Source organism: Mobula birostris, chromosome 23 (genome assembly GCF_030028105.1).
Source record: "Mobula birostris isolate sMobBir1 chromosome 23, sMobBir1.hap1, whole genome shotgun sequence".
Taxonomy (NCBI): Eukaryota; Metazoa; Chordata; class Chondrichthyes; order Myliobatiformes; family Myliobatidae; genus Mobula; species Mobula birostris.
The window spans coordinates 31,667,888-31,739,976 of record NC_092392.1 but is presented as its reverse complement, the minus strand read 5'-3'; the positions used below and the strand labels follow the sequence as shown (position 1 = coordinate 31,739,976).

The window sequence follows — 72,089 nt, the reverse complement described above, 5'->3', positions numbered from 1 at the left end:
TGTGTTGAAATTTTCTGCCTTCACTAATCTTTCTGGCTGTGATACCAGTGATAACTGCCTCTTCAGTTATCAAAGTTCAAAGTACATTCATTATCAAAGTATGTACACATTTTGGGTTCCTTAATGTTGTTATAGCCAGAAGTGGTAATGGGGACAAGCTCCCACTAACTAATTAAATGCTCCTCAAGTAGCCTCTGACAACCAAGTCCAGGTCCTGGCCTTCACGTGTGGCTTAGTGACTAAGCCCAGTGGAACCGTTTCTAGTCACCTTGGACAGATAGGGTTCATCAGCCGTGTTTGGCAACTCATCTAGGAGAAGGAAAATTTTGAACTCAGACCTCTGTTGCCTTGCGGCTACGCACCCTCATGGAAAAAGCTACGGGAATAAACCACGGGCGAAAAATCTGGAGCTGGAGTCCCTAAGGCAGTCCTATGTTGAGTTCAACACTGACTGGCAGCTCTTACAATGCTGCTGGTAGCAAACTGTATCGGTCTCTGCCGTTCCTTTAGAGTTCATCAGATGCGTGGAGAGGGGAAGCATGCTACATGGGCAACAGCTTGCTCTCCATATTGTTCTCCCCAGCCTTGCGTATCTAGACAGCTGGGACGCAACATGCGTGGTCACCCCTGACCGATGAAGGCCTCACTCGCTCACTCTTACATTACACAACCTTGAGATTCTTCTTCTTACAGGCAGCCACAAAATGAGAAACCCTAAAGAATCCATTAAAACAAAAGACTGTCAAACACCCAATGTGCAGAGAGAGTGGGGGGAAAAAAACAAATCATGCAAGCAATAAAAGTAAGCAAATATCATACAGAACTAGTGAGTCAATCGACACGAAGTCCAGAGCAGCTGGAACAGGCCCAGAGCCTCAGCATAGAGCAGAGTAAACATCATGGAGAAGTGAGCAGAACCGGCCCGATCCTTGCCTCTGGGTCTTGACACACTGCCTCTACAATGCATCTCACCCGGCGTTTAAATCGGCCAAACACTAGGTCATTCCTCGTTCTAATCCTCAACTCGCTTGATACACCAGTGTGAGATGTACCAATTGTGTGGTGTTGTGGCAACAACCTTGCACCGAAGAATTGATTGTGGACTTCAGAAAGGGTAAGACAAGGATACTCAAACCAATCCTCATAGAGGGATCAGAAGTGGAGAGAGTGAGCAATTTCAGGTTCCTGGGTGTCAAGATCTCTGAGGACCTAACCTGGATGCAACATAGTGATGCAGCTACAGAGAAAGCAAGATAGCAGCTGTATTTCATTCAGAGTTTGAGGAGAAATGGTTTGTCAACTAAAACACTCAAAAACTTAGACGTACGATAGAGAGCATTCTGATGGGCTGAATAACCATCTGATATGGGGTGGGGGGGGGGTACTACTGCACAAGATTGAAGACAGTTGTGGAAACTTGTAAAATTAGTCAGCTACATCATAGCTTCCAAGACATCTTCAAGGTGCAGTGCCTTTGGGAGGTGGTGTTCATCATTAAGGGCCCCCACCACCCAGGACGTGCCCCCTTCTCAATGTTACTGTCAGGAAGGAGGTACAGAAGCCGGAAGGCACACACTCAGCACTTCAGGAACAGCTTCCTCCCCTCTGCCATCCGATTCCTTAATGGACATTGAACTCATGGTCACTACCTCACTGCTTCTTTATCTGTTTTTTTTCGTACTACTTAGTTTAACTTAACTATTTAATACATATATGCAATCTTATGCTTCCAATAGACCTTTCCTGTTCACTCTGCCTTAATCTAATTTTGTGCACCCTATTTAAATCATACCCCAGTCCCCTGTGCAGCAAAGAAAATAATCCCATTTTAAACAACCTCCCCTCTCAACAAAAATTTCTAATTCCTGGTAAAATCATTGTAAACCTTTTGTATATTCTTTCTGGTTCTTCCTCTGTGGCAGTGGCTAGGAGTCTATTGGTAGCATAGAGGTTAGCATGACACTATTACAGCTCAGGGCTTCGGAGTTCGGAGTTCAATTCCAGCGTCCTCTGTAAGCGGGTTTGTACAATCCTTCTCACCTGTGTGTGGGTTTCCTCCAGAAGCTCTAGCTTCCTGCTACGGTCCAAAGACGTGCCAGTTATTAGGTTAATTGGTCATTGTAAATTGTCCTGTGATCAGGCTAGGGTTAAATTGGGGGGTTGCAGGGCAGTGCGGCTTGGTGGGCCGGAAGGGCCTGTCTGTGCTATACCTCTGAAAAAGTAAAATGCACAGGGTACTCTAACCAATCTAAATAGCACTTTGCACAGGGTTGGCATGACCTCTCTGCTCTTCTGTTCTATGCCATAGCCAACAAAAGGAAGTATCCTGTTTTATCTTCAGCAGCAGTACTGAGCAAAAGTCTTAGACACATATCTATAGCTAAGCTGCCTGAGTCTTTTGCACAGCACTGTACTTGTCAACGTGGAGTGGAGAGCAGGTCTGTAAATCTGGTGGGAGCAAAGGATTTTGGGAAAGGCGAGGGTGGATCGCCACAGTAGGGATGTGGGACAGGTGTCATTGAAGGAGTGCCGGAGCCGGGGTGGTGGGGGGTGGGGTGTAGACGCACCCAGCTGTGTGACACCAGGCAAGGTCAATTGATTCCAAGCAATTGGTTTATTGATCATTACAGAATGTCTCGTTTGTGCTTCCCTCTCCCTTCCCTTTTTCCCAATCATGATTCCCCTCTCCCTGCCCCCTTCCTACTTTCAGTCCACAATAGAGACCCATATCAGACTCAGGTTTATCATCACTCACACATGTCATGAAATCTGTTTTATTTTGCTATAGAAGTACAGTGCAATCTATAACATTTCTACAGTACTGAGCAAAAGTCTTAGACACCCTAGCTATATAGATTAGATTAGATTTGATTATGAGGACACGCAGTCCTCTTTTATTGTCATTTAGTAATGCATGCATTAAGAAATGATACAATTTGTTCCTCCAGAATGATATCACAGAAAGATAAGACAAACCAAGACTAAAAAAAAACTGACAAAAACCACATAATTATAACATATAGTTACAACAGTGCAAAGCAATACCGTAATTCGATGAAGAACAGACCATGGGCATGGTAAAAAAAAAGTCTCAAAGTCTCTCGAAAGTCCCATCATCTCACGCAGACTGTTGAAGGGAGAAACTCTCCCTGCCATGAGCTTCCAGCGCCGCAAACTTGCCAATGCAGTATCCTGGACCACAGTCCGACTCTGAGTCCGTCCGAAAACTTCGAGCCTCTGACCCGCCCTCCGACACCAAGCACCAAGCACCATCTCTGCCGAGCGCTTCAACCCCGGCCCCGACAACAGGCAATAGGCAAAGCCGAGGATTTGGGGCCTTCCCCTCCGGAGATTCTCGATTGCACAGTAGCAGCGGCAGCGAAGCTGGCATTTCAGAAGTTTCTCCAGATGTTCCTCTGTGCTTCTCACGTCCATCTCCATCAAATCAGGATTGTGCACGGACCCTATTTAACAAATACAATATCAATTCGGAGCGGCCGCGCGTGCTGCGTCGAGCCGCCATCTTCTCCTCCCACATGTAGAGTATATGTGTCTATTTTTTTGCACAGTACTGTATAAATGTTATACCACAACAAGCTGTGGTCATTGAAAAACAATAAATGAAGGACCTATGTTCTCTGAAATGGTAGGAATCCAGAACCTAGGTAATAAGAGCAGGAATTAATCAACCTGTTTTTAACCACTTCTTAGGATGTGGAAATCAAATCAAATATGAATAGACAAGGGAAAAAAGAATCAGAGGGAACTAAAATGAGGAAACAATAATGCCACAGAGGATGTTTGAAGCCACTGAAACAGAGCAAAAGCTGAACAATTAGAAATAGAAAATAAAGAAGCATCATACCTAACAATGGACTGAGGCCCTTCATATTCAAGTCATTACAAACAAGGGATGATTCAGTAAATTTGTCGTTTTGGTTGGACAATAGGGGATACAAGTACATTGAAACTCATGTAATCTCCACAGTTGGAAGGAATAGATCTGTCATTCAACTGACTTTTAATATCAGAATCCGAATCAGGTTTATTATCAACGGCATGTGTCGTGAAATTTGTTAACTTAGCAGCAGCAGTTCAATGCACATATGAACATGCAAGCAAAATAACCAAACTACACCATTTGCCGTTCTCCAATTCAAAAGTAAAGAGTTAGCGAGTTTTATTTGAAGCCACGTCAAGAATCTTTGAGTTGTTTGTACTAATTGTGATGAATAAAGAAATATATTATTAGGCAAAGTCATTGTCTTGTGTGGTTTGTCATGTGCTGAATCTAATCCATGCACACATGCAAGGAACATAGACACTTGCTCATAGAGGACGCCAGAAATGAACTCCCAGCTCCATCGTCCCAAGATGTAATATACGCTATGCTATATATACAGTATACATAGGTCGGCATAAAATCATGGACCGAAGGGCCCAAACTGTGCTGTACTATTCTATATTCTATGTTCCAGTTTTTAACAAGCCAATAGCTAGCATTTATGATCCAGGACCTGTCCAGGAAGCTAACTTACAAATTAGTCTCTTGTGAAGTAGCAATCAGTTGAAACAGAGCTATCAGGCCTATCAAACTAAATCACCACAAAAGTTATAAAATGTTAAATCTCTAAAGGAGCAACAAGGAACCAGGAAGTTGCTACAGAAGTCAAGATATTTGTCCTGGTGTTCTCTTGGTGTAATATTTGCTCTTTGATAAATAGCATAACTTATCAAATTCATTCATCCTTTAGGTGCTGGCTAAACATTCATGTGGAGGCTTTCTGCTTACAAATTAGATCCAAAGACTCCTGGTGTTTATTTCCTTGATGGGGTTTTATTGATTTTATTTATTGACATACAGCCCAGAATAGGCCCTTCCAGCCCTTCAAGCCCCACCACCCAGCAATCCTCCAACTTAACCCTAGCCTAATCATGGCATTGGGCTAGTGACCTGAAGGTCGTGAGTTTGAGCCCCAGCCGGGGGAACGTGTTGTGTCCTTGAGCAAGGCACTTAATCACACATTGCTCTGCGACGACATTGGTGCCAAGCCGTATGGGTCCTAATGCCCTTTCCTTGGACAACATTGGTGCCGTGGAGAGGGGAAACTTGCAGCATGGGCAACTGCTGGTCTTCCATACAACCTTGCCCCGGCCTGCACCCTGGAGAGTGAAGACTTTCCAGGCACAGATCCATGGTCTCGCGAGACTAACGGATGCCTTAGAATCATGGTAAAACTTACAATGACCAATTAACCTACCAACCAGTATGTCTTTGGACTGTGGGAGGAAACTAGAGCACCTGGACAAAACTCATGTGGTCACGGGAAGAACGTACACACTTCTTAAAAGCAGCAGGCAGGAAATGAACCCAGGTCACTGGTACTGTAAAGCATTTTTTTACCCATTATGCTACTGCAAGTTTTCACTTTTGTTCTTCATTCAGGTTTCCAACTTCTGCAGTTGTTCCTCTTTATTTTCACCTGCTAACGCTTTATCTCTTTTTCTAGAGCCAGCAGTCTGTGGGATACCTTTCTGAAAAACAAATACTGGATACTCAGACATCCCACCCAGCAAAAACTCATTTCAGGGAGGTAGCACCATCAATTTGCGGGAGACTCCCAGAAATCCGGGAGAGGTGGGATGGCTGCAATAGAGTAGCTCCTTAACAGCTAGCCAGATAGTTTAAATAACGTTAGCTATGCTAATGAATGAATGACACTTGTTAAACTCACCTCAACATGTCTTTTACAGTCTTAACCCACCATGGGCAATAGAAAAGTCACTGTTGCAAACAGTGCAGTGAGCAACACTGTCATTATTTTTGACCTGTATTAGGCAGGGGTACACTTTAGTGTAGTCTGGGGTGGCGTACGTTTTATATTTTCTTTTTTTGGAACACTCTGCCATGGTGTGCGCGCTCTCTCTCTTTCTCTCTCGCTTTCACGCTCTCTCTCGCACTCTCTCTTGCTCTCTGTCTCTCTCTCTCTCTTGCTCTCACGCTCTCTCACTCACTCGCTCACTCTCAAAAAAATCGATTTCCGGGATATTGTATATAATTTTCGGGCATCAGGGAGCCACTATCAATGTGCGGGAGATTCCCGGAACTTCCGGGAGAGGTGGGATGTCTGGATACCGGAATCTGAAACAAAAGTAAAAATGCTATAAGAAATCAGCTATCAAGTGGTACATGCATGTGGGAAAATGAATTCAATTTCCTCCCTTTCTAGCCACTTCTCAATGTACCCTGCCAACTTCACAGACTGATGAACATACCCAGAACTATCATATTGTACAGTTTGTACTTCATAATATTGCAAACTGCTCTGGACAGTGACTGTGCCCAACAGCATCGAATCTACCCACTGATCCTGAATGTTCAATAGCATTACCGCCATTGTTCCTCACCATTGACATCTCGAGGGTCAATAGGGCGGAGCTAAGTAGTTATGACACCCAACTGCGACTCCTTTGCTTTCATCTTCAAAAACAGTTCTAGTTCCATCTTTAATATCTCTATTTTTCCCCTTCAGGGTCTTCTTTTGAAGACCCTGACCTGGAGTTACACACTCGCCACAGTTCCTTGTGGGAATGGGACCCGCTCTCGGAGTTCCACAACCGGCCATTATTCGGCACGCCAAAGGCTTGGCCTAAGATTTCAGATCGGATTCAGAAGCCTGGGATCTCGAGGAACTGGAGACGGTTGGATCAAGGGTCAGTGTCACCACAGGAGGCCCCTGTGTCATTGGGGGAGTCAGAACATCTGCCGTGTGCCTGGGGACCTGGGATCTTTGCAATCTTCAGCACAGAGCTTGGAAAAAGTGACGTAACAGACTTTTAACATCATAAACCAGAGAGTAGTTTGTCACGCCTCCCTGCATGCTGGAAAATGGAGTCACCTCTTTCTTCCTTATTAGGAGAGAGGGAGAGCCTGCAGCATGTCGTATTATCGGGTGAACAATGTAGTCTTCGGGGTAACTGCAAGTCTGTGTCTTTGCTGTTGCTTTACTCACGTTTGGGTGCTGGTAGCGAGTGCGCTTTATTTTCGCCGGTCGGGGGAGGGGGATTGTTGCTCGCTGCCGCTGTCACGCGGGAGGGAGGGGAGCTGGGGGGGACTTTGGGGTTCTAACATTTAACTGTCTTTCATTCTTGGGGCACTCCTCTGATTTCGTGGATGGTTGTGAAGAAAAAGCATTTCAGGATGTATATTGTATACAGGTTTCCCCCGCCATCCGAAGGTAGAGCGTTCCTATGAAACGGTTCGTAAGCCGAAATGTCGTAAAGTGAAGAAGCAATTACCATTTATTTATATGGGAAAATTTTGTGATCGTTTGCAGACCCAAAAATAACCTACCAAATCATGCCAAATAACACATAAAACTTAAAATAACAGTAACATATAGTAAAAGCAGGAATGATATGATAAATACACAGCCTATATAAAGTAGAAATACTTTTCCACAATCATTACTGAACTGTTCTCCGTTGGCAGAAAATCTCATGCAAGCGCTGTTGGCAAAAACACTCTCTCCAGTAACCTTTAAGCTATGAAGCTGCCAAATCATACCAAATAACGTGTAAAAATACACAGCCTATATAAAGTAGAAATAATGTACAGTGTAGTATCACTTACCGGAATCAGGAAAATAGCTTGCCAAGCACACTGATGATGGTGTGTTAGACTGAGTCGTCGGAGTTTGGGTGGTGCAGTGGCCCCCACCCTCCAGGCCGCCGACCGATACATTGCCGTGAAGCATGCAGGGGTCCAGCGGTAGCCGGGAGGCACACAGCACATCTTTAAGAAAAAAGCCGAAATAAACATGCTAATTAACTCGGTGCCGCCCGGCACGTAATTGTCGGCCCAGATCAGTGCCGATTGCCGATTGCGTCGCCTCTGATCTGGGCCGACAATTACGTGTCGGCGGCACCTAATTAATTAGCATGTTTATTTCGGCTTTTTTCTTAAAGACGTGCTGTGTGTCTCCCAGCTACCGTTGCATTCTCCGCGAATTGGTATCTGTCTGTGGCCTGGGGGTTGGGGTGGTGGGACACTGGGGTGTCATCTTATCGTCTGTTTCCATTAGAGCAGGCAGCTCATCTTCTCCTATGACTGCCCGCCTTTATGTTGAAGGTCGAGGTTTGTCGTCTGCTGTGGCTGATGTGGAAGGCTTGCTTGACTGCTGAGCCTCGCGCATGTTTCTATCACACAGTTCTTTAATAAGGACTCAAACCATCCTGCAAATATCTCCTAAACCGACGTACCCTTTCAAAATTAAAGTCGTACTTTATCATTACTCGTTCGGTTTCGGTTGTTATCCTTTTTTCTTCCAATTGCATCAGCTCTTTATCTATCAGTTCTTGGTGATGGGATGCTAAAACCTCTTCAACACCATCTTCATCAGCTTCCACAAGCCAAACTCACGTTGTCCTTACTTCGTTCACCACGATCGAAACGCTTAATTATGTCTAGTTTTACGCTAAGTGTAACACCCTTACGAGTTCTTTCAGGCTTTTCCGATACCTTGGAACTCATCTTGCAAACAGCTGCTCACAGGCACGTGCTAAAGCAACGCAGTTCCGAATCCGGGGGAGAGCGGCTGCTCAGGGCGCGCTCTGCCTTTCATCGTGCACTGATTTTTTCACGCGCTGATTTTTTATCGCGCGCTGAATTTTTTTTGTAAGAGTGAAAACACCTTCTGAAAGCGAAAACAGAGTACTAATGTAGGTCTTTCGTAACGGTAAGGTTTCGTAAAGCAAACGTTCGAAAAGCGGGGGACACCTGTACATTTCTCTGACAGTGAATTGTACCTTTGAACCTTTGAACCATACCCCAGAGCATATCGAATCAACAGGGCCCAGGTCCTAGTGTGGGGAATGACCCCATGTTTGGACAATTTAAAGGCCAGGCTGAATAGACTGAAAAGACTGGGTGTCGAGACCAGAGGTAGGGGTCAAGCCGGTTCTGTTTGCTGTTCCACGCTCCGCAGCACTGAGGCTGGGACTGTGGCCTGCACCGGCTGTTCTGGGCTTTGTGTTTTGCTTCACTGTGTGAGGAACTGAGGCTGGGCCTACGGGCCTGGTTCAGGCTTTGTGTTTTGCTCCTCTGTGTGAGGAACTGAGGCTGGGCCTGTGGGCTTGCTCCAGCTACTCCGGGCTTCACGTCCATGGATTTGCTTTCGTTCTGAATGCTGTCGCTTGCTTTTATTGTTTGCACGATTTGTGTTTTTTTTAAATCTCTGTGTGCATTGGGTGTTTGTTTGTCTTTTTTTCAATGGGTTCTTTCGTGTTTCTTGTTTTGTGACTTAGAGTCATAATGTGCTAAACAGATCCATTGGCCCACTGAGTCCATGCCGATTGTCTTGCACAGTACTGTAGTAATTTTATGTATTGCACTGTACTGCTCCAAAAAAATCCTAATGTCATGACATATGTGAATGATGATAAACTTGATTCTGATATGGGTTTCCAATGCGGGAAGCAGGAGGAAGAGATAGCAGCGCGCCGCACGTGCGCAGCCCTCCTGTGAAAATGATATTGTATTCGTTAAATAGGGGCTGTGAACAATTCTGATTTGATGGAGACAGACGTGAAAGCACAGGAGAACATCTGGAGAATCTTCCGGAGGGAAGGCCTCAAAATTCCTGGCTTTGCCTGCTGTTGGCGACCGAGATTGAGGTCAAATCGTTCAGATAGAGATGGTGCTCGGTACTCGGTGTCGGAGAGCTGATCGGAGCTCGAAGTTTTCGGACGACTCAGAGTTGGACTGTGGTCGGGCATGACAGGAAGAGTTTTTCTTCCTTCTCCCGTCTGCGAGAGATGTGGGACATTTGAGAGACTTTGAACTTTTACTGTGCTCATGGACTGTTCTTCATCAAGTTATGGTATTTTTGCACTGTTGTAACTATATGTTATAATTATGTGGTTTTGTTAGTTTTTTCAGTCTTGGTCAGTCCTGTGTTTTGTGATATCACACCGGAGAAAATATTGTATCATTTCTTAATGCATGCATTACTAAATGACAATAAAAGAGGACTGTGTGTCCTCATAATCTAATGTGAACTGAGAGTGGGAAGGTGGCAAGGAGAGGGGAATCATTGTTGGGAAAAGGGGAAGGGAGAGGAAAGGTTGTGGGAAACACCAGAGAGACATTCTGTAATGATTAATAAAACAATTGCTTGGAAGCAGATGACCTTGCCTGGTGTCTCAAGGCTGGATGTGTCTGCACCCCGGCCAACCCCAACCCTGACACTCCTTCTCTGTCACCTATCCCACACCCCTTTCGCGGCGCTCCACCCTCACCATTCCCAACAGCCCTTGCTCCCCTCGGATTTACAAACTCGCTGTGTACTCCATTTTGACAAATACAGTACTTTACAGAAGTCTTAGGCAGATAATATGTATACTGTATGTGCCTACGATGTTTACACAGTACTGTGCTTCCAGAAATCAAGCATTAATCTCATTTTATTCTTCCCACTTTCCCAGCAACTACACCCTTGGTGCAATTATCTCTCTAATACACTTGTCTTTGGGATGTGGGAAGAAACTGACAAACCCAAATTAAACCCATGAAGCAATAGGAAGAATGTGTCAACTCATCTGGAGGTCAGCGCTGAATCTGAGTCCTTGGAGCTGGGAGGTGACCAGCTCTACTGCCTGCACAGCAACAGCCAGGCGGGAGGAGAAGATGGTGGCGCACCTGCGCATGCGCAGCCCTCCGGTGAAAAATGATATCGTATCTGTTAATTAGGGGCCATGGACAATTCTGATTTTTTGGGGAATGGATGTGAAAGCACAGAGGAACATCTGGAGAAATTTCTGAAACGCTCGTTCGCTGCTGTCGTTACCGTGTGGTTGGGAATCTTTCAGCGGGTAGGCCTCAAAATCCCTGGCCTTGCCTGCTTTTGGTGACCGAGAAGGAGGTCGAATCGTTCGGACAGAGATGGTGCTCAGTACTCGGTGTTGGACAGCTGATCAGAGCTCGAAGTTTTCAGATGACTCAGAGTCGGATTGTGGTCGGCATGGCAAGGAGAGATTTTCTTCCTTCTCCCGTCTGCGTGAGATGTGGGACATTTGAGAGACCTTGAACTTTACTGTGCTCGTGGACTTCTTCATCAAGTTATGGTATTGTTACACTGTTGTAACTATATGTATAATTTTGTGGTTTTGTCAGTTTTTTCAGTCTTGGTCTGTCCTGTGTTTTGTGATATCACACCGGAGGAAATATTGTATCATTTCTTAATGCATGCATTACTAAATGACAATAAAAGAGGACTACTTGTCTTCATAATCTAAAAAAAATCTAATTTGATGGCTTATCTATCTATCTATTTGTTTATTTATTTGTTTATTTTCTTAGCAAATCAGTGCCAAATAGGCCCTTCCGGCCCTTCAAACCGCACCGCCAACAATCCCGATTTAACCCTAACCTAATCATGGGACAATTCACAATGATTAACTAACTTACTTGGTAGGGTTTTGGACTGTGGGAGGAAACCCACACGTTCCATGGGAAGGAAGTACAGAGACTCCTTAGGGAGGACGCCAGGATTGAACCCTGAACTCCATCACCCCGAGCTGTAATATTGCCGCACTAACCTCTTCGCTACTGTGTCGTCATTGATCTTCCTGGAGAAGATCTATGCAGGTAACTGAAGGCTCTCGTCCCTGGTACTGGAGGTGGGTGGGTGGGTGGGGAAGGGAAGATGAAGTAAGAAGCTGGGAGGTCTTCTTACTTCATCCTCCCTTCCTCAGCCACTCAGTTTCATGGCCACTATTTCTCACCACAACAGTATCACGACCAGATTGCATAATTAAGTAAATTTAGATTCTTGGGCTGCTGTCGAAGGATCTAGCAATCAGCACGTCGTTTAGGATGTGGGAGCAAACTCGAGTGTGATAGATCTTTACGCCAGATTTCAGGGCCACCACCTGAGTAGCTTCACTTCAGGAGTCCCATTCTGGGTAAAGACACTAATGGAGTCACAGTCATAGATTGCCTTCTGGAATGGTCCAACAAGGTATTTAGTTGGCAATTGGTTATCATGGAACAGGTGGAGATTGTAGAGTATAAGACTGTAAGACATAGGAACTGCGTTTGACCACACACCCATAGAATCTGCTTTGCCGTTCCATTATGGCTGATTTATTTTCCCTTTCAGCCACATTCTCCTGTCTTTTTTCCATAATCTCTGATGTTCTTACTAAGCAAGTACCTTCCAACCTCTACTTTAAACATATCCAATGGCTTGGCCTCCAAATCCATCTATGACAATGAATTCTACAGATTCACTATCTTTCAGCTAAACAAATTCCTCCTCATTTCTGTTCTAAAGGGACATCTTTCTACTCTGAGGCTGTGCACTCTGTTCCAAGGGTCTTCCATTAATTGAAACATCCTCTCCACATCCACGTCCCAGGCCTTTCAATATTCAGTACGTTTCAATGAGATTGCCCCTCATTCTACTAAACTCCAGCATGCACAAACCGAGTCATCAAACGATCCTCATATGTTAACCCTTTCATTTCTGGGATCATTCTCGTAATCCTTCTCTGAACCCTCCCCAATGCCAGCACACCCTTTCTTAGACATGGGGCCCAAAACAGCTCACCATACTCCAAATGTGATCTGATCAATGCCTTATAAAGCCTCAGCATTACATCTTTGCTTTTATATTCCAGTCCTCCTGAAATGAATGCTAACATTGCTAATGATCGGAGTAAAGAATAGGGGGAATGTCCATAAGACCATAAGACATAGGAGCAGAAATAGGCTATTCAGCCCATCGAGTCTGCTCCACCATTCCATCATGGCTGATCCAGGATAGCACTCAATCCCATACACCTGCCTTCCCACCATATCCTTTGCTGCCCTGATCAATCAGGAAACTATCAGCTTCCACTTTAAATATACCTGGGGACTGGGCATCCACCACAGTCTGTGGCAGAGCGTTCCACAGATTCACTACTCTCTGGCTAAAAAAATTCCTCCTTGCCTCTGTTCTAAAAGGTCACCCATCAATTTTGAGACTGTGCCCTCTAGTTCTAGATCCCTCCACCAGAGGAAACATCCTCTGCACATCCTTCTTATCTAGTCCTTTCATCATTCAATAGGTTCCAATGAGATCCCCTGCATTCTTCTAAATTCCAGTGAGGACAGGCTCAAAGCAGCCGAATGCTCCTCATATGTTAACCCCTTCATTCCTGGAATTATCCTCGTGAACATCCTCTGGACTCTTTCCAATGACAACACATCCGTTCTGAGATATGGGGCCCAAGACTGTTGATAATACTCCAAGTACGACCTGACTAATGTCTTATAAAGCTTCAGCATTATTTCTTAGCTTTTATATTCTACTCCTCTTGAAAAAGATGCCAACATTGCACTTGCCTTCTTTAACACAGACTCAATCTGTAATTAACCTTGTGGGAATCTTGCATGAGGACTCCTAAGTCCCTTTGCACTTCTGATACAGTATTTGAATTTTCTCCCCATTTAGATTAGTCTGCACTTTTGTTCCTTTTACCAAAAATGCATGATCATACAGTTCCCAACACTATATTCCATCCACCACTTTTTTGCCCATTCTTCCAATTCTTCCATCCTGCTGCAATTGCATTGCTTCCTCAGCACTATCTAACCCACCTCCTATCTTCGTATCATCCACAAAGTTTGCCACAAAGCCATCAATTCCATTATCTAAATCATGCGAAAATTAGCTGTCCCAATACTGACCCATGAGGAACACTGGCACCCAACCAGAAAAGGCCCCCTTTATTTCCTCTCGCTGCCTCCTGCCTGTCAGCTATTCCTCTATCATTGCCAGTATCTTTCCTGTAATGCCATGTAATGTCAGAGGTAATTTTTTTTTTACACGGAGTGGTGAGTGGTGGTGGCTGAGATAGTTATGTTAGGAGCATTTAAGAAACTCATAGATACGCAGATGGATGATAGAAAAATGGAGGGCTATAGAAGACGAGGGTTTAGATTGATCTTGGAGTAGGTTAAGAGGTCAGCACAACATCATTGTGCAAGAGGCCTGTGCTATGCTGTAGTGTTTCATGTTCCATGTTTTATGTTCTGTTACATTGGCCTTCCTTACCACCGACTCAACCAGCAAGCTAACATTAAGGGAGTCCTGCACTAGGACCTCCAAGTCCCTTTGCACCTCCATTTTCTCTTTGTTCAGAAAATAATCTACACCTTTATTCCTTCTATCAATGTGCATGACCATATATTTCCCTACTCTATATTCTATCTGCTGTTTCTTTACCCATTTACTTGACCTGACCAAGGACTCTCGGCTCCCGCAGTACCACTTGCCACTACACCGATCTTTGAATCATCAGCAAACCTGGCCATAAAGCTATCAGTTCCGTGACTATTTCTGTGGAAATAGGAGAGACTCCCAGATTCACAGAGAGATGCTTATGTATGAGAGGGTGCAATATTTGTCTGTCAGGATGTACATTGTGCTGGGTCACCAGTAGTGCAGGATTTCACAGCGGGGAGAGTAGCTTCCTCACTGTTCCAGAAATGTACAGTACTGTGCAAAAGTCTTAGGCACATACATATAGCTCGGGTGCCTAAGACTTTTGCACAGTACTGTATTTGTCAATGTGGAACGGAGAGTGAATGTGTAAATCTAGAGGGAACAAAGGGCGTTGGGAATGGCAAGGATGGAGCGCCACGGGAGGGGTGTGGGACAGGTGGCAGAGAAGGATTGCCAAGCGCGAGAGGGTAGTGTGGGTGCTGACACACCCTGCCCTGAGACGACAGGCAAGGTCATTCGATGCCAAATAATTGGGTTAATTGATCATTACAGAATGTCTCACTAGTGCTTCCTGCTCCCTTCCCTCTCCCTTCTCTTTTACCTAACAATGATTCCTCTCTCCATATCTCCTTCCCACTCTCAGTCCACAGTAGCGACTCATATCATCACTCATATATGTCATGAAATTTGTTTTTTTGCTGCAGCAGCAGTACAGTGCAATACATAAAATTACTACAGTATTGTGTAAAAGTCTTTAGCACCCCAGCTATAGTTACTGTATGTGCCTAAGAGTTTTGTACAATACTGTATTCTTGCTTACCTTATAGAAATCCTCTCCTTGGTGTCAATTACTGGGAAAAGTTCTCAGTGATACAATTTTCTGCAGACTCAATTATTGTCCTCGAGTGGACAGTTCCACAAACACTGTAAAAGCAAATGCACTCCCCAGTTTTGAACAAGGAACTAAAAACAGCTCAGAAAAGAAAAGTGGCCAGGAAAAATGACCAAATGAGGTTACTGCTTCACAGAGACGATTAGTTAGGATATCGTTCATGAGTTACAGTATATCACAGTCATTTCAGTGACAGTTTCAAGTCCAGAGGTTTGGAAAGAGAGGCACGTACACTCGGTGGCCACTTTATTAGGTACACTTGTACACCTGCTTGTTTATGCAAATATCTCATCGGCCATTCATGTGACAGCAACTCAGTCCATAAAAGCATGCAGACATGGTCGAGAGACTCAGTTGTTGTTCAGATCAAATACCAGAATGGGAAGCAATGTGATCTAAGTGACTTTGACTATGGAAAGATGGTTGGTGCCAGACAGGGTGGTTTGATTATCTCAGAAGCTGCTGATCTGCTGGGATTTCTGTGCACAACAGCCTCTGGAGGTTACAGAGAGTGGTGTGAGAAATAAAAAAAAACTTCCAGTGAGTGGCAGTTCTGTGGGTGAAAATGCCTTGTTAATGAGAGAGGTCAGAGGAGAATGGCCAGAATGGTTCAAGCTGACAGGAAGGCGACGATTACTCTAATAACCATGCGTTACAACAGTGGTGTGCAGAAGGACATCTCGGAATACAGAACATGACCAACCTTGAAATGGGTGGGCTACAGCAGTAGAAGACCATGAACATGCAGAATTACACCCAGTGGCCTCTTTATTATGTGCCTCCTGTACCTAATATAGTGACCACAGAGTGTATTTTGAGGACAGCAATATGTGCAAGGATATAAAGAGGAAGGGAAGTCTAATGAATTGGTAACTCATATTGACTCTGTAACCAGAAGGTTATTTCAATAACAAGTAGTTAACCTCACTATGTGTCATCTAGTCATGTGGAATCTAATTAAAGCTGCACTCCCACATGATTGTGGTTCACCCTTTCTCACATATTAAAAGCTCGAGAAAAGGTCATCGTCCTCATTATGTGCTGTGTCCTATGATGTGGGCAATCATGGTCTTTCCATGGCCATGATTGTTCTTGGCAATTTTTTCTACAGAAGTGGTTGGCCATTGCCTTCTTCTGGGCAGTGTCTTCACAAGACGGGTGAATACTGTTCAGAGGTTGTCTGCCTGGTCACATAACCACGATTTGTGATATACACCAGCTGCTCATACGGCCACCCATCACCTGCTCCCATGGCCTCACTTGACCCTGATCGGGGGACTAAGGAAATGCTACTCCTTGCCCAAGGGTGATCTGCAGGCTAGCGGAGGGAAGGAGCACCTCACACCTCCTTTAGTAGAGACATACCTCCACTCTGTCACCTGGAAGAAAAGGTCACTTCTGTTAAAATCATGACTTTAGTTCATCATTGGGTTCTGCTAGTTTTAGAAGATTCTCCTTTATCGTTACTACTAAGTAGCAGTGGTGGTTTAACTAAATTTAGCTAAACAATTATTTTGGCAACACTGATATGTTTAACCTACACCAAAGGTAATTTTCTGTTTTTAAAGAACAAAACATTTTAAATAACCATATTCAAATTCATCCTGTTAATCAATAGATTTTTTGGAAAGACTGTCTGTGAATGTAATGGCCATTTTATCGGCAGTTTTTTCTGGGATCAGTGCTACTCTGAGGTGAGGAAGAAAGCCATTGGCTGATTCTTTAATGCAATATATCGCAACTTGAGTGACGTGGTGGAGATACGTCTCAATCAAAGGAGATGTAAGGCTCTCCTTCCAAGGCTAGAATGAATGTATTTTGTGATGTATGCATGCCTCTCAAAGTCCAACCCTATGTCCTCATCGTGAGAGGAGGAAACGGATAAGCCAGGCCATCGGGGCTCTGGTGAAGCTGCATGGGCTAATCCCTTTTACAGGGGATGCAATGGATTGCAGAATCATTGATGAGCCACACCATCGATCTTGGATGGGTTAGGATGTTTACAGTGGCCTATGCCCCACTGGGAGTTAAGGGCCCAACAAGATGATGCATGCATGTTTTTGCTACACATTTGAGATCAAAATGCTTCTTTATTTTTTCAATCTGAAGTTATAAATCTAAGGAAAAAGTAGCAGCAAAACAATCTCCACTAAAATTTTAGGAATTGAGATTTACTATTACACAGAGTGAAGGAAAAGTCAGGGACGGATTTGTTCCTGTGCAACTCTAACACAACTTTAATAGGAGCGTATAATCTACCTGACCCAGTTCTAGCAGTTAATGGTGTATTGGATTGGGTATCTAACTTGTTGTTAAATCAATCCTTCAAAGCACAAATATCTGAAAAAGGGAGAAACAAAGCTGGATAAATCCTGAGCCCATGACTAAAATGGTCTTTACACTTCAGTGTTTTCTGTTCAAATATGAAGAAAGTTTGATAGATAATATCAGACAGATCACGTAACAGAAAGCCACAGATAACTTCCTCCTAGCAAACTAACTTCCTTAATGTGGGAAAATCCCTCAATACGGCTGATGTAACAGAATTCCAGAAAGACATTTGAAATTATTTAAATTTAAAGACCGTACAGAACTGACTGTGACAATAATACAGCTTTGAAGGTTTCCTCTAGTTCCCTTTCATGTTTTTTCGGTAGGTGATGATTCATACTGACACAGATTGTAAAAGTTACAGTAATTACAAACCATTCAGGTCCTCATTCAGCACTTACATACATATGACTGCAACCCTTTATTTCCCTTTCCTACCCTATGCTGCTCGGGTATAACCTGCTACAACCTTAGACTGGTTAGTTTGCATTGATAAAATTTGGGTCTCTCCATTAACCCATGGATATGTAAAAAATGGTCATAAAATTTAATGGCAGAATCCTACAAAAAGTAGTGGATACGGCCCAGTCCATCGCGGATGAAGTCCTCCCCACCACTGAGAACATCTACCTGAAACACTGCCACAGGAAAGCAGCATCCATCATCGGGGACCCCCACCACCCAGGTCATGCTCTCTTCTCTCTGTTGTCATCAGGAAGAAGGTACAGGAGCCTCAGGACTCACACCACCAGGTTCAGGAACAGTTATTACCCCTCAGCCATCAGGCTCTTGAACCAAAGGAGATAACCTCACTCAACTTCACTTGCCCCATCACTGAACTGTTCCCACAATCAATGGACTCACATTCTTCTCAAAGGTTCAAAGGTTCATTTATGACCAAAGTATACAACTCTGAAATTCTTCTTCTCAGGGTAGCCTAGAAACGAAGAATCGTGTGTTCTTGATACTTAATTGCTTATCTATTTATTATTATTATTTATTTATTTTTCTATTTGCATAGATTTTTGTCTTCTGCATACAGAAACATAGAAAACCTACAGCACAATACAGGCCCTTCGGCCCACAAAGCTGTGCCGAACATGTCCTTAAGAAATTACCTAGGGTAATCAGCCCTCTATTTTTCTGATCTCCATGTACCTGTCCAGGAGTCTCTTAATAGACCCTATTGTATCCGCCTCCACCACCATCGCCGGCAGCCCATTCCACACACTCACCACCCTCTTACCCCTGACATCTCTTCTGTACCTACCTCCAATCACCTTAAAACTATGCCCTCTCGTGCTAGCCATTTCAGCCCTGGGAGAAAGCCTTTGATCAATGCCTCTCATCATCTTATACACCTCTGCACTTTGGTTCAACAGGCAAATTGGGCAGTCTTTCATTGATTCAGTTATGGTTATTATTTTATGGATTTGTTAAGTATTCCCACAAGAAAATGAACCCCAGGGTTGTACATGGTGACATATATATAAATTGAAATTTAATTTACTTTGAGCTTTGAACTTACATGTGAAGAGATCAGTTCTACTGTAAGCTCTAACTGCATTTGTCACATTTGTGATACAAGTCACACCAGAAACTATATTGGCGAAGGTGTTAGATTCTAGGTGTTAGCTAGAACCTGCCCAAAATATGCACTCTAGGAAGATTATGATATCAGACATAATGCAGTTATGATTTTTAAAAACAGGAGTGGCCACTTCAATGTTGACAAACTCTTACTTGCCCTTGGAACCAAAAGTAAATTTTCCATGCCATTTAGCTGTTGCAGATACAAGTAAAATGCAGAGTGTTAATGAGGGTTGTGTCCAGTGTTTGAAGCAGATGTTTGCTCTGGTTGAATAGATGAGAGCTGAGAGTATGTGCAATCTCTGAGATGACAATCTGAGGTGCAACACAGTGCCTCGACTTTCTTTGAAGTCCGAGCAGATTTGGCATGTCATTTAAAACTTTGATGCAGAGTGGAGAATATCCTAACTGGTTGTATCACAGCCCGGTACGGAAACACCGAAGTCCAAGAATGGAAACAAGGAAGACTCAAGTTTGTGACACTTGTTCGTACCACTGAACCCGGACTTCTGAGTCGAGAGTGGAACTGCCCCAGTACAATGGCTTTTCCACTTTAAAAACTCTCCCGCACAATTTTCCTGTCATCATCAGACATGATGGAAAACCTCCACTACCATGAATTTGAAAGTATGTTAAAGGGCTATGGTTACAAGGGTTTCTAGCCCACACTGCGCTAGCTACACCAGCAAAGAACGGGCAAATGGAGTTTAACATTTCATGCACCAAAAGGCTGATTATTATCTCAATGCAAAGAGGCTGCAAGTGAGTAAGGAGGAATCTGTTGTATGTAACGCACTCAAAATGCTGGAGGAACTCAGCAGGCCAGACAGCACCTATGGGAAAATAGTACAGTCAACATTTCAGGCCGAGACCCTTCAGCAGGACTGGAGAAGAAAAGATGAGGAGTAGATTTAAAAGGTGGGGGGAGGGGAGAGGTGATGGGTGAAACCGGGAGGGGGAGGCATGAAGTAAAGAGCTGGGAAGTTGATTGGTGAACGAGATACAGGATTGGAGAAGGGGAATTATGATAGGTGAGGATAGATGGACATGGAAGAAAGAAAAGAGGGGAGGTGCTGGGCAGGCAAGGAGATAAGGTGAGAGAGGGAAAAGGGGATAGGGAATGGTGAAGGGGGGGGGTGTATTACCAGAAGCTCAAGAAATCAATGTTCATGCCATCAGTTGGAGGCTACCCAGATGAAATATAAAGTGTTGTTCCTCCAACCTGAGTTGTGTTCAATTGTATGTGTTCTGAAGCGTGAACCACTATAAGACTAGCATGTCGGTTCCAAAAGCTGCTAAGAAAGCTTTCATTGCCTGCTAGCCTTCATTGTAAATTGGCTGGTGTTTAAAAATAGAAAAGTTTTATTACGCACACAACACACACAAAATGCTGGAGGAACTCAGCAGGACAGACAGCATCTATGGAAATGAATAGACAGTCGACATTTCGGGCTTAGGCCCTTCTTCAGGACTGCAATATAAGGGGGAAGACTCCAGAATAAAAAAAGGTGATGGGAGGGGAACGTGGATGTAATGTGAAGGGTTAGTTTACTTGTCGATCGAAAGCCGCTTCTGCGGTGCAGTTCATCGACTGGCCTGTTTGAAGGATGCAGCAGATCTTCCCACTGGTCGCCTTGTGTGCCACGGCCCCAGTGTCTGGTTTCAGGCACCTCAGGAACTTTCCTTTGTGTCTGGGCTCTCATCTTCACACTGAGGTCATGACCTGTGCTGAAGAACCATTGCGAAAGTGTGCAGCAGGTATAAGAGTGCCCACGGGAGCTCTTAGTTAATTATCTGTTTGTGTCACAGGGTGGATTAGATGTCTGGGTTAATGCTTTATTGTTTGTCTGTGAATAAATGATTAAGGTACTTATTTGTAATCAGTGTCTTCTGTGTCTCGCACCAAATCTGTGAACCTTTTTTCCTGGTACAGAGAACTAGCTAAAAGCTGATAGATGAAGCCAAGTGGGTGGGAAAGGTAAAGGACTGGAGAAGAAGGGGTCTGATGGAAGGGGAGAGAGGACCATGGGAGAAAAGGAAGAAGGAGGTGCACCAGGGGAGGTGATAGACAGGAGAGGAGAATAGAAAAGAGGCAAGAGTGGAGAATAAGAGAAACGGGAAGGAGGGAAAAATTCTGAATGTTCATGCAGCATCTGCAGAACCTCTTGCGTGTATGAAGTTTTATTGCACCTGTATAAGTTGCTGGTGAGGCCTCACCTGGAGTATTATGTACAGTTTTGGTCCTCTTATCTAAAAATATGATATAGTATTGGAGGCAACACAGAGGAGATTCACCAGGCTAATTCCTGGGATCAGAGGCTTTTCCAACCATGTGACACACATTAACAGTTGTCCTTAGAGTTTAGAATAATGAGAGGGGACGTTATTTAAACATCGAAGCAATTAAAGGGGCTTGCCAGTGTAGATATAGGGTTGTTCTCACTTCTGGAAGAGTTTGAAACAAGCAGCAAAACTACAAGATAAGGAGATGCTCATTTAAAATGGAGGTGTGTAGAGCTTCCTTATCACAGACAATGATGAATCTCCAGAACTCTCTGCCACAGCAGGTGGTGGAAGTTGGATCCTTAGAGACATTTTAAGTGGAAATGGATAAATATTTTATAGATCAAGGAATGGAGGACTATGGGGAAACGGCACAGAAGAGGCATTAAGGAAGAGTTGGACCAGAGACGGCTTCTCTTTTCTAATAGACAACAAGTTAAAGGAATTCAGTGGGTCAGGCTGCAATGTGGAGGAAATATTTTGGGTTGAGATCCTTGAGATCCACACTGAACAGTGTGGATGTGGAGAGGATATTTCCTATGGGGGGGAGGGAAGTCTAGGACCAGCCTCAGAATACAGAAACGTCCCTTTAGAAAAGAAGTGAGGCGGAATTTCTTTAGCTAGAGGATGGTGAACTGTGGAATTTGTTGCCACAGACAGGGGGCCAAGTTCTTGGGTATATTTAAGATTGAGGTTGATCGGTTCTTGACTAGTCGGGGCGTCAAATGGGGACAAGGTAGGAAAATCGTGTTGAAATCGTAAGTCAGCCATGATGGAATGGCAGAGCAGGCTCAATGGGCTGAATGGCCTAATTCTCCTCCTGTGTCTTATGGTCAGTAAGCACAAGCCAATAATTCCCCATAGGAACTCACATCAAAGTTGCTGGTGAATGCAGCAGGTCAGGCAGCATCTCTAGGAAGAGGTACAGTCGACGTTTCAGGCCGAGACCCTTCGTCAGGACTAACTGACTAACTGAAGAAAGAGCTAGTAAGAGGGGGAGGGGGAGATTCCCCATAGGCTTGGTCTGCAGAGGGGAGGTGAACTGCAGAGTAACACCTTGCATCAGAAATACCAGTACAATGGCAAAACTGATTTATCACTCCTGTGTTGGAATTTTTGTTGTTTTACTCGTCTAACTGGTAGGGATTGTGGCGCAGGCTTTATTGAACATACCTCATACAAGCAGATGAATGTGTACCACAATGTAACGTGTGTCCAGAATAAAATTCCCAACTTAATAGAATACCAGGAGAAACTAGTCAGACGTAACTGCACTTTCTCCATGAAAGGATATGTCTTGAAAGGGATATTGGAATGGACATTGAAATTCTTCCATGGATTGAAACCCTGTTGGAAGATATACACAGTACTGTGCAAAAATATTAGGCACATGTATACTATATATAGCTAGGGTGTCTATGAATTTGCACGGTACTGCAGTAATTTTATGTATTGCACTGTAATGGTGCCACAAAAAAAAAACAAATTTCATGACGTATATGAGTGATGATAAACCTGATTCTGATATGGGTCTCTGTTGTGGACTGAGAGCAGGAAGGGGTCAGGGAGAGGGGAATCGTGTTTGGGAAAAAGGGAAGTGAGAGAGGAGAGAGCGGGAAGCACCAGCGAGTCATACTGTAATGATCAATAAACCAATTGTTTGGAATCAGAAGTATCAGGGCTGGGTGTGTCTGCACGCACACAAACCCCGCCCCTGCCACCTGTCCCACACCCTTCCCACGGTGCTCCACCCTCTCTATTCCCAACATCCTTTGCTGCTGCCAGATTACATAACTCACTGTACACTCCATGTTAACAAATACAGGTCTACGCGATTGTCTTAGGAAACCTAACTCTATATATATACCCAAGACTTTTGCACAGTACTATCATTGCTGCTTAGTACAGGAGAGTTCATTGTGGAGGCCTGTGTTCAAAACAAAAAACAGAATATTGTATGCCAAGAAGTCTGTTGGTGGGTATTTACTGTACATGGTTAAAAATATAAATAGCTCATCCGGACACAAGAGATCCTCTAGATGCTGGAAATCTTAAACAACACACACACAGGGCGCGTTCTGACACATTAACTGTTTGTTTTCCCACATACTGTAGATGCAGTCAGATCTGTTGAGTTCCTCCAGTATTTTGTATAATTAGCTCACAGTTGTAAACTCATTTCTCAAACTGGATACCTACTTCCTTCCCATTATGCTACTGGGGTTTAGGACAGCAGTGAAGGTCTTTCATATCTGGCAGTGTTCTGGGCTTCTGTCACTGTGCCAGTAGCTTCCTCTCAGTTTTCACTACTGTCAGTCTTGCAAGTCCCAGGTGGAGATTAAGGAATACCATCACACTCAGATATAGAAGGATTCTTCATTGCTGTTTTCATAACAATTTTGTCTGACCAGTCTAGGTTGTTAGCCTCCAACCTGGAGGACCGGTGGACCACCCTTAGTCTGGCCTCTACCCTTTGACCTGTTTGGCATGGGTGACCCTACAAAGAGCCAAAGCATAAAGCCCTGAATCCAGCCAATGTAGCTCGCTGGGTCACTGAGACACACAAGACTCCAAACCACAACAAGGTTGTAGTCCTCTTGGAGGTCAACTTGTATGGTCCTCAAAAATAAAATACAGGATGCCAAGACAGTCATTGAAAATGCAACCACATAAACTATTATATATAATGTTAACAAATCAAAAGGACATTTTAACAAAATTGTAATAGCATTGCAATTCTTTTTCTCCCATTTTCTTGCATCTCAGAGAACTTTCACAAAACTACTTCTTAATGATGGTGAAGGGGCCATAAAGTTAGAGAGCAGACACCAGATACTGCACACACAAAATGCTGGAGGAACTCAGCAGGTCAAGAAACTGCAGGTGCTAGAATCTGGAGGACTGATGCTGTTTCCACCCGAAACATTAACAATTCCTTTCCTGCCACAGATGACATTAAACCTTCTTAGAGAAAAGTTGAATAGGTTAGAACTTTATTCCCTAAAATGAGGGGAGATTTGATAGAGGTATGCAATCTTATGTGGGTTATAGATAATGTAAATGCAAGCAGGCATTTTCCACTGATGTTGGATGAGACCAGAGCTAGAGGTCATAGGTTAAGGGGAGAGATGAAGTGTTTAAGGGGGACATGAGGGGAAACATCTTCATTCAGAGGGTGGGTGGAATGTGGAACAAGCTGCTAGCCAAAGTGTGGGAATGTGGGATCCCTTTCAACATTTAAGGAAAATTTGGATAAGTACACGGACGGACGGACGGAGGTGTAAGGCACTCCTTCCCTCTGCTAGCCTTGGTCAATGTGTAGCATTTGCTTAGCCACGTGAAGCCATGAGACCAGGTGGTGGATGGTCGTATGAGCAGCTGGGGCATATCACAAGTCCTGGCTATGCGACCACTGATACCAGGCAGACCATCTCTGAAGAGTGTTGGTAATGGCTGGGGTCACACACAATGTTCCCTCCAATTTGTAATGACCAGTGTGTGCAAAGATCTTCTGCTGTGCAATTGTTTGCCCAGTGACAACAACACGTGTGCACTGAATTTTTAGGTGGAAGTAAACCTGAAATTATTCTAAGGATAATAAACCACAAAGTCCAGTTTGTTGTTCATTGTTTAACTGAAATAAAATAATACACATTAGTGAGTCTTACTTACTAAATACTATACAATAGTGTGTAATAATATCAATCTCTTCACATGTTATTAAAGTATACTTAAGTATACATGCCAATGTGGTAAAGGGTGACAACCTTTCGTGTGCAGTTTAAATTCCTTTGTCCGCTAGTAGCAAAAGGAGTGCGTGCACACACACACACACCTTAGAGGGAACATTGATCACTCATCTTGTAAAGACACTGCCCAGAAGAAGGGAAAGGCAAACCACTTCTGTAGAAAAATATGCTAAGAACAATTATGGTCATGAGTCAAGACCATGAAGGCCTGCGTCATACGATGCCGCACATAATGGTGACGACATGGATGGGAAGGGTATGGAGGGTTCTGCTCTGGATGCAGGTCAATGGGACTAGGGAGATTAATAGTTCCGCACAGACTAAATGGGCCAAAGGGCCTGTTTCTGGTCTATGACTCCTTGACTCAGTGAACTGCTAAATTGCTCCAGCAGATGGTACATTGCCATCAAGTTAAGCAACTTCTCAGCTCTTGTTCTCGCTAAGTTAATACTTCAGGAATTTACCTTCCTATCCAGCCTAGCAAGATCATGATAAGCTGGATTAAAATGAGTTCTTGTTAAATCCAGATGTCAGGTGAAGGTAAAATACATCATCAATATCTGCAGGAAAATTGGCTCACTGTGCCTACGTTAACAAAAGTTGGCAGCCATACATGCAGACGTAGACTGATCCATTATCTGGAAATTGACCTAAGATGCAGTATCTCTGCATGGTTGAAAGAACTATGGTTTTTTGAAACATACAAGCTATGAAACAGCCAAATGGAAAAAGGTGAAAATGTTCAATAATGGTTACATTAGGATTATGCTAATCTCTTGACTATAATATGAGGTTTTTCACCATAAAATAATGATCTCTGTTTTATATTGTCATTTATTTAAAATTCCTAACCAAAATCTCTGCACAATCAGCAGTAATTTAATTAAGACAATAAGACCACAAGATACAGGAGTGAAATAAGGCCATTCAGCCCATTGGGTCTACTCCACCATTTCATCATGGCAGATCCATTTCCCTCTCAACCCCATTCCCCTGCCTTCTCCCAATATCCTTCCTTGCCCTGACTAATCAAAAAACTATTAGCGTCTGTTTTAACTGCACCCAGTGTCCCGGGCTCCACAGCTGCCTGTAGCAACAAATTCCACAAATTCACCACCATCTGGCTAAAAAAATTCCTCCTCATCTCTGTTCTAAAGGGACATCCTTTTATTCTAGGGCAGTGCCCTCTGATCCTAAACTCCCCCAATAAAGGAAACATCCTCTCTACATCCACTCTATCTAGGCCTTTCAATATTTGATAGGTTTCAATGCGATCTCCCTTTATTCTTCTAAACTCCAGTGGGTACAGGCCCAGAGCTGCTCATACGATAACCCTTACATTCCCAGAATCAGTTTTGTGAACATCTTCTGAACCTTCTCCAATGTCAGCACATTCTTTCTTTCCAGAACTGCTCACAATAGTCCAAGTGACCAGTGCCTTATACAACCTCAGCATTACATCCTTGCTTTTATGTTCTAGCCCTCTCCAAGCGAATACTAACATTGCATTCATCTTCCTCACCACCAACTCAACCTGCTAATTAACACTTTAGGGAATCCTGCACGAGGACTCCCAAATCCCTTTGCACTTCAGATTTTTGAATTTTCTCCCCATCCAGAAAATAGTCTACGCTTTTATTACTTCTACCAAAGTGCATGACCATACGCTTCCCGACCCTGTATTCCATCTGCCAATTTTCCGTTAAGAACCTAGGCAGCCATCGGAATCACCAGACCTATAAATCAACCACATAGTAAAAGTAGACATCAGAGCCTCTACAGAAATTTAACAGTTTTTAAGCCTCAAACTGAAAAACTTGTCTATTAAAGCAGAGGACATTAGATAAGTGACCAACAGCATCACCAGAGGTAGGCATGAAGGAAGGTAAAATGACAGAGAGAGGATATTCCAAAACTTGGAACCACAAGCTTTGCCATTAATGGTGGTCTGAAGGAATTCCCAGCAATTATCAACACACATAAAATGCTGGGAGAACTCAGTATGGAAGAGAGTAAACAGTTAACATTTCAGGCTGAGACCCTTCTTCAGGACTCAATTAAGTGTCCACTAATTCGGTGGGAATGTTAGAAACCAGGGTTTCTGCAGTTTATAGTATGTTCGACTATTGTTGGTCATTAAAGGGGAAAGTGGAATCCATTATGTATGTCTTGCATTTACCAGGGTGGATTGACCACACAGACTTCATTTGAAATCTGACCGTTGGGGCACAAGGACACAAAAAACATTCATCAGCTGCACCAAAATAATTATTAACACAGCAATACAAAAAATAACTTTCTCTTTTATTTGCTTTTTAAAAATTATAATGAAATTCTATTTCACACACTTAGCAAATGATACTTTTTTCTATATATATATACACACACACACACACAGTTAAAAAAATTGGATTTTTGTATCTGCTTCCAGGTGCATTTTCAGCTTATAAATATATATATGGAAGATCAAGGAGGCACAAAACACTGAGATAGTCAATAAAAACACAATTGTAGAAGCACTTTCATTTGGTTTTATATGTTACTAACAAGCTTTAACCAATTGCAATGATTATTATTTCTTGTATCTCAGGAAACTTCTATCAAACCATTTCTCAATGATAATTAATGAAGTGGCTCAAAGGTAAGATTATACAAGCTCTATATAAAACATAACATCTATCTAAATGTTCCTCCCTACACCAGTTTGGCGCATTCGGCGAAAACCTTGCCGTTTCTTTAGCGTTTGTCTATTATATGAGGCCGAATTGCTAGCTCGATGCTCAACCCATCACAAGCAGAACTCGTACAAGGAAACTTCTATCTAACAGGTGTCTAAAACGTTAAGTGGTTGTTCCAAATATTTGTTTCACTATGTGATGTAACAGTCATAAATTATTCCCCCTGAAATAGAAGGTGCAGATTCCAATTAAAAAAATGTTTGTAATACTCAGAAGCATTTGTTAATGTACACTTTCAAATACCATGTTGATAATAACACAAAACAAATACAAAATAGTTCTTCAAATTACAAAATTCATTACAATATCTTTATTCGCTATCACTTTTACATTAATATAGAGTTTAAAATATATTTATTTGGCCATTGTAGTCTGGTCATGGAAAAATTATTTCCAAATTGGTTGTCACCACGTTTTCTTTTTAATTCAAATGTAAATATTTCTCAAAGTTATACATCATGGATGAAGCTATGTTTTGATGCCACAGTAGCGTAGTTGTTAGCAGAATGTTATTACAGCTTGGGGTATTCCGGAGATCGGAGTTCAATTCTGGCATCGCTCTGTAAGGAGGCTCTGTATACCTTCCCAGTGGAACGCGTGGGTTTTAACTGGGTGCTCTGGTTTCCTCCCACAGTCCAAAGAGGTACCAGGTAGGTTAATAGGTCATTGTAAGTTGTCCAGTGATTAGGCTCAGGTTAATTGGGGTTGTGGGGTTGCTGCCAGGACACAGCTCAGAGGGCCAGAGGGCATCCTCCATACTGTATCGCTACATTTAATAACTTTTTGTCTGCCAGATGTTGTCACATTTTAGGTAAGGTTGAAAATTAGATTGACTTTCTGGTAAAAAAAAACTTTCTTCTGGTCTGCATAAGCACTAATATGTTAGGGAGTCACAGAAAAGTACAACACAAAATCAGGCCCTTCAGCCTATCTAGTCTGTGCTGAGCCATTTAAGCTGCCTACTCTGTTGCCACTGAGAATTGTAAATGATTCAGATTTACAGTCACCCTCTGACAAGGATAGATCACCAAAAAGTAAAAGGTACAAGTAAACAGCAAAAGATGAAAAGATTCTTGTGATACCCATTTGCAAATAATAATTCACATAGATTTGACAGATAATATGAAGTTAAATATAGTTTTGTTCACACATATCAGACTGAAATAATTGGTTTATCAGGAATATAACAACAACATCATGCTCCCATCTTCCTCTTTGGAAATCTTTCAGCAAACTAGAAGTGCTTCATTTTCATCCTTGTCATATTCCAAAGGTGTAAATATCAGGATACAGTATCTGCTAACAGTCTGAAGCATTATGTCTTCACATCCAAACAGCTTAGAGTAAACTTCATCCTTGTTACATGACAAGATTCTTTGATTAGCTCAAAGTGGAATGGAAAACTTTCAAAGCTGAGAGATTCCTTTCACGTCTGTATTGATGCTGAAAAAGAACAAGAAAGTTTCAGTGAGGAAAATACTGTAATCCAGTTTATGATCTGGAGTTTAGCCTTGAGTAAACTGTATTTTTTTTCCAATTCAACGCAAAGTACAATTTTTATGCAGATTAAGATACCTGGTCATTTTTGTGCACAGGTATATATATATAAAAAAACGCAAACATACGAGGGGTGATTGATAAGTTCGTGGTCTAAGGTAGAAGGAGTCAATTTTAGAAAATCTAGCACATTTATTTTTCCTACATTTACACACTCAGTCCAGCGGTCGTGGAGCATAGGGATCCCTTCTTTGTAGAAGTCGGTGTCTTGGACCTCCAGGTGGTCCACAGCATGGGTGATTGATAAGTTTGTCGCCTAAAGTAGAAGGAGATAAGGAGAAACTTCAAACTTTCTGCATTTTCACTCAAAGAGTTGAACCGCACGTGCATGTAACAAGAGCTGTATAATTCATCTCCTTCTACCTTAGGCCACGAACTTATCAATCACCCTGCTGTGGACCACCTGGAGATCCAAGGTGCTCTCGTTACATGCACGTGCGTTTCAGCTCTTTGAGTGATAATGCAGAAAGTTTGACGTTAATAACGCATCTCCTTCTACCTTAGGCCACGAACTTATCAATCACCCCTGCTGTGGACCATTTCTACAAAGAAGGGATCCGTATGCTCCACGACCGGTGGACTAAGTGTGTACGTGTAGGAGGGGACTATGTTGAAAAGTAAATGTGCCAGGTTTTGTAAAATTAGGCCATGAACTTATCAATCACCTTTCATAGTTGCATGTACAGTCAGATCAAAAACAAAGTATGCCCCCAGGGCAAATTAGTCACACTGGAGATTTAAGGTCACATACAATTCTTGGAGGAAGAGCCAAAACTTCAGTCACAGACACCTTCTACGAAGTTTGGAATTTTTTTTTAAAACACGCATTTGCTTCTGTATTCCAGTCAAACTGGAAACTATTCTGTACTCAGTGGATTCAGGTTAACACAGAGACACATCCGGACCAGTACAGTTTTTGCCCAATTAAGCAGCTGCCCCAATTAGCCAAGGTTTCATGGAAATAGTTAAAAAGGTATAAAAAAAGACAATCAACCATTTAATTTAGTAACAAATTATGCATTTAAATGAAATGCAGAATAAATTAGGACACTACCAATAATACTACAGTACTACTAAACTGTGCATTAGCTCCGAGAAGTTGTCAGCAGAGGAATTCATCCTGTGTACACTGCTGTATTCTTTTAATTTACCAAATAAACATCAGTGTAGAAACCTAGTGCAGATAACCGACTGTCTTCATACAATGCCTTCGACCTAGGTCATTAGCTTTGTTAATTTCTTCCATGTTAATCAATTGGAGATTTGAACAATGTCACTCTCACACACTTATGCCACAAAGAATATCAGGTGTCAATAGACAACGAGAAAAGTCTGCAGTTACTTTAATGCTTCTATTAGTCAATTCTAAAGTTTTCCTACCTTCTGGATAATTGGCCTGAATACAGGAACACTCTTTGGTAAGGCTGTTGAAGAACTGCAGAAATATTGACTAATTTTAGCAACGATTACATTTAAAAACAAATAGCAACACACAACAGTACAGTAAACTTGGACAGTCAATATGCAACTTTTAACCCTCTGAATAGATGAAACTATTCTCATTTAGTTTCGATGTTGACCTTGGAGCAAGGCTTCATTTGGCAACCAGTCATGACCTCAGCCAACGCTCACCGCATTTGCCAAGCCTCACCACACGGAGATTAATGGTCACTTTGATCAGAGCCCGTGCCTTGCACCGGGAATTGATAGTTACACTATGCAATGCAAAATTGCAGTGAGGTAGAGTAATGCTTATAACAACGTCTTACAGTGACAGCAAACCAGGTTCAATTCCTGCCACTGCCTGTAAGGAGTTGATACGTTCTCCCTGTGACAGCATGGGGGTTTCCGTCCATAGTCCAAAGACGTACCTGTTTGCAGGTTAATTGATCATTGTAAGTTGTCCCGTGGTTAGGCTAGGGTTAAATTGGGTAACTGCCGGTTGGTGCAGCTCAAAGGGCAGGAAGGGCCTATTCTGCACTGTATAAATGTATAAAAGTCACCAGGAAACTATCGCTTTTCCTGGAACTGATTATGAATACATCTTTAACAATCTACTGTAAATACCTTACAGTCAACATGTACAATCCTTCCATACCTCAGTAGTCAGCCTCCCCCCAGCTCAGAATGACTCATCAATAACTAACAGTCATCTTAACTCATGACAAAATGCCACTATTTTCTTGGCAGTTCGCAGTACTTTCTACCTGCCTTTGATTGGTCTATCAGACTATCAAGTGAGAGCCAAGACACAAATTTGGGCTCAATGTCTTTATCTGTCGGCCTGTAGGCCATGTGTTAGAAGAAGTTACCACACTGCCAATTTTACAATATTGCCAAGAGCTAAAGTACTCCTCAACGCATCAACAAGAAACTTAATCAACAAGCTAATTAGGGAACAGCTGTCTCCTGCACAGGATAACATCTAGTAAGGGGAAAGTGGTCAGTGCTAAAATGTTAGTTGACCAACCGCAAGAAAATTGTTCAGTTGTGTTGCTGAGGACCTGTTTATCCAGTGCCTGACCTTATTATCAGGGAGACTGCACACTCTGACCGGGATCCTGATGCAATTTGCCACCTGGGATCAGAATCAGGTTTACTATCACCGGCATATGTCATGAAATTTGATGTCTCCCAGCAGCAGTACATTGCAATAAAGACTATAAATTATAACATATACAGTATTGTGCGAAAGACTTAGGCACATAGATATAGCTAGGGAGCCCAAGACCTTTGCACAGTACTGTATCTGTCAATGTGGAGCAGAGAGGGAGCTTGTAAATCTGGCAGGAGCAAGGGATGTCGGAGGGTGGAGAGGGGAGTGGGACTGCCAGGGGCAAGAGGAGGGGATGGTGGCATGGGTGCAGACACACCCAGCCCTGAGACACCAGGCAAGGTCATTTAATTCCAAACAATTGGTTTATTGATGATTACAAATGCCTCTCTTATACTTCCCACTCCTTCCTTTCTCCTTCCTCTTTTTCCAACGATGATTCCCCTCTCCCTGCCCCCTTCTCACTTTCAGTCCACAACAAAGACCCATATCAGAATCAACTTTACCATCACTCATATATATCACAAAGTTTGTTCTTGTTTTGCGGCAGCAGTCCACTGCAATACACAAATTTACTACAGCACTACGCAGAAGTCTTAGGCAACCTAGCTACATACAGTATGTGCTGAAGACTTTTGCACAGTGCTGTTTCTATAAAAAATGAATTAAAAGGAGGGGAGGAAAGTAGTGAGGTAGTGTTCATGGGTTTAATGTCCATTCAGAAATCTGATGGCAGAGGAGAAGGAGCTGTTCCTGAATCACTGAGTGTGTGTCTTCAGGTTCCTGTAACTCCGCCTTGATAGTAGCAATGAGAAGATGGCATGTCCTCTCCCATTAGGTTTCCTCACTAAAATATATATCCAAAGGGAATGGAATGAAGGTATAGTTCATATGAAGTCACAGGACTATTCCCATTCATGCTGCACTGAAAGGACTTTTCTCCCACCTTTCATGAGCTTTTCTCACTATACTGGGAGGAGAGTGCAAGTCGCATATTGTAGCCTGGACTTCTGGCTGATTGCCTGGGCTTCCCAGTGGTTGACCCAGCAGTGGCATGGGACCTGGCCACAGAGCCCAGCGTTTTAACTCTGCTGCTCCTCCCTCTCCACCTGGTCACCACAAGCCCAAGTCATTTCGTGGTTGTAACTAAGCTGATAAAAGGCAGAATGTCTGCACAAAATTGGGATCAAACTGAGATTTGCTCAGGTATTCAGATCAACACTCACCCTGAACACAATCTGACCATAGCCAGTCCAATGCGCAATCTGAGCCTGACCCAACTTAGTGTGGTCCTATTGCCATGGAATCAGATTGCTAACCACTAGAAATCACTGCCAGAAGGCAGCAGAAACCAAGCTTAACAGAAGTATCTGAGAGGGAGATAAGAACTAGAGATTTGAATGTGTAGTAGCTTCAATTGCCTATCTGTGAATTCCAAAAGAAATCTTAAAATGATAAATAAACAAAAATCTATGGAACAAATTACCATGGAAACTAGACACCTCTGAGAAAACGCTTGAGGTAAAGAGCTCCTGCCAGTTACCACAATACTTTAATCCATGCAAATAGTGACAGCTCGTACATAAATTAAGTATTTTCTGTATAGTTGTATGCATTTATACTTCCATTCATTTCTCACCTGTGAATAGCATGTATCCAGAATAGATTAACAGAGTTATTGTAATCAATAAAATAGCGGTGATTGCCACTGGCCAGAGAAGTCTTGGGGAAGCCGTTGTGTGGTTTTCTTCTGTAAGAGAAAGTAAATAAATTCTAGGTAATGTTGTGTACAAGAGTGTGTAAGACAGAGCTTCCCATGCTGTTTTATGCCTTGGACCAATACCATTAAGCAAGGGGTCCATGGACCCCAGTTGAAAACCCCTGGTGTAAAGACATAGGTGGAGACATTCCTCACCAATATCCATTTTCTTTTCCTGCTTCTCTAACACGGAGATACCAGTAGGGGAGGGACAGGTGGGACCTGCATCTTTACTGACTCTTGCCCTCCACTGCCCCACTTGCTGTTACTCCCCAAGACCATTGGTGATAAAGATGGCAGTGGGCCTTCACAAGAGACTCCACTCCTTCCGTTCTAGCTTCATGCATATTTTTTTTGATATTTGTGTCTCTTTCATGACCTATTTAGGTTTTGCTGTTTGTCACAACGTACATAGTTCTCACACTCTGTTACAGCCCACATTCATCTTTTTCTCCTTTCTCAAATTAAATGGGTTTCATTCTCTGCCAAAATTTACACAAGTTTCGTTATCTGGTGTGATTTACTTAGGTCTTGAACTTAGTTTGATCCCCATTTCCACCAAGACCTACACAGGTGTAGCCGCATTTGTCATAGAATTTTACAGCTCTTCAAAGATCAAACACAGCCTCTTCTGATGCTGCAGCGCTACAGTCGTGACCTCATTAGGCCTGCTGGTAGATTTTTTGCCAATAATCCTTGACCAAGAAAATTTGCCATGGCTTTAGACTAGGTGAGAAGCTCCAATATGGCTATACCTCTTTGGCTGAAATATCATTTTAGACTCTTTATTACAACATGTAGCTGGGTGTCACCATCTCTGCGGATCTATCGTCAGACCAACATATCAATGCAGTTATACAGAAGGCACAACAGCGGCTATACTTCATTGGGAGTTTGAGGAGATTTGGTATGTCGCCAAAGACACTCACAAGTTTCTACAGCTATACCGTGGAGAGCTTTCTAACTGGCTGCAGCACCGTCTGGTATGGGTTGGGGGGAGGGAAAGGAGGTGGTCCTCCACCACTGCACAGTATCGCTAGAAGCTGCAGAAAGTTGTAAACTCAGTCAGCTCCATTGTGAGCATTAGTCTCCCTGGCATCCAAGACATCCTCAAGAAGTGATGCCTTAAAAAAAAAGGTGGCATCTATCATTAAGAACCCCCATCATCCAGGATATGCCTTCTTTTTGTCAACGAGGAGTTGAATGTGTGCCTTCAGGCTCCTGTAATGTTTGAGAAGCAGCTTCTCCCTTCTGCCATGAGACTTCTGCATGGACGTTGAAACCATGAATGCTACCTCACCATGTTTTTTTGCAGTACTTATTTAATTTAGCTGCTGCATAACAATAAATTTCATGCCAGTGATACTAAACCTGATTCTGAAAAGTGGATGGAGATTGATAATGCTGTTTATTATTCCATTCTAACATTAAAGATAATTTATTATTATGTATTATACATTGTTCCTAAATTACTTCAATCGGATTTTTTCATTGCACCAGCAATTTGTCTCTTATTAAAAAAAAGCCAATTACTTACTGCAAAAACTGCCGCAGAACTGCATCCGAACAGAATATTCAATATCTGTCCGCCAACCCTGCCAAGACATATTATTTAGATTTATATTAAAAAATACGAATTACTAACTTTAAATAACATTAGGGTAAATTTCTCAGTCCAATTGGCAAGTGCATCATGTGAAGATTCAGGACTGAATCCTTGACCTACACATCATGGACAACCAACAGTGAGTGGCTTCCTAGAAATTCTGGCTGCAAAACAGAGGGAGACCATGAGGCCTCACCTGTCTACACCAGCACCCCACTAAATAAACTCTTGAGTTACATCACCAGCCTCTTCTCCATAACCTTGTAAATCTTTTCTCACGGTGCACTGTGCAACTATCCAGTTCCCTAATGAGGGCCAGAGTGGGAACTGCCTCCACCAAATCAGCAGGTAGGCAAATCCATATTCCATACATGGGATGCAGAGATATTTTCTCATGTCAACCCTCCTTCAACTGTATCCACACTACTCTATTGGATTCCCCAGGCCTCCCCTTCGTTAACGTAAGGACTCCTGGTCCCTCCGATCTCTCTTGCTAACTGTGTTCCTTCATCCCAGGTACAGTTCATGAAAGTCATCCCTGTACCTTCCCCTTTCTATAATGAAGCAAGCCCAATATAACAGAACTGAACGCAATTCTCCAGTTAAGGCTGGTCTAATGATTTATAAAAATTAAACAGGTCTTCTAATCCTCTATTGATCAAGCTCTGAACTGTGTATGCCCTATTGTGAATTGTGTACCACTTTTTCTACCTGCCCTACCACTTTATAGTGTTCATAGTGTACAGAAAAGTAGTACATAAACACTCCATTCTGCCCATCTAGTCCATGCCGAACCATTTAAACTGCCTAATCCCATCAACCTGCACTGGGTCCATAGCCCTCCATTACCCCCACCGTCCATGTACCTCTTCAAACTTCTCTCAAATGTTGAAATCGAACTCACATGCACCACATGCACTAGCAGCTCATTCTACACTCTCACGACCCACAAACTCCCGAATGATCTAGAGCTCGTCCAGTTCCAGCTCCAACACCTTAACATGGTGTGGTATAAGCTGCAGCCGGATACACTTCTCACAGATGTACTGTAGTTGTCAGGGACACTGGAGATCTTCCTGCCTTACCACGTCCCACAAGAAGAGCATTCATCTATCCTCCCTGGCATTTCTACTGTCCTAACCAGATTTTGTGGCTTGAACTTCCCACCAAGCCCTTAATCAATGTACTCGCAAGTACAAAGATAAAGGAGGAGATATCTCATTCACACCCATCAGCCTAGCTTCTCTTGCACATGACTAAGGGGTCAAAGGATCACGATTATTCCCAACATTTTATTGCACAAAGAATTCCCTGCTCCCAAACCCAAAAAAATGACAAGAGGAGGGATACATTAATACAATTTTCCTTTGAGACAGTCCTCACATACCTGCACACAAATGTTGCTGTCACATTCATCATTAGGAAAGTTTAAAACTGCAGAATAGGCACCCATCTATAACGAAATAAGTTGTGTCAATATTTATTGCATTGATACAGAAACTAACATGAAAAATAGGAGCACCGCAAGCTATTTCAAATCTTTCTATTTACTAATTGATAGCCAACAATATCGCAAGAGAACAAAATGCAGGTCAAGAGATTTTAATGTGCCAAAAAGGCGTAATTGCTGCTGGCCTTCATTGTCCCCGATATCCAGGTTGGGTGCTACACGTCTTTCGTCTCAAAATGCGCTGCTCAGGGAATAGAGAGAGGGCGGGTTTAGTATCTAAGCCACACATGAAGGCCAGGAGCTGGAATTGGTTATCAGAGGCTTTTTGAGACATGCCTTGGGGAGCATTTACTAGGTAGTGGGACCTCATCCCCACTATCTCCCCTGGCTACGACAACCTTAAGGATCCAAGCCTTGACAGCCCTCTGGGATTTGCAATTCCAGACATTCATCACCTTCTGCAAGATGAAATTAATAACTTCTGCTTTAAATTATCAGCTCCTTATTTTATGACTATGATCATTTCTTCTGGGTCGAGTCATAGGACGTAAGCGATCATGATCTTTCCAAGACCATGATTGCTCTTGGCAAATTTTTCCACAGAAGTGGTTTGACACTGCTTCTTCTGGACAGTGTCTTCACAAGACGGGTGACCCCAGCTGTTATCAATACTCTTCAGAGGTTGTCTGCCTGGCGTCAGTGGGCACATAACCAGGACTTGTGATGTGCACCAGCTGCTCATACGACCATCACCACCCGATCAGGGGGCTAAGCAGGTACTACATTTTGCCCAAGGATGACCTGCGGACTAGCGAAGGGAAGGAGCATCTCACACCTCCTTTAGTAGGGGTGTATCTTCACCCTGCCACCCAATTATAACTATGACCCTTTGTTTTAAGTTTCTACCATTTAAACCTGACCCCCTTAGGTTCATACATATTTCAATAAAATTACCCTTTTCACAAAATTTACAAATATAGTACATGCTAATTGAAAATTTTCATTATGTCTATTTACCATAATTATCTATAAATGCAACGTGTCAATATGAACTTACTGTTCCTGCGGTAACATGCACCTCCTTTATGGGTTCACAATTGTTAGCTGTAGTTCTGTTGCACAGAGCCATCTTAAATTCTGCTTTGTCTTGAGTCACAAAGGTAAGCTGCAGTTTGTTTAGCTGCCCAGCAATACTCATGTTCCAGCCTGCAAATAACCACAGTTGGGCCATAAGTTACCTCATTCGGGACCAATTATTTCGCATCTGAATCAAATCCCTATTCTTTACTGAAAATACTTCTTGGCGGACGTCAGGATTGTAGGATAGCATAAAACAAGTTCAAAATATAGGGGGTTTTTTCATGAGTTCAACAAAAATGGAAACCTGCAAAGAGAGAAATGAGCTGAAAATTTACTATCACCCAATTACACCTTCTCACAAAGCCAGGTTATACCCCATTTGCACACCTTTTAAATGGAACAGGGTTTCTCAGATATAATCGTATTAACACAATGGAATGAATTATTTATGAAAAATTCAGAACTAATCAATTAATTATCGAACAAATCTCCTAATTATGAATTAATTAATTCTGGAATGAATGGGAATGGAGAGTCAAATTGAAATGGGTGGCCATGTCAAGTACATCCATTTCAATTTAATTTCCACACAATTTTTTTGAAAATTTAGAGATACAATGCAGAATAAACCCTTCCGGCTTTTCAAGCTGCACTCCACAGCAACCCTCGATTTATCCCTAACCTCATCACGGGATCAATAACCGGTTACAATGACCAATTAATCTACTAACCAGTACATCTTTGGACTGGGGTGGGGTGGGGGGGAAGAAACCCAAGCACTCAGAGAAAACCTGTGCCTTTCACAGGGACTCCTTACAGACAATGCTGGAATTGAACTCCCTACTCTGGAGTCCCATGATGCAATAAGCATCACGCTAACCGCAACGCTACTGAGGCCTCCAACATGTCTATCCATGGCTGCCTCTACTGCCACAATGACGCCAAATGCAGATTGGAGAAGCCACATTTCCTCCTCTGTTTGGGTAATCTCCAACCTCATGACATGAACATTGATTTCTCTAACCTCCAGTAACTACATCCATCAGTTCCAGCACCATCTCGCCCCTTTTTTGTGGCCCTTTCACCTTTTGTCCTCCCTTGCCTGCAAGATCTGCCCGTCATTTCCCCCTGGTTTCCCACTTCCTTCTCTTTTTCCCTCTATTCGATGATCCACTGCCTTCTCCTATCAGACTTCAACTCTTTAACTCCTCCACCGATCCCCTCCCAGCTTCTCATGCCATCCCCCTTGCCCCACCCAACCACCTTCCCCCTCACCTGCTCTCACCTATTACTCACCAGTTTATATTCTTCCTCCCCCTTCTGCCCCACTTTCTTATTCTGGCTTCTGCCCCCTTCCTTTCCAATCCTAAAGAATGGTCTCAACCCTAAAAATCACCTACACATTTTCTTCTATAGATGCCGCCCATCCTGTTGCATTCCTCCAATATTTTGTAACTGTTGCTCCAGATTTCCAGCATCTTCAGAATCTCTTGTATCTTTGATACATCCTATCATTTCCCACTCAGATCCTGTTTACATATTTTTAGTGATCCATTAATGAACTGCATGTTTTGAACAGGACATCCGGGTACTCTTTCACTAAATGTTTTTGTTTTTTAGCCAATTGTTTTTCTTTTGCACAACGTTGCAGGTGTTTTACCCACACAACATGCAGGGAGATTTCCTTGCCTCAGGTTGTTATTGGCAGTTTTCTCAAGTTACTAACAAATCTTTTGAATTACTCACCCCACTTCAACCTTCATTGCACAACAGCCCAAAATAAAATACAAAAATACCCATCATTTCAAAACTGGGAATTTAACTCAGCAATCTGAAATGTTGTTCCAACTTATTTAGTGTTAGAAGGGCTTTCTTGGTCCCAAATCTCAACAAATGTAAGGAAACTATTCAAATTCAGAGGGCATAGCAGTAAAAGTTATTACTGTCCTTGGATATCTATGAGCAAGAACATTTCACTAATATTTTGTTACTTATGTTGTACTGTGCTTGTCAATGTGGAATGAGAGCGAGTTTGTAAATCTGGTGGGTGAAAAAGAATGTTGGGATTGGTGAGGGTGGAGCACTGCAGGAGGGGTGTGATGTGGGTACAGACCCACCCAGCTCTGAGACACCAGGCAAGGTCATTTGATTCCAAACAATTGGTTTATTGATCATTGCAGGATGTCTCTCTGGTACTTCCCAATCCCTCCCCTCTCCCTTCCACTTTTCGCAACCATGATTCCCCTCTACCTGCCCCCTTCCCACCCTCAGTCCACAATAGAGACCCATATCAGAATCAGGTTTATCATCACTCACGTCATGAATTTTGTTTTTTTTTGCAGCAGCAATACAGTGCAAAGCATAATACTACTACAGTGCTGTGCAAATGTCCTGAGCACCCTAGCTATATACGGTACAGTATATGTGCCTAAGACTTTTGCACAGTACTATTTCTCAGAACACAGGAGGAGGCATCTTACCCACCAGGTCCACGCCAGCTCTCGGACAATTTCTTTCAGTCGCAGCCCCCGCTCATTTCCTAACAAACTAATTGTCTCCCACATGTCCCTCAGTTACCTGTTGATCTTCCTGCCACCTACTTATACAAGGACAATTCTACAGTAGTTAATTAATCTAGCAGCACAGTTTTAGGCAATGTGAGGCATGTCTGTCTATGGCCTCCTCTTGTGCCAAAATGAGGTCATCCTCGGGGGGGGGGGAGGAGCAACACCTTACAGTCCATCTGGGTATCCCCCAACCTGATGGCATTAATATTGATTTCTCCTTTCTGTAAACAAATGTCCTTCCTTTATTCCCCACTTTGACTCTTAACGTCTTCTCGCCTGCCTGTTACTTCCCCCTGGGTTCCCTCTCCCTTCCCTTTCTCCTATAGTCCACACTCCTCACCTATCAGATGTCACCTTCTCCAGCCCTCGATCTTTTCCACCCTCCCTGGCTTCTCCTACCACCTTTCAGCAAGCCTCCTTCCCCTCCCCCCACCTTTTTATTCTGGCATCTTCCCCCTTCCTTCCCAGACCTGAAGAAGGGTTTCAGCCTGAAATACTGACGATCTATTCATTCCCATAGATTCTGCCCGGCCTGTTGAGTACCTCCAGCATTTTGTGTGAGAGATGTGCAACAAGAAAACAGATGAGCATGGGAAGAACATGCATCCTCCTCACAGACAGCACCCACAGATCAAAGCTAGGTCACTGTACAACAGCTGCACCATTCGGCCACAAGATAATAATCATGGGGTGCAATTCCCTAGAATCAGAACTTTTATGGCACATTTATGGATGCCTCGGTACTGCAACAGTTAGCACAACACCATTGCAGCTCAGAGAGTCAGAGTTCAGAGTTCAATCCCAGCATCCTCTGGAAGGAGACTATTGTATGTCCTCCCTATGGAACATGTAGGTTTTCTCCAGGTGTTTTCGTTTCCTCCAAAAGTCTAAAAACATACCGGTTAGCTTAATTGGTCATTGTAAATTCTCCTGTAATTAGCTTAGGGTTAAATCGGGGTGTCATGGGTTGCTGGGGTGGTGCTGCTTGACGGTCTGAAAGAGCCTAGTCTACTCTGGATGGATGGACAAATAAACAAACAAATAAATAAGAAGACCATTCAGCCTATCACCAGTGTATTGACCAACATAAAGAGTGAATTAACCCTCTTCCCGGCTCTTGTTCCATGGTACAGCAAGTTACAACTCTTCAAGAGTTCATCCTTTGTTGAGTGAAATATTTTCTTTTCAAATCCTCTTTTATCCTGCTGCAAACTAATTTAAATCGAAGTCCCATTAAGTACTTAACTTGATCCTAATGTAAGCACTGTTTATCCTACCTGGACTTCTCACAAATTTATATATGTCAGTTATACCTCTGTCTCCCTCACTTCAAACAATAACAACTCTACTCATAAATGCAGATCTCCAAGCTTTCCATCATACTCCATTTATTTTGTTGAGCTACCACAGGGAACAGGCCCTTGTGGCCCTTCAAGCTGCTCCACCTATCAATCCCCTCCCCCATTTCATCCCAGCCTAATTACAGGACAATTTACAATGACCAACTAACCTACCAACCGGTATGTCTTTGGACTGTGGGAGGAAACCCACCTGGTCACGGAGAGAACATACAAACTCCTCACAGACGGTGATGGGAATTGAACCTGCGTCACCTGTAATGTAAAGCGTTGTGCTAACCACTACGACACCGTGCCACCCCAGTGTTCTGGTCCATTTCTAATGTTAACACTTCCTTCTGTTAATACGTTGATTTCAAATGTCTGTGTAACCTATTATTTAAATTAAACAGTTCACCAGGATTTGTTACGTGGCCATATTCCAAGGAAGAAACATTTAAGGAGATCAAAGTGGAACATTAATTCTGGCATGGACTCACGGCCAAGTGGCTCGTTCCTGCTCCATGCGATCTTCTTGGACAGACCATCAGGACTGAGGATGGCATGCTTCACTCCGGTCTGTGAGGCCAGTCTAGGAAATGCAGATTCTTCTGCAGGTGGGCGGGTGAGGAGAGAGAGTGTGCCAGCTCACAAACTGTGTACCGAGAGCAGAGCTTTTGTGCGCTCCGAAGGTTCGGTCCTGAACACTCATCTTCCACTTTGAGTGGTTATGTAGAGAGATCCCAGGAACCAGTAAGAATGCTGCATATATTCAAGGCAGCTTTGAGAAAAGCCTTGACTCTTTTTTTTACCCCTGTCTATCTGATAATCTCTTCTGTGACAGAAATTGAGACACAATGTCTCCTGTTAGTATGGTCCGTTTATCCTTCCAACAAATTGGGAGAATTTTGTAGAGGCAACATTAATGGTACCTTTCCAGGGCCTTGTGGTGCATTCCAAGCACCAGAAATGGACAGGAATGGCTCAGTGGGCCAAGTGGCCTAATTCTCCTTATATCTTTTATGTTCTTAAGCATACAGGAGAGCAGGGATTCACTGTCGTCCATGAGCCCTGTACCTAGTCTGAGATCCTGGTCAAGAAGCAACCTCCTTCACATTTGTCCAACACTCCATACAATTCCATGTAAACCCAAAATCTGAATTGCAGATGCCCAGCTTGCTAATTCTGTATGTGACAAATATAAAAGATTCTGCAGATGCTGGAAATGCAGAGCAACACACACAAAATTCTGGAGGAACTCAGCAGGTCAGGCAGCATCAATGGAAATGAATAAACAGTCGACACTTCTGGCCAGGAGACCTCAACAGGACTCAGAATTTGTGTGCAGTCAGGTTACTAATAACAGAACAGATTGGAAATGAAACCAGAGATAAACATGGCTCAACAACCCCCCCCTTCCCCCCTTGCATCACATCGTGAGTAAAGTGTAAATTTACCTGGTAAATATCCATAAACAAACGGACATCTGACCCAAGAACGTTTGTCCATGGTAAACTGAAAAATGTTTGAAGTATATATTACATATAGATTAGGGTGACATCAAACAAAAAGATGGCAAATGTCTGTAAAAGGCACATTTTTATATTTGTACTGATGAGGCAAAGGAAGCTTAAACTTGGGTGCCGCAGAAGCATGGTGGTTACTATGATACTAATACTGTTCGGGCTGGAGTTCAGAGTTCAAATTCAACATCACCTGTAACAAATTTGTCGGCTTTCCCCGGGAGTTCCGGTTTCTCCCAGAGTCCAAAGACGTACAGGTTAGTAGGTTGATTCATCATCATCGTTATGTGCCATGTCGTATGACATGGATAATCACGGTCTAGGACCATGATTGTTCTTGGCAAATTTTTCCACAGAAGTAGCTTGCCATTGCCTTTTTCTGGGCTGTGTCTTAACCATTTGGGTGACCCCAGCCATTACCAATACCCTTCAGGGATTGTTTGCCTGGTGTCAGTGGTCCCATAACCAGGACTTGTGATACACAGCCATCCACCACCTCTTCACATGACCTTGATCGAGGGGACTAATTAGGTGCTACACCTTGCCCAAGAGTGATCTGCGGGCTAGTGGAGGGAAGGAGCACCTTACACCTCCTTTGGTAGAGACGTATCTCTACCCCACCACCCATAGTGGGTTAATGGGTTATTGTAAATTGTCCTGTGACTCAGCTCGGGTTAAATCACGGGTTGCTGGGCAGTGTGGCTCAAAGAGGAAGAAGAGCCTCATCCACGCTGTATCTCCAAAGTAATATATTACGTTATAATATTAATATAATATAAACCAGCTTTCAAGAAAAGTAAAAATACTCTTCCCCTTAAAGGTAGTTGAATATACAAACTCTTTTCTAATTTCTATCTTTATTGGTTTATTCTCAACTCTGTAGGTGATAATGGAGCAAAGTCCCCAAGATCAAACATTCAGGGGATTTATAGTTCAAAAGACTGAAACTATTATCCTGACCGGACACTTTGTTCACTGTTCTTGAAAATCTAGTGACAGCAGGCACAACAATATCCACCTCAGCTTTCCCGAGTTGGGCATGAGATAAAGAAAATCAGCTGGTGTTATGAATGGAAATTTGAGCATGAAAGTTTGTAAAATGTCTTACCTTCATGCAGAGCTTTGGATGCGGATCTATGCGTGAATACGTGACCTATTCACCAAAGATATTGAATTAGCCAATATTATTTACAAGAATTAACTTTTGTAAAGAAAATTATACATTAAAAATTCAGATCTACATGAGGAAGGTCATACAGTCTGTCTTTATTCATCCTTCCAAAGTGAACCCGAATAATGGAATGTTCAACAAGTTCCCAGAGAATTCTCAGAATTTTAGTGTTTTCATTCTCATAATTAACATCATTATGTGCCATATCGTATGACGTGGGCAATCACGGTTTCCCTCCATCTTTAATTTGCTTCAAGTTCTTTTCTCTTTCAATGGCCATGATTGTTCTTGGCAAATTTTTCTACAGAAGTGGTTTACCATTGTCTTCTTCCAGACAGTGTCTTTACTAGCCATTATCAATACTCTTCAGAGATTGTTTGTCTGGCGTCAGTGCTCGTATAACTAGGACTTGTGACATGCACTAGCTGCTCATCCAACCAACCACCACCTGCCCCCATGGTTACACGTGACCTTGATTGAGGGGCTAAGCAGGTGCTACACTTTGCCCAAGGGTGACCTGCAGCTAGTGGAGGGAAGGAGTGCCTTACAACTCCTTTGGTAGAGATGTATCTCCACCCCACCACCCATGTTTTCATTCTATCTACCATTAATGGTTCCTAATGTTCGTCCTAACTTGGTTTTTACTGCTTCAGCACCCTGCTCATAGAGTCGTCGAGCACTACAGCACAGAAGCAGCCTTTGGCCTATCTGGTCTGTGCCAGAGAGTTCTTCTGCCTAGTCTCATCAATTCGCATTTGGAGCACAGTCCTCCATACCTCTCCAATCCATGGTCTACTACCTATTTTTGCAATATGGTACATTTTAAGATCTCCGATGGCTGATCAGCTGAAAAGTTCTGATAATGGGTACACAGCATTCACAAATGTTAATAGTCATTCTATAGAACACAGTGAAAACTCATTCTACCCAATCCCATCTCTTCCAACTTGAATGGCATGGAGGCACAGCTGGTAAAGGAGCCGCTTCATAGCTAAAGCAACCATGAATCAATCTTGCCATCAGGTATTATTTGACTGAAATTTGCCATTTCTCCCAGTGACCATGTGGGTTGTCTCCAGGACCTTCCAATCCCCCTACATTCCAGAGACGTTCCGGTCAATAGGTTTATCGGCCATCGTAATTCACCTCTCATAAGTACTTGAAAGGTGGAACTTGGGAAGAGGCAACAGCAACATGGAGAGAATATAGGAGGGAGATTGAAAATCTGGCTGTGTGGTGTCATAACTACAGCTTCTTACTCAATGTCAGCAAGACCAAGGAACTGATTATAGACTTCAGGAAAACGAAACCAGAGGTCCATGAGCCAATCCTCATCATAGAAGCAGAGGTGGAGAAGGTTAGCAACTTTAAATTACTAGGTGCTGTTATTTAGGAGGACATGTCCTGGGCCAGCACACAAGTGCAATTGCGATGAAAGCACAGCAGCACCTCTACTCAGGAGTTCTTAGTGGTTCGGAATGACATCTAAAACCTTAACAAATGTCTGTAGACATGTAGTAGGGAGCTTATTGACTGGCCGCATCACAGCCTAGTATGGAAACAACAGAAAATCCTTAAGAAAGTGGTGGATAAGGCCCAGTCCATCATAGGTAAAGCCTTCCCAACCACTCAGCACTTCTACATGAAACACTATCACAGGAAGCAGCATCCATCATCCAGGATATGCTCTCTTCTCGTTGCTACCATCAGGAGGAAGGTACAGGAGCCTCAGGACCTAACCATCAGGCCCCTGAACCAAAGAAGATAACTTCACTTTACTTCACAAACCAAGAGAAAATCTGCAGATGCTGGAAATCTAAGGAACACACACAAAATACTGGAGAATCTCAGCAGGCCAGGCAGCATCTATGGAAAAGAGTATGGTCGATGTTTCGGGCCGAGACCCTTCAACAGGACTGGAGAGAAAAAGATCATGAGTCAGAGATGGGAGGGGAGAAGAAACACCAGGTTATAGGTGAAACCAGGAGGGGAGAAGTAAAGAACTGGGAAGTTGATTGGTGAAAGAGATACAGGGCTGGAGAAGGGGGAATTCCGATAGGAGAGGATAGAAGGCCATGGAAGAAAGAAAAAGGGGAGGAGCACCAGAGGGAGGTGAAGGGCAGGTAAGGAAATGGGGTGAGACAGGGAAATGGGGAATGGTGAAGGTGGGGTGGGCATTAATGGAAGTTTGAGAAATTGATGCTCATGCCATCAGGCTGGAGGCTACCCAGATGGAATATAAAGATGTTGTTCCTCCAACCTGAGTATGGCTTCATCGCAGCAGTAGAGGAGGCCATGGACTGGCACAATAAATGGGAACTGGAAGTGGAATTAAAATGGGTGGCCACTGGGAGATCCTGCTTTTACTGTCTAATGGAGCGCAAGTGCTCGGCAAAACTGTCTCCCAAATTTATGTCAGGTCTCACCGAGATATAGGAGCACCAGACACTAAATGACCCCTACAGACTCGCAGGTGAAGTGTCGCCTCACCTGGAAGGACTGTTTGGGGCCCTGGGTGGTAGTGAGGGAGGAGGTGTAGGGTCAGGTGAGGCACTTGTTTCTCTTGCACTCTGCTTCACTTGCCCAATCATTGAAATGTTCCTGCAAACAATAGACTCACTTTCAAGGATTCTTCATCACGAGTTCTTGATATTTATAGCTTATTTATTTATTATTATTACTTTTTGTATTTGCACAGTTTGTTGTCTTCTGCATCTGGCTGATCACCCTAGTTAGCTGGTCTTTCACTGATTCTGTTATGGTTATTATTCTATAGACTTATTGAGTATATCCAGAAGAAAATGAATCTCAGGGTTTATTTGTTGGTATATATGTATTTTGATAATATATTTACTTTAAACTTTGAACCAGAAAGATGAACAGTTATGGCAAGGCAACATGATGGTGCATTGGTTAGTGCAGTTGCTTCCCTTCCCTCCTTTGAAATTATTCCCCAATATATTTCCTCCAGGTTACTAACAGATCAACTTGTAAACATAGTTTCTCCTTATTTACCTTGCCAAATAGGTCCTAGAAAAATAAAATGTGAGATTTTGTCATCTTTTTTTCTAATTCCATTCCTTTACCTTTTGTTGTACTTTTTTGTGGAAGGAGTTCTGTATATCAATGCAATTCTCTTCGCTTTCACCCATCCAACAGAGGTTTACAACAACATCTACAGGGCAGGATGGTTGCCATGACAACTCCTGCAGTTCGCGATTGTATGTTAACTCATTCCAGAGTTCCTCCGTATCTGAGTCAGATATCAGAAAAAAGATTGAAAATAATCAGGATTAATTAAAAGTTGTTGAAATATAGTGCATTCCCTCCTCTCTAGCTCAGCATTAAAAGTCAAAGTCGCATTTATTGTCATCTGCACAACTACATGTATGCATGGGTGCAATGAAAAATTACCTGCAGCAGCATCACTGGGACACAGCATCATATAAACAGTATTCATAATAAAATCATAAATTAAATATAAACTACATACTATTTTCCAAGTCAGAACACAATTGGAACAAAAAAAAGTCTATTTAGTGGCTGCCACAGTAGCATAGCAGGTAACATGACGCCATTACAGCTCGGAGTTCAGAGTTCAGAGTTCAATCCCAGCATCCCCCAAGGAACTTGTACGTTCTCAATGTGGATTGCATGGGTTTCTTCTCAGAGTCTAAAGATGTAGTGGTTAGAAGGTTAATTGGTCATTGTAAATGGTCCCGTGATTAGGCTAGGATTAACATTAGAGGTTGCTGACAGCAAGACTTGCAGGGATGGATGAGCCTATTCTGCATTATATCTCTAAATAAATAAAGTGCAAAGTGATTAAAGTGGTCCCAGTGTTGCTTAAAGTAGTGATTTGTGTTATGCTGGTGAAATTCTTTTACATGACATTGCATCAATACGATGGCATTCATTGCAATTTCTTGGGCTTCAATACAGTCTGTACCAAAATTTCTTTATACATAAGTTAACTGAAGTAATAACCTAGTTATTCCTGAAGAGTAAAGGTTTAAAGGTTCACTTAATATCGCAAATGTATACAGGATACAACCTGAAATTTGTACTCTTCACAGACATCCGTGAAACAAGAAATCCCATAGAATGAATGATAGAAACAAGGAAGCCCTGAAGCCTCCCTCCACCCACCCTTCGCACAAGGGTAGAGATTCTACTTTAGGCACTTTTGGAAACCTGATCCAGAACTATTGTGAATCATCACAGAGACCACAGACAAAGGTAATTTTGGATGTAATCCATCTATGTTTTAAATACATTGGCCTCTTGCACACAAATAGCTCTGAACAGGCTGCGCTGGGATATGGAAACAAAGCATCAATAGAAAGTCTCTCCACCCATGACTTGCATTGGAAGTGTATTACGAAAATGTTTCCAGGATTGAATGGCTTGTCACATGGGGAGCGTTTGATGGCTCTGGGCCTCTACTCACTCGAATTCAGAAGAATGACGGGTGACCTCATTGAAACCTATCGAATGTTGAAAGGCCTTGATAGGGTGGATGTGGAGAGAATCTTCCCTTTGGATGGGGAGTCTAGGATCAGAGGACACAGCCTCAGAATGGAGAGTCATCCTTTCAGAATGGAGAAGAGGAAGAATTTATTTAGCCAGCGGGCAGTGAATCTGTGGAATTCATTGCCACAGGGGACTGTAGAGGCCAAGTTATTTGGTATATTTAAGGCAGAGTTTGACCTATTCTTGATTAGTCAGGGCATGAAGTGATGCAGAGAGAAGGCAGGAGATTGGCGCCAAGAGAAAAAGTGGATCAGCCATGATGCAATGGCAGAACAGATTCGATGGGCCAAATGGCCTAATTCTGCTCCTATGTCTTATGGTCTTATGTCTAATTGGACCCCCCCCCCCCCATTTGATAATCCATTTCATTGACTGCATTAGACACAACTCCCATCAGTATTCACTTTGATCACTGCTCTGTTTGGTTCAAATACACAAAAATTATCATTTTAGTAAGTTCTGAAACTTACAGTTTTTAAATGGACAAAGTTGTATCCTTCTAGCATCAGGAAGTACTGACCAGCCCTGGAAATATAACAAAGGTATATTCAGAATTCTCAAAAGCAAAAGAGAATACAAAATAATTAGGTTGGAAAACAAATTTTAGCTGCACTGAATGGAAATCTGAGGAGAATACTATTGTTTGAAAATGTCAGCTGTTCTGCATAAATTCCTGAGGCTTACGCAACAAGCATCAGCTATTTACGTCACCCCTATCCCCGTGTGTCACCAAGTTGAGGAATTTATCATTTTTAATAACATTCAAAGTTCTTGGAAGTTCGACAGCTAGCAAGTCCTGCAACCTGTCAAAGATTTTGCAGCTATCTTATTTACAGTGATTGCTTTGGTTTACCCAAGTAACAATATTAAAACTCACAACCCCTTGCAAAGCCTTGCTTTTTTCATACTAGGATGATACTTGTCTGAAATCCAATTCTGGAAAAATAGAAATGAGGGTTGAAAATAGTAAGCTTATACCTTCTGGGTCTCTGCCCAAAAAAATTAGACTATTTATTCATTTCCAAAGATACAGCCTGACCTGCTCAGTTCCTCCAGTATTTAGAGTGTGTTACCATTTCTACAAATTGACAGCATGCGTAAGTGGCTTATTTGTGTTTGGAAATTCTAGCTGAAGACAATTTAAGTTGGCTTGCAAATTTTTATTGTGCAATTTTAGGGATTTTAACTAGGTCAATTTTGCAACACAAATAAAGTGAAGAGAAAATTAAATATGCCGAATCATTTCAACAAAATATTAGGTTTCTTTTACAGTTACAGAACATCATACATTAAATAGTTGATTTAGAACTGTCCTTTATTCATATTAAAAATATCTTCAAATGACCACAGTAGCAGGGCTACCTCAATGCACAGACAGGGTAGTATCTGAGAGTATGGTTGACTGAAGATTTCAAGGGACCAAAGGGTTTCGACTATATACATATATATTTTGTGTGGTTGTACTTTACTGACATTCTATATGTGCTGGTTATCTTGTATGTGCAAGGACTAGGCCTCGGGCCACAGTGGAGCCTGTGCACTCCACCAGGGGCTGTGTGGTGTGGCATCCAAGCTGGAATCAGTGCTGCTCCCCATTGTCGCCCCCACTCCCGAGTGTTCGCTCAGCAGAAGACAAGCTCTATTGTGGTTGACTGTACATTGATGTGCAAGTCTGCATTCTTCTATTGCGACACTATTTTATCGTGACACCATTTGTGCTTGCGCTGTGTGTGACTGCTGGTACTGCATTTTGCACCTTGACCCCAAAGTCACACTATTTCATTTAGCTGTATTCATGAGTATTCATGTATGGTTGAATGACAATTAAACTTTTGAATTGAATTGAATCGTGAGTAGTAGCCCTACCTCAATGCACAGACAGGGCAGTATCTGAGTATACTGTAAAGTGACATTTTTGGGGTCATCTTCCTTAATCTGCAAAAGAAAAGATATTTTACCAACTTCACAATAGACATAAAGTATCAAAGTATGTGGAAGAAAAGTGAGTCAAATGAATACTTTGGAAATTCACCATGTCAGTGCAGAACCTGGACAAGCCTAGATTCTTCCCGGTTACCCATTGTCCATGTGTCAATGGGAAAAACTTCTGCCTGCCTCCAAAAGAACAAGCTGTGGGTCGATTTGGTGTCTAGGTATTCTCTGAAAAATTCCACTGTTAATATACCAGCAGTGCCTCACTGAAACTAGTAGGTATTCAGCCAGAATTGTTGCAAGTTATCTTTAAAATGTTTAAATTTGTGGCCAGACTGAGTTGTAAAATTATTAGTGATCTTATTAGTCCCCTAAGGTTGTCTTAGCCAGGGCGGGGTGGGGGGGAGGGAAGTGGGGATAAGCTCCCACCACCTATTAAATGCTCCTAATGGTGTGCATCTCAAATATTCTCTGAGAAGTCCAGCTCCTGGTCTTTACATGTGGCTTAGCTACTAAACCTGGTGGAATCCTTTCTACTGACAGGAGATGGGGCAAAAGCAGGTTACTGGCACCTTAAAACCAGTCACTCCAGGCCAATGAGTCTGGTCAGCCATGGTTGGCAGCTCATCATAGAAGGAAAACTCTAATCTCAAACCTCAGCTGCCTCGCAGCTATATCCACTCATGGGCAAGTCTTTGGGAGTAAACCCTGAGGAAAAATCAGAGGCTAGAGTCCCTACATTGAGTTCAACACTGACTGGCAACTCCTGCGATGCCACTGGTGCCAAACTGAATCAATCTCAGATGCGTTGGGGGGGAGGGGGTGGGCGACAGCTTGCTCTCCATATCTTACTGTCCTGGCTTGCTTATCATATAGACAGCTGGGTCAACCCCAGTGGAGGGCCTCTAGTGATCTTATTTCTGGGTTTGGAGGGATCTATGGCTGCTGCTTGCAATTGTTTTTTTTTAATTATTTTCTGTTGCCAAGGCTTAATTTCCTAACCTAATGAGAGTATTGTTAACCTGATACCAAGGCTAGAAGGTCTATGTGACATTTCTTGACCTTACAAGAGCTCAGTGCATTACATTAAAAAATTTGTAGATATTCCCATGTTCCAAATGAAAGCTGGTATCCCAGGTCTGGCGAGTGTTCCACTATGCTTAAACCACCCAGAACAGTCTGCTCATATTTTGTGGCCTATGCTTTCAGGAGAAATAAAATTTATATTGAAGTAAAGTGATGAACAATTACCGATGCACTCATTCCCATATCCTCACAGATAAACCATTTCAGGCATAAGCGCACGTGGTAGGCATGATGTTCAGGGAAGTCCGAAACTTGGACCGATAATGTCTTCTGGTATTTGTTAATTTCGTAGTCTAATTTACCAACTGAAAAGGAAGAATAAATGGTAATAAAATTGTTATTGAAATCCTAACTGCTGATCATCACGGGTAAAGCCCTCCCCACCACTGAGCACATCTACACAGAGTGCTGTCGCAGGAAAGCAGCATCCATCATCAGGGACCCCCAGCACCCAGAATATGCTCTCTTTTCATTTCCTCCATCAGGAAGGTGGTACAGGAGCTTCACACCACCAGGTTCAGAAACAGTTACTACCCCTCAGACATCAAGCTCTTGAACCACTGTGGATAATTTCACTCAACTTCACTCATCCCATTACTGAACTGTTCCCACAACCTATGGACTCACTTTCAAGGACTCTTTGTCTCATGTTCTCAATATTTTTTGCCTATTTATTTATCATTAGATCATTTTCATTTGTATTTGCACAGTTTGTTGTCTTTTGCACATTGGTTGTTTGTCCATCCTGTTGGGTGTGGTCTTTTATTGATTCTATTACGTTTTTGGGATTTACTACTGAGAATGCCCACAAGAAAATGAATTTCAGTGTAGTATATGGTGTCATACTTTGAATTTTACCAATAACTTCCACATCTCACCACTGAGCACATCTACATGAAACCCTGTGGCAGGAAAACAGCATCCTCTCCCACAACCTATGGACCCAGGGCATCTTCTCACAACCTTTAGACTCACTTTCAAGGACTTCTCATCTCACGTTCTTGATACTTGTTGCTTATTTATTTATTATTACTTTATTTTTGTAATTTGCACAGTTTGTTGTCTTTCTGCACTCTGGTTGAACGCCCAAGTTGGGTGGTCTTTCATTGATTCTGTTATGGTTATTGGTCTATAGGTTTACTGACAATGCCCACAAGAAAATCAATCTCAGGGTTGTATGTGGTGATGTATATGCACTTTGATAATTAATTTACTTTGAACTGTTTCTAATATCAAAAAACCCTACATTCATAATATCCAGTTTGAGAAACATAATTCATTCATATTAATGCAAACTTTGGGAGATGTACATATTTTCATTTCTTTGTGATATTATATCATTTTCTCCATGATAGCACTGAAAATTATGCTTTGGTGTCTTTACTAACTAATTCCCACACACTTCAGAATAAGCTTCAGCATGCCAGTGTCATGAAGAACCAGGCCAAGCTATGTAATTCTTGACACGAGGAAGCAGGCAGAAACAAAATTAGTCTCCCCAGCAACATTAGGTTCTTTTATAAGACAGAAAAGTATATACTCCCTATTAATGCTTTAATTAAAGAGTATAAACTGAGGGGCATCTGGAATTAATCAGAAAGAAAGCAATTAAATATCCAAGCTTAACGACAAGAATTATAAAACACAGTAGATAATATTACCGTACCCATGCAAGATGGGATATTTCGTCCAATATCCTTATTTGTACAATCTAAAATTAGATAAAATGTCAATTAATTTCTTATGATACCATTATTTTACAAGAATTGTAGTCAACAATACTTTAATGTTTTAGATTTGCTTCCACTTTAGATCAAAAATCTAAATTTTAAAAATTTTACATGCATCAATTAAAAGTTGTAATTATTTTTGTTGTCCCAAGGCTAAAGAAGGGTTTTAGTTCCCAACTCATTTAACTTCCAGTGTTGATAGCTGACTGGCAGGGCAAGGGCCAAAGGTCAAACAGGAGAAGGCTGTCCACCAGGACCATGAGGGGAGTCAGCAGGTTTGACGATGTTTTAAGATCCCTGGGCCGAGACAGTTGCGGTTGTGATGTGATTGGTTAGAACAAAGGGGTAGAGGAGAGCAGCTCAAGTCCGAAAAGGTGTGGAATCATGCTTTTCATCATTTTCACTGGAGACATCTTTAAAGTTAAACTGTGGAAACATTGTCTATTTTCACCCGTATGAAAAATTACCCAAAATTCAAGGACAAGCAATATATAATGGATATTGAGTAGAAACAGGAACTTGGGTGTATGTTCACACATCCTTAAAGCCATCAAGACAGGATGAAGAAGTTGTTGATAAAGCACATGGGACACTTTCTTGATTTGATATTCAGAGCCGGTTATACTAGAATTGTTTACAACACTAGACTGTGATTTCAGAATCAGAATTCCACGACATATGCCAGTGACATTAAACCCGATTCTGATTTAGTCAAAAATAGTCATTTTAGTCAATTTAAGCCATGGTAGTGTTCACAATTCCACACCATCAACACAATAAGGAAACAATTACATCAGAAATAATTCAGTATTTATTGAAGTATAGCTTGATATGAGATAACACACAATGTTGCCTTATTTTTACCTTCTACTTGATGCTCTTGTTTCAGAAAAACATCACAATAGTGAGGGATTGTTTTAATTGCTACAGAATTATAGTCAGCCATTGAAGTACTGAAGCAATCATATTCAATAAACACCTGTATTGAAAGAATTACAAATATTATAGGTAATTAACTCAATTGAACATGTTCATGAAAACAGAATTTCATTTTCTAAGTTTGGATTAAACTTGTATGGAGTAAAAGTTACAAAGAAGACTGAAGATTTAGACTAAAAACTCTTTGATCTTGATATTGCCAGACTCAAATCAGCTGAAGAAGAGAGATCTTCAAATGACAGATTTTTCATTGCAAGCACTGAAGGCAATGTCACCAAACCCTTGCTGTGATCTTTTAAGGTAAACACCTTGGGAAATACTGTCTGTAAAAGAACCCAGGGCAGGAATCTGATACAACAAATTCAAAAAATACAAACCTGGCCACTAGGAACTTCCCTATTATTATCAAATTGATGACATGATCAATGAAAGTACTTCAAAAGAAAATATATCAACAGAGATAACGTAACTATACAAGTCTGGATGATAAATGTTAAGCTCCCTTTTGTATGGCATTTAACAAGGTATGAAATTACAAACGTTTATAGTATTGATTCATTCATCTATAACACTACTCCACAAAAGGTGAGGTGTGGCTTAACCCCCTGTCTGTTAGTCCTCTTTCCAAAACTAAATATCAGTATCTTACTTTTGGATCTTCGACATCCAATCATGACACCACCAGGTTCAGGAACAGTTATTACAGCTCAACCAACAGGTTCTTAAACCAGTGTGGATAACTTCACTTGCCCCAACATTGAACTGTTTCCACAACCTATGGACTCATTTTCAAGGACTCATCACCTCATGTTCTCAATATTTATTACTTATTTATTATTATTTCTTATGTTTTCTTTTGTGTTTGCACTACCTGCTGTCTTTTGCATATTGGCTGTTTGTCCGCCCTGTTGGGTGCAGTATTTCATTGATTTTATTATGGTTATTGGATTTACTGAGTATTATTTATGAACTGAGATACTGCGTGGAACAGACCCTTCCGGCCCTGCGACTCATGCAGTCCAGCAATCCGTCAATTCAACCCTAGCCTAATCACAACACAATTTACAATGACCTACCAACCAGTAGGTCTTTGGACTGTGGCAGGAGACTGGAGCACCCAGAGGGAGAATGTATTGGAAAGCATTGTGCTAACCACTGTGCTATCGTGCTGCCCTTGTCTGCAAGAAAACAAATCTCAGGGTTCTATATCGCGACATATACGCATTTACTTTAATAATAAATTTACTTTGAACTTTGATGTAGTAATTAGATTTTAGTATCAAAATCTCAGAAGTGCAGATGAATCTCGGAATTTTATCTTGAGTAGCAATGAATCTATATCTTTGGTTGGGCTCTCCATAAATGTATAAAGTCAGAGAACATCTTAGGACTTTTGGAGTAAAGCTATTGTATTGTTTTCACTGCCCTGCCTTTAGTGATGTAAGACAGATGAATGATATGTTGTTAACTATTTTGCTGACTTTAAATAATTTCAGGAAATTCCAAACAGTGCCAAATTTGGATCCTTTCAGCATTACATAAAGTCATATTTAACATGCCCTAGCTTACCTTGGGTCTAATTTAGAGGATACTTCCATTTCCTTCTCAAAATATAAAGTGTTGACATTTATTATTGAACTTATTGCTTTGAGAAGGAAATGTAACAATTATCATTGCGGATCAGAAGATATATGAGCAGAAGTAGGCCATTTGGTCCATGTCAGAGTAGTACAATCCATAAAATTATTACAGTACTGTGCAAAAGTATTGGGCACCCTAGCTATATATAGGGTATTTTTTTACACAGTACTGTAGTAATTTGTATGTAACAAGTTATTAAACTTGAGATTCCCAGCTTGAACTAGATCCAGTTCACGCCCCCTCCCCCAGTAATAAATGGCACAATAGTTGAACGACATGCATTATCTTTGGGAATTGAGAAGAAGTTGTGAGTTCATCCTGGCTTTGTCATCTTTTTCCCTGAGCACTTGCCATTAGTTGAACATAGCTCAGTCCTGCAAAATCATGGATATGTTGAGGTTCTTGGCAGTCAGAGACACATTCCTGTACAGCAAAGTCCAAATGACTCAGTCAGATGGACAGTTAAAAATAATGAGAGTGAAGTTTAGAACTGTGTATTCCAATAGCGGCTTTTAACATCCTAAAGTATCTTCGGCAACACACACAAAATGCTGGAGCACCTCAGGCTAGGCCGCATCCACAGAAATGAATAAACAGTTGACGTTTTGGGCCACGACCCTTCTTCAGGACTGAACAAGAAAGGGAAAGACGTCAGAATGAAAAGGTGGGGGGAGGAAAGGGGGCTAGCTAGAAGGTGATAGGTGAAGCCAGGTAGGTGGGAAAGGTAAAGGGCTGGAGAGGAAGGAATCTGATACTGGAGGACAGAGAACCATGGGCGAAGGGGGAAGAGCAGGGTACCCAGGGAGACGTGATGGGCAGGTGAGAAGAGGTAAGAGGGCAGAGTGGGGAATAGAAGAAGAGTGGAGGGGAAGGGAGTTTTGTTTTGCCTTTAGGAGAAATTGATATTCATGCTATCAGATTGGAGGCTATCCAGATGGGATACAAGGTGTTGCTCTGCCATCCTGAGGGTGGCCTCGTTTTGGCACAAGAGGAGGCCGTGGGCCAACGTGTCAGAACGGGAATGGGAATCAGAATTAAAATGTTAATTTTAACATGGCGTCTGTTTTGATATGTTGAAATAGCAAACGGGGGCCTATATAAACGCGATCACTCCCAGAAAGAAGCACCAACAACTGCACACTGAGGATGAAATGTCTGCAAACTAATTGCCAAGTTCAACAAACACCACAACATCAAACGCCTCAACCCGACCTACCAATATTCATCATCATCTGAAACAGCATCTGTCCTGATACAGAGACTACTCTTGCCAAGTACATTCATGATATCCTTCTTCGACTGCACGCTTGCTGAAGTCACGATCGTGTGGGCATGAAAACAATTCAATTCCACACTTTAACCGGCTATACCCGGGCCACTGTTATTCACCAAGATTTCTAACACAGTATCCCAGTTTTCAGTTTTCACTTCCAGCCATTGAAAATGTAATAGCTGGACAAACTTCTAAAGCTTGCAGTTTTACAGCAGAATTTTAATTGCATTAATTTTGTACCTAGTTTAATCAACTTCAAGAATTTTATAGTTTCAAACTTACAGGCTGTGCAGTAAACTTCTTATAATCGTTTCTATTGAACTTCACAGATATGCACTGGGATTGATAGGTGCTGAGTGATAAAGAGCATATCTCCACGCCACGGATGTGTTCTGGAACACAAGAACAATGAAACATATGACACTTTGGTGATGACGGACCAGCTACGGGAATTCGAGGAGTAGAGGATGGTCTACTCTTCAGTGTTATCTTTGTACAATATATAGCCAAGGCATTTGAGGTTTAATGCATTCCAAAAGTGAGAATCTACCTAACCACATTCAGCCAGTCTCATTCTGCAAGGCAATCAATTAGCATTGGAACATAGTAAAACACTGACTGCAGTCCACCCTGTTGTATGCGGTCTTTCAGTGATTGTCTTATGGTTATTGAACCCAGGAATTCTACCTCATCACTTTTTTATTTCTATTTTTGTACCACTTAATTCATTTAATTATTTAATATATATACTTATTGCAATGCATTTTTTATCATGTATTGCAATGTACTGCTATCGCATAACAACAAATTTCACAACATATGCCTGTGATATTAAACCCGATTCTGATTTATTGGGAATACCCACAAGAAAATTTACTTTGAATTTTTTCCCTTTTAGTCTCCATTATTTTCCTCATTTCCAGTCCGCTCTAAACTGACCAAAAGGAAGTACACACAGGTGTAATATTCTAAACAGTATTCATTACTCATCCCTCCTCATTCCCCCATGATATATGGCACAGATTTTAGCTGAAATCATTTCACCTACCAGGAAGAAAACGGAATAATGCTTTCACATCTGAAAGAAATTTAGTTGGTCTACAGACTTCAGCACTTGAGTGTAAGTGCTCAAGCACTTAGTGGAGTGGTTGAGGTACAGGAGCATTAAGTCCCACACTACCTGGTTCAGAATCAGTACAACCATCAGGTTTCCTGAAGCAGTGTGGATAACTTCACTCATCTCAACACTCACTTCCACAACCTATACAGTCACTTTCAAACCTCTACAATGCATGTTCTCAATATTATTTATTACTTATACAGTCTGAGGCACATATACATGTATCTAGGATGTTTGAGACTTTTGCACAGTACAGTAGTAATTTTATGCATTGCACTGTACTGCTGTCACAAAACAAAACAAATTTCATGACATATGTGAGTGATGATAAACCTGATTCTGATATGAGTCTCTATTGTGGTCTGAGAGTGGGAAGGGGGCAGGGAGAGGGAAATCATAGTTGGGAAAAGGAGAAGGGAGAGGGGAAGGAGCGGGAAGCACCAGAGAGACATTCTGTACTGATCAATAAGACAGTTGTTTGGAATCAAATGATCTTGCCTGGTGTCTCAAGGGCTGGGTGTGCCTGCCCCTGACACTCCTTCTCTGCCACCTGTCCCACACCCTTCCCACAGTGCTCCAACCTCACCAATCCCAACATCCTTTGCTCCCACCAGATTTACAAACTCGCTCTCAGCTTCACATTGACAAATAGAGTACTATGCAAAATTTTTGGGCACCCTAGCTATATATATGAGCCTAAGACTTTAACACAATACGGTATACTTATTATTGTTTTTTACTTTTTGCACAGTATGTCTTCTAATACACAGTGGCTGTTTGTCTGTAGTTCTTTATTGATTCTATTATGTTTCTTTGTATCGACTGTGAATGCCTGCAAGAAAATGAATCTCAGGGTCACATATGGTGACATATACATGCTTTGATAATAAATGTACTTTGATTGGCACAAGTTATTCATACATTACCCAATATTTTAGTGAAATTACATTCAAATCTTTGAAGATGAAATAAGACAATTGGCAAAGTGCATTTCTTCATCATTAAAGGATTTTAAGAATAATTGTCTCAATAATTTCCATATTAAATTTCCTCGGAAATAAGTATTTCAGAATACTTACTGACAACATCGTCAGGCAAATGGATAGGGCAAGGCATATGGGTCATGGCCCAAAGAGAATTATTTTACTTATAAAACAGTCTGTTTGAATCAGAAAGGGTCATTTTAATTACTGAGTCTATTTTTTATAAAATGAAGGGAAAGGAAACTACAGGGAAGCCACGTACCTTGTCTGTAAAAAATGCAATGAGTTGTATACGTAAAAATCAATTACAGTCATGCATATCATTGTAGTCACTAAGCTAGACTAGCAAGGGAATTATCCAGTTTACCACCCTGGCAGGCTAAAAGGCTGCCAAGATACTGTATTCCACCCAGTTACATACTTCTGAGGAGTGGTTAAACGCATGCAGGAATGCATAAACAGCTGGAAAGAGTTGCGGATTTTGCCTTTTGCAAAGGTTTGTGCAAAGGTTACTGGTGGATGATGGGAAAACCAAGACATTTTTTTCCAGTAATGTAAAATACAATGCATAAATAGTCTTCAGAATTATTTTTCTGCACATGGATGCACTTTGCAATGTGGAGTAATTTTAAGCCAAATCTCTATTCAAAGCAATTTTTAATAAAAAAAATATACCATTCAACATCAGTGTCCCCACAACGTTCAGTAATATGGAACATTCTTTTTCCTTTACACATTTCAACACTGTGGATATTTTGAGGTCCTCCAAGATTTTTGAGGGCAAGGATGGTGGTTGTTTGAGGCAGCTTCTGTAATCTGCAAAATAACATAATATACAGCATTTTTAGACACATGTAGCACTTAGAGTACTTGCAGGGATGTGTCAACATTCGATCCTGATCTGTCCTGGCCAAATTCAGTCACGAGCAATATCTCATTGTCAGTGATGTTCTGGTTGCTCTTTTGTGTTACTACTTTTGGACAATTTTTGAATCAGGGCAGCCTGCACATAATGTACACTGAGCAGAACTGAACTGAAATGTGCCTTTTGATTTTGTGTTTTATATTCTGTGTTTTCCCCAGTTTTTGTCACTATTGAGTGATTTTTTTGTGTGTGGGGGGGAGGGGAGTTTGATGTTTCTCTTTGAACAGGTTGGTTTCATGGTTCTTTGTCTTGCAACTGTCTGTGGGAGGACAAATCTCAGGGTTGTATACTGCAGACATACTTTAATAAAACATGTACCTAGAATCTTTGAAATGTATTCCATTTGAAACAGCAGCATTATCTGGACAAGAAACTTGAGACACTTGGGCTTAGACCTCATATGAGGAGCATCAATTTATTCAGTTATTCCAATAGTAACAATAAATTAAACAGAAATTTTAAAAAATTACTTACTTGAAGTTATATTTTTCCTTTTGCATTGGAGACCCTGAAAAAAACAACAATGAATTAAAGATTTACCATACTAGTTGTGTGTGTATGTGTATCTGTAGTTTATCCACACACAACCAACTCTTCCTTGAGTGTTTTTTTTATATCATACAGCTGCGGGAACCAACCATTGCTCTAAGCAGGAGCATTTTACACGGCCGTTAAACTGCGCCGTACTTTAAATGTTTTTTTTTTCTAGCAATATGCATACTATGAATATTTAGAATGAAAATTGAAAAGTCACATCCTTTTGATTTTATTTTTAATTGAAGGGTATAATGAAATACAGTACAAAGTCAGGGCAGAACAGTAGCACATTGGTGAGCACAGCACTTTACAGTACCAGTGATCAGCGTTCAATTCCCACCACTGCCTGTAAGGAATTTGTATTTTCCCCCCAAGATTGTGTGGGTTTCCTCCGGGTGCTCCAGTTTCCCCCCACAGTCCAAAGATGTACTGGTTGGTTAATCGGTCTTTGTAACTTGTCCTGTGGTTAGTCTACGGTTAAATTGGGGAATTGCTGGGTTTTGCTCATTGAGCCGGAAGGGCCTATTCTATGCTGCATCTCTAAATAAAATTATAAAAATTTAAATAAAACAAATCTTTCATTCAAAAACTATTTCTACCTGCATCCAATTCAACAGCGCGGCAAGAAAGGTTATGTGCACGGGAGCCTTTCAGTTACTGCATGGCTGTGCACCCACACAACTTGGAAGGAACAGTGCATACAAAGTATATTTCTCTGCAATAGTTCAATTATCTATAGATTTACATGTGTATTTGTATGTATTTGCGTGCATTTTAGTTCAAAAACAAAAAGTTAAATAAGAGCTAAGTGGGAGTTTTCAGTGGACCGCTCTCAGCAGAGATCAAAGTTGAGTTTCATGCTGCTAACAAACAAATTTACCGGGAGAGATTCCTCCTAAATTTGCCATTAACTTAGCATGGTACTGTATGCTTTAAGATCTTATTGAACCATGGGGCAAGTTTCATCTTCAATTCATTACACTATAAGGAAAGTAAAAATTGAAGTCTGATCAATGAGTGTTTGATTGGTTATTCTCTTTCACCTGATCCACTTTGCAACTGGAATGTTGTATGCACCTGTAGTTAGTACGAAAGGGAAAAACTCCGGAATGTGTTGAATGACCGGATTCCTTGTTTATGTTTGAAGTTGCATTCAACGTTAAAATAAACACCAAGAATTTCATATCCTGGACTGCAAACAGAAGACTGCAACATGTAGTGGTAGTTAATAGTGTTACTCCTTTGCCACGCAGTTAGCCACTCCCGCATGGGAGGAGTTCACATACTATACAAGCAGGGGGATCATTAAAGCGATGTTGAATAGCCTGCATGCTGGCGTCTTGGTGTGCTCTGTACTCTCCCTCAATATCGAACACAAACTGAGCACAGCAACACACATGGTGTGCAAACTGAACAACTATTTACCTGCCTCATCAGCAACGTGAGCTTATTGATTGAGAATCACCATCAGATTATCTAGTTTATAATGCAGTGTATCAAACAAATTTTGTCTCCAGTCAATAAGTATTGATATTTCTCTTGTTTTACTTCACCATAATACATCACCATACATAGGTAGACATGACTCAGTTCTATTATCAATACTTAATCTGCTTGAACCTTCACCGTATTAAATAATCACTTACAAAGTAAGGCATAAGATGAATATGAACTCCTTCGATTAATGGTGATACAAGTTCTTTAGCTTAGGCTGAACAAGTCACTTAGAACTAAAGTTCCCAATTGAAAACATAATGGAAATATTCCGTATCAAAACTCCAAAATTATGTGAATTTCTTACCACGAATTCTTAATGTATTCAAAAATAAACAGGAACGTCAAAACATCACACCACCCTTGAGTGGCGGGCTGGTTATGCGACCACTGACGGCAGGCTGACAATTTCTGAAGAGCATTGATAATGGCTGGGGCCACCCGTCTTGTAAAGACACTGCCCAGAAGAAGGCAATGGCAAACCACTTCTGTGGAAAAATTTGCCAAGAACAATCATGGTCATGGAAAGACCATGATTGCCCATGTCATACAGAAAGGCACATAATGAAAGAACATATACCATATAATTTTTTTAATTATCATAACTGAGCAAGGCTCATTATTAATTACACTCAAAGTTGGGAATCAACATTTATTGATAGCTACTGAATGATGCATGATTTTGGACTTTAGGAAGGCACAGGCTGGCCACTCTTCACTGCATATAAACAGCTCCTCTGTGGAGAGAGTTGGGAACGCAAGTTTCTGGGAGCGCACAGAAGGGATGATCTCATCTGGTGTCTCAAAACTACCGCTTCAGTCAAGAAAGCACAGCAGCTTCTCCACTTCCTGAGGAGGTTGAGGCAAGCGAGCGAGGTTCCCCACCTCACCCCCTTCCCCACCACAGAGAGTGCCCTGACCAGCTGCATCACTATCTGGCACGGAAATTGCAAGGCATTTGACCGCAAGACAATACAAAGGATTGTGAGGACTGCTGAGAAGATCATCAGAGTCACTCTTCCACCCACCCATTTCTGAATGGGAAACGGCTTCTTCCCCCAGGCTGTGAGACTACTGAACTCTCTGCCACCACCCTGGTCTCATCACAAATGAAGCGTCAGTAGTGTTATACTGTTTACTTTTTAACTTGTGATGTAAATGCACCTTACTATTTCCGCTAACATTACTTTAGGTGCTGTGTGTGAGTTATATGTACTGTGTTGTGCACCCTGCTCTGGAAGAATGTTGTTTTGTTTGGTGATATACATGTATATGTTCGAATGACAATAAACTTGAACTTTTGTATGGTATCCCCCAGGACGGCCACAGCTTTATCATAGGGTTTGGAGGTCTGCATGCTTCAACGACCCAGACAGCTGTGTTGGCAGCAGTCAGGGCCTTGTGCTTCTGCTCTTGGTAGGGTCAACCATGCCAAACAGGTCAAAGGGTCAAGGCCAGAATACGAGTGGCTCCCCAGGTTCGGAGGTTCAGCTCAGGACTAACAACTCTATCTGGTCAAAAAAAATTGTTATGGAAACAATGAAGAATCCTTCTACATCTGTGTGTGCTGGTATGGACACACAGAGATGGGGGGGGGGGGGGCTTTCATTGCTGTCCTAAATGCCAATGCGTAACTGGCAGTAAGTAAGTAAGTGTGGCATAATTTACAGGCCATGTGATCACGTTATACTACAATGCCTCTTCAGCCAATTAGAACCCAAAATGAGGCATGTAGAGTTGAAAGCGTATTTCATTCAATGTAAAAATCATCCGCGTAAAAAAATTTACTCAAGAGGGCAAAGAAAGAGGAGCAAGAGAGAGATCAATCAAGACCGAATTAGGGATAGAAATAAAGCGAAAAGTAAAAAATATATTTTAAAAAAAAACTTTTACTTTTGAATCTCTAAATTAAAATTAAATTTTCAATGTTAGGTAAAAATGTTAGGTTATTGACAATTACACATGAATGGATGGACTTAACATTTATTGTAAGCTTATGGTATTTGGTGAATGATCAGCTTGAAGCCCTTCATGTCTTTAAATACGGAGTCTCTCAGCAAGATACCCAGGGACACCAGTGCCATTCCAATAGTAATTTCCTGCTTGAACAGCAAAAATTATTTGCAATTTAGACCATAAGATCATAATATTTGGGAGCAAAATTAGGCCTTTTGGCCCATCAAGTTTATCCATCATTTCATCATGGCTGATCCATTCTCCCTCTCAGCACCAATCTCTTGCCTTTTTGATGTAACCCTTCTTGCCCTAACTAATCAAGAGTCTATCAACCTCTGCCTTAAATATATCCCATGACTTGGCCTCCACAGCCGCCTGTAACAACAAGTTTCACAGTTTTACCACTTACGGCTGAAGAGATTCACCTTCATCTCCATTCTAAAAGGACGCTCCTCTATTCTGAGGCTGTGCCCTCTAGTCTTAGATTCTCCCACCATAAGAAACATCCTCTCCAATCCTACTCTATAGACCTTTCAATAATCGATAGGTTTCAATAATGTCCCCCCTCATTCTTCTGAACTCTGGTGAGATTTCCAATTTACTTAACCGGTGTTAATAACCTTGTTACTAGTCCTAATCAAAATGCAGGTAAAATGTAAAGTGGAACTTAATTTGAAAGTGTGAATACACTTTAGGACCAAAAGCATATATTGAAAGGACTCGGTGTAAATGTGAACACTATTACATTTAGCTGAAGTCTGATTTCCTGCTGACCCATATTGAAGACAATTCTAGAGCACGAAGTAAAAGTAATCTTAGTGGTTAAAAAGAGACAACCAAGAAGGTCGAAAGACAGAATGAGAGAAAAGGAAATTGTTAAGGTAATGGTCAGATATTATCATAGCTGAGATACATAACTGCTTCTTAACAGGAGACCACAAATACCAGAGGAAGAGATGAAAGTAGGCAATAAAAGTTTAATGCAACAAAAAAACCTGTCTTAAAAGTCCTGAAGAAGGAGCTCAGCCCAAAATGTCGACTGATTATTCTTTTCCATAGATGCTGCCTGAACTGCTGAGTTCCTCCAGCATTTTGAGTGCGTTGCTCTGCATTTCCAGCATCTGCAGACTTTCTCATTTTTTTTCACGACTGTGTTCTTTAAAAAAAAATGTAATTTGTTTTAGTGACCATAAGAATGCTGTGTTATCGGTTTGAGTTTACGGTTGAAAGATCCAGCTGAAACTGTATTAGCGTTGTAATTAAGTCTTGCATGCCACAAAGGATTATGCATTGCTGCTGTGACACTGCCTAAATCTTCTTCCTCCAATATCTACCAAAGTGTTGGAGTGTGTGTCCAACCCTAGCAGCAGCACATAGTGGGTGAAGTATGGAGCAGATCTTCTCTCTTCTTCTCACCTAACTGACTCAAGTTGAAGGCACAACTGAGAGCTGCTTCTGCTGAAGGACAGGAAGCTCTACCAAGGCTCTCCTTTTGCTAGCTCCTTGGGATCATGTTATCCAATGTTCCGAATTTGCTATGTTTCCCCACGCAGCCTACAAGTCTGTTCAGATTAAATTCAGAGAACATGTAGAACTGCAGAATGAAAAAAGTCAAAGCAGTTCCTTTAGTTTACTGTGTATGCCTGGGAAAAGAACTTTATTATTTCTGCACATCAACATTAATGAACAGGAGCTTTCAAATTCATGAACACTCACTCCTACCTGACTTACAGTACTGTCCAAAAGTCTGAGGCACATATACATATCTGGGGGTGCCTAAGACTTCTGCACAGTACTGTAGTAATTTTATGTATTGCATTGTACTGCTGCTACAAAAATAAACAAATGTCACAACATATGGCAACGAACACAAGAAAGTCTGCAGATGCTGCAAATCCAAAGCAACACACACTGAAAATGCTGGAGGAACTCAGCAGGCCGGGCAGCATCTATGGAAAAGAGTAAACAGTTGATGTTTCGGGCCAAGACCCTTCATCAGGACTCATGAAATCCTTCAGCATTCTGTGTGCGAGTCATGATAAACCTGATTTTGATATGGGCCTCTGTTGTGGACTAAGAGTGGGAAGGGGGCAGGGGAATCATGGTTGGGAAAAGGGGAAGGGAGAGGGGAGGGAGTGGGAAGCACCAGAGAGACATCCTGTAATGATCAATAAACCATTTGTTCGGAATCAAATGACCTTGCTTTGGTGTCTCAGAGCTAGGTCTGTTTGCATCCATGCCATACCCTGTCCCTGGCACTCCTTCTCTGACATCCGTCCCACACCCCTCCTGCAGCACTCCACCCTCGCCATTCCCAACATACGTCACTCCCGCCAGGTTTACAGATTTGCTCTCTGATCCACGCTAACGGATACAATCTTGTGCAAAAGTCTCGGGCACCCTAGCTACGTGTCTAAGTCTTCTGCACAGTACTGCAGCTGAAGTACCGTCTGCTACATGTTTCCTCTGTGAAAATCCAGTTATAGGTGCAAATCTGAGAGATCTAATGGACGTCACCTACATTGAAGTCTACTGTATGTATTCTCTGGCCCTTGCATGCAAAGTACCCCTTATCTGCCTAATACATTTATGGGATCTGAAATGCGAAGTCCATAAAGAAAGTTGCTCTAATTAGCAGAAATTCTCTCTAAACTTTGTGGAGTTTGCTAAGGGAAGAAACATTTTCTCTAAAGAATATTTATCCAGGCTCATTGGGAGAGGAGTGCTGAGGCTTCACTTTTAAGAGCAAAGTTTCAGCTCTTCACACTCTACTGCTGAAATAGTTTCACTGATAAGTTGCAGAGCTTGAAAAAGATCTGCCATCAGAGTTAACTGCTGTTAAACACATTCTTAAGGAGGAATGAAGACAATTTAGTTGCCAAATCTACATCTCTATTGCAGGTTTTCCAACAGCAACAGGAAGTCTGGCTTAAATCAAAAACTAGCTGTTTTCAGTCCCCTTCTGACTCTCCAGCATGTTTTATGAAGTGCACAGTCCTTCCACTCTCTAATTTAAAATTCTCACACCATCCCTTCAATATATCAGCTTCTTCTCCTTCTTCAGCACTTCCCTGGTGCCAGAGATGACTTGCTTCCATTCTATGTCCTTGGGCTTTGAGCTGGCTGATGAGACTGCTGCAGGATCTGCACACTCTGCTGCACAAAGGGCCAAAGCAGGTGTTTGAGAATGTGGTTGGGTCTGTCTTTCTGGTGTCATTCAGTCATTATGTACCACGCCATATGACATAAGTGATCATGGTCTTTCCAGGACCATGATTGTTCTTGGAAGTCTTTTTCTGCAGAAGGGGTTTGCCATTACCTTCTTCTGGGCAGTGTCTTTACAAGATAGGTGACGCCAGCAATTATCAATCATCTTCAGATATTGTCTATCTGGCATCAGTGGTCAGATAACCAGGACTTATGATATGCATCAGCTACTCATACGACCATCCAGCACTTGCTCCCATGGCTTCCCGTGACCCTGATCTGGGGGGTGGGATGGGGGGCTAATCAGGTGCTACACCTTTTCCGAGGGTGACCTGCAGGCTAGCGGAGGGAAGGAGCATCTTACACCTCCTTTGGTAGAGATGTATCTCCACCCTGACACCCCACTTGTATAATGAGCTTACCATGATAAAACATAAGACGTGCTGAATATTATCCCACTGCAAGTGTTCATTCAGAATGAAAAACAAGCAAGACACAGCCAGGTAAAAGAAAAAAGCAATCAGGTGTTAGGAGGGGAAATCAGAAAAGAGAAGCAGATAAGAAATAAAGTGAAGGGAAAGTCACAAGTTAAGAAATAACTATAGTCTGCAGACCTTAATAAGGGGAGATAAATTAGCAATATATTAAATGTTAATAGATATATTTTGTTTGTTTGATTATCTGTAGCATTCTGTCCTTGCGTTTCTCCATCTCAGAATTGGAGTATCACCAATGAGGAAGTAAAATTCTAATCCAAATCACCAGGGAAAAAGGTGATGTCCTCTAGCTATAGGCACATTCAAAATGTTTCAGCCTCTGTCTATTGTTAACAACGGTACAACAGTAATCACATAACAATTCTCACACAAAACATCAGTCTTCTATTTCTACATTCGTTATGAGTAAGAAACATTCTTGTCCTATCTTTTACAACTTCTAGTAAAAATCCATCAATAAAAGGTCCTCAGAGTAGATGCTCTCACTAATTGTATCTGGATTCAATCCAAACATGATAATAGTATTAAATACTTTGTTCAGCAACATCCGCACATTCAAGTTAGCTGAAACCAGAGTTTAAAACGTTTTATGAAAGAAAACATCTTATGACGGTGGATCATAACATGTAATAAAACTATAAACATTTTAACAACTTAATAGAGGCTTTAAAATATAATACTGTAAAACTAAAATAATCTTTAAAATACAACACATTTAAAAACAATACTGTAGAATTAATACAATATTTTAAATATTGTAAAATCAACATACTTAAACTACAATATAATGTTAAAATAATGTAAAATTACGTTCCTGTTGTAATAAATCATTAAATTATAACCGTAATTTAATTATGACTATACCTGAGAGCACCTGAGTCCACATTTAGTGATGTATTCAACAGCTTGAGAGGAAAATATGAGCAATCCCAAAGTAGTTAAGAAACAATTCAGTCGATAACTTCTATAACTGTGCATTTTACCTAACACTTCAAACGGAGCAGAAACTCAGTAAATCTAGTTCTATTGTCAGAAGTGTATCAGGCTCGAATTAACAGGGATGCAGTTCTGCAGCCTCTCACTGTCCCAGTGTTAATTCACTCACTCACACACAAACACACAAGGATAAAAGCCAGCCCCAGTCCTCGCTCCACCCTGATCGGTCTGGCTCCTATCACCGAGCATAGCGTAAAACACCGTCCCGTCAATCAAAGCAGTTGATTTCCTGGAAGATTAATAAATTGCAATGGTCTGTTGTCATCACTAGTTAACATTTGACGTAGGTATTACTAAATTGAGCAGCCTGGAGTGAAATTCCTAACGGCATAATTCAAGCGTAAAGTAGGGAGTTACGAGGGAAGTAAGAGCTGTCGAGAATTCAGTCTGATTTCTCGCACCATTTACGATATATCCTGTCTGTAATGGAACATTTCCAAACATCCGTGGTTTTATTGTCTTATGGATAAACACTATTCAACTAATAATTCCTGAAGATAGGTCTCGTTCCCTATTCATTTCCATAGGTACTGCCTGACCTGCCGAGTTCCTCCAGCAGTTTGTGTGTGTGTTGCTTTGGATTTTCAGCACCTGCAGACTTTCTCCTGTTTATATACAACTAAACATATTTCGCATTGCGTTATTTACATATACAGTCCAGAGAGGAAAATCGCCGCGGGGGACGTATTTGATAAAGATGATAAAATACGTTTCTAGCCAGGATCAACCCTTTAAGAATAAACATTCTTAGAATAACATCCGAGTGTGTTTTTTGCATACACTTCAGGAATTTTTATTTTAAAATAACATTATTGCTTCCAGCGGTTACTTGAAGAATAGCGTTTTTGACAGCAGATGACAGAGCCATGGCTAACAAGAGAAGCTAAAGCCAACATAAAAGCCAAGGAGAGGTCGGCTTTAGAGCAAAAATTAGTGGGAAGTTGGAGGATTGGGAAGCTTTTAAAAACGGACAGAAGGGAACGAAAAAGGTCCTTACGAAGGTAGAGATGGAACACGAAAGTCAGCTAGCCAATAATATTGAGGATACCAGAAGTGTAGAAGAGAGGTGAGAGTGGATATCAGACCGCTGGAAAATGACAGACAATGTCAGACATGGCAGACAAACTGAATACGCAAACACAAGGAATTATGCAGATGCTGGAAATTCAAGCAACACACATAAAAGTTGCTGGTGAACGCAGCAGGCAAGGCAGCATCTCTAGGAAGAGGTGCAGTCGACGTTTCAGGCTGAGACCCTTCATCAGGACTAACTGAAGGAAGAGTGAGTAAGGGATTTGAAAGTTGGAGGGGGAGGGGGAGATCCAAAATGATAGGAGAAGACAGGAGGGGGAGGGATGGAGCCAAGAGCTGGACAGGTGATTGGCAAAAGGGATACGAGAGGATCATGGGACAGGAGGTCCGGGGAGAAAGACAAGGGGAGGGGGGGAGAACCCAGAGGATGGGCAAGAGGTATAGTGAGAGGAGAGAGGGAGGGAGAGAGGGAGGGAGAGAGGGAGGGAGAGAGGGAGGGAGAGAGGGAGGGAGGGGAGAGAGGGAGGGAGAGAGGGAGGGAGGGAGAGAGGGAGGGAGGGAGAGAGGGAGGGAGGGAGGGAGGGGAGAGAGGAGAGGGAGGGAGGGAGGGAGGGAGGGAGGGAGGGAGGGAGAGAGGAGAGAGGAGGGAGAGAGGGAGGGAGGGAGGGAGAGAGGGAGGGAGGGAGAGAGGGAGGGAGGGAGGGAGGGAGGGAGGGAGGGAGGAGAGAGGGAGGGAGGGAGGGAGAGAGAGAGGGAGAGAGGGAGAGAGGGAGAGAGGGAGAGAGGAGAGAGGGAGGGAGGGAGAGAGGGAGAGAGGGAGGAGGGAGAGAGGGAGAGAGGGAGGGAGGGAGAGAGGGAGGGAGGGAGGGAGAGAGGGAGGGAGGGAGGGAGGGAGAGAGGAGGGAGGGAGGGAGGGAGAGAGGGAGGGAGGGAGGGAGGGAGAGGGAGGGAGGGAGGGAGGGAGGGAGGGAGAGAGAGAGGGAGAGAGGGAGAGAGGGAGGGAGGGAGAGAGGAGGGAGAGAGGGAGGGAGGGAGAGAGGGAGGGAGGGAGAGAGGGAGGGGAGGGAGGGGGGAGGGAGGGGGAGGGAGGGAGAGGGAGGTGGGAGGAGGAGAGGGAGGTGGGAGGGAGGAGAGGGAGGGGGGAGGGAGGGAGGGAGAGGAGGGGGAGGGAGGAGGGAGGAGGGAGGGGGGGAGGGAGGGAGGAGGGAGGGGGGGAGGAGGGAGAGGGAGGGGGGGAGGGAGGGAGAGGGAGGGGGGGAGGAGGGAGAGGGGGGGGAAGGAGAGGGGGGGGAGGGAGAGGGGGGGGGAGGGAGAGGGAGGGGGGGAGGGAGAGGGAGGGGGGGAGGGAGGGAGAGGGAGGGGGGGAGGGAGGGAGAGGGAGGGGGGGAGGGAGGGAGAGGGGGGGAGAGGGAGGGGAGAGGGAGGGGGGGAGAGGGAGGGGGGGAGGGAGGGAGAGGGAGGGGGGGAGGGAGGGAGAGGGAGGGGGGTGGGAGGGAGGGAGGGGGAGGGGGGGGAGGAGGGGGAGGTGGGAGGGAGGGGGGGAGGGAGGGAGAGGGAGGGGGGGAGGGGAGGGAGGGAGGGGGAGTGGGTGGGGAGGGGAGGGAGGGAGGGGAGGGGGAGGGAGGGGGAGGGGGGGGGTGGGGAGGGAGGGGGGGGGGGGAGGGAGGGGAGGGGGGGGAGGGTGGGAGGGGGGGAGGGAGGGGGGGGGGGAGGGAGGGGGGGGGGGAGGGTGGGGGAGGGAGGGAGGG

The 72,089-nt window shown here is 42.4% G+C and overlaps 1 protein-coding gene across 1 annotated transcript; it reads right to left on the bottom strand.

Annotated features, from left to right (window-relative positions):
- Positions 1 to 27,402: 27,402 nt before the first annotated feature.
- il17rel (interleukin 17 receptor E-like) lies at positions 27,403 to 69,713 on the bottom strand. The gene is made up of 18 exons (XM_072241216.1): positions 69,178 to 69,713; positions 61,097 to 61,130; positions 60,373 to 60,513; positions 57,877 to 57,986; positions 54,606 to 54,720; positions 53,678 to 53,722; positions 52,177 to 52,316; positions 50,860 to 50,928; positions 49,464 to 49,518; positions 47,547 to 47,713; positions 44,398 to 44,442; positions 43,224 to 43,281; positions 37,840 to 37,988; positions 36,720 to 36,785; positions 35,264 to 35,321; positions 33,607 to 33,717; positions 30,794 to 30,848; positions 27,403 to 29,299 (listed from the first exon to the last, which is right to left on the bottom strand). The coding sequence occupies exons 1-18, from the start codon at positions 69,289 to 69,291 to the stop codon at positions 29,263 to 29,265; spliced, it is 1,569 nt and encodes a 522-aa protein (XP_072097317.1). The 5' UTR covers positions 69,292 to 69,713; the 3' UTR covers positions 27,403 to 29,262.
- Positions 69,714 to 72,089: the final 2,376 nt, after the last annotated feature.

Excerpts from the sequence above, each read along its gene's own strand:
- il17rel (XM_072241216.1), bottom strand. The coding sequence starts at position 69,291 with ATGCACAGTTATAGAAGTTATCGACTGAATTGTTTCTTAACTACTTTG. Across the intron at positions 50,929-52,176 it reads ATATGGGAATGAGTGCATCG|ATTAAGGAAGATGACCCCAA; the intron begins GTAATTGTTCAT and ends TTTCTTTTGCAG. Across the intron at positions 30,849-33,606 it reads TGGATACATGCTATTCACAG|TTCTTCAACAGCCTTACCAA; the intron begins GTGAGAAATGAA and ends ATATTTCTGCAG.